The 72,089-nt window shown below is 44.7% G+C and overlaps 1 protein-coding gene across 1 annotated transcript; it reads right to left on the bottom strand.

The window, feature by feature from the left end:
• Positions 1 to 19,410: 19,410 nt before the first annotated feature.
• LOC134965143 (mucin-2-like) lies at positions 19,411 to 60,964 on the bottom strand. Its single transcript, XM_063941668.1, has 7 exons — positions 60,698 to 60,964; positions 54,120 to 54,211; positions 45,601 to 45,629; positions 37,187 to 45,550; positions 22,794 to 22,964; positions 21,337 to 21,519; positions 19,411 to 19,421 (listed from the first exon to the last, which is right to left on the bottom strand). Exons 1-7 carry the CDS (start codon positions 60,962 to 60,964, stop codon positions 19,411 to 19,413), a joined length of 9,117 nt encoding a protein of 3,038 aa, XP_063797738.1.
• Between the last annotated feature and the right edge of the window lie 11,125 nt (positions 60,965 to 72,089).

Below are 72,089 nucleotides of genomic sequence, written 5' to 3'. Positions count from 1 at the left end.
GACTGCTTATGTATCATACACCTTTGATATGGGTGCAGACAGGGTTGGACTGGCCCACAGGGGTACAGAGGAACTCACCGGTGAGCCCTACTGCCTGAGGGCCCATCCCCTTCTCAAGGGATCAGGTTCCAGACTGAGCTCTTGAATTATACATTATACTTATGTTACATTATACTGCACAGAATTATGGTGGATCATCTACAGGGCGTTGCTGTTAGTAATCTGGTACATTACCATGCATACACTAGCAGTATTTGCTATATATATTTATCTAAGGGTCCAGACCATGCACCCTCTAATGGTTAGCCAAGCCTAAGTGTCAAATTCACAATAGAGCCACATAATGACTGCTAGTAAAGGCTCTAATGGAAACACTGGGGTATATTTTGTGGGGATGTTGGGTGATTAAGGTCGATTTTAAACTAGACCCAAAATTGACCCTTAACCACTTGCCTGGCATGGTGGCATCAGATGCGACCGTGCCTGTAACTGCTTTATCTGACCTAGACGCACAGGATGCGACCAGTCAGATAAACAGTGTTAGCATCGGCCGGGAGGGGAAACTTCCCTCTTCTGCTTCTGACAGAGGGACCGCTGATCTGTCAGCACGGCAGGAACCCCCTTCCAGTGGCTGCAGATAATAGCAGCCACTGGAGAGTGTAAATTAAGCACCCCATGCCCTCCTTGTGTACCTGGAGGCTATCCCGACTTTCAAAATGAAAGCCGCAATGGTCGCAATATTTCCGAATTTCCGATGGTCGCCGTGTTCCTGATTGATGTTTGAATTTTTTTTTTTAACTAAAATCATTTTGGATAGGGTTAAATTCATGTTCTTGACCTAATTCACTCATAAAAGTAAAGACAATTTCGGAGCGGTTTTTGGGGAAAAAATCGTCAGTTAAGTGGTTAATAAATATACCTTCAGGGTAAGTGGAACCTCTCAGATCTTCTATTAAGGACCCAAGACAGAGCATAACCATGCCCCATTAGTGACCACTCTCCCATTTGACCTAGTTTATCAAACTATATGTGCTCATGGTTTGGTTCCTTCAAGCAGCAATTTTTTGAGAATGTCCAAGGGAAATATTTCCAGTTGATGGTAAGAATATATTTATCATATCCATTCTCTATGAAATGTTGTGTGACCTGAAGCAGCCAGTTAAATGTTAAATTTGGATTATGGAGAGCAAATTATATAAGTAAACGAATGAAATGAATCTATTGGGATTGGTAATGGTCTTAGAACTCCTGTGCTATACATAGGGGCAGATTCAATCTAATGCCCATTTTACATCCCATTCGGTAGGCTGATTCTGTCCTGGTCTCCATAAGCTGCCTGCAGAATCAGTCTTCTGGAGTTAACACGTGGAAGCAGTTCCTGTGTTTAGCTGAATCCACAGAATACTTTTTCAACAGCAACAGCAGCCCCATAGGTTTCTATAGGGGTCTGCTGTGCTGCCGGATTTATCAAGCTCCAGCATGGCCACTGTAGATGTGCAGTGAGTCAGGTAAGATTCTGACAAACCACAGTGTGGTGTGATGTGAAGAGGGTCTTTGCTCAGACACAGTTCCATCTGCCTGAACAACATAATTGATGGGCCAGATGGCTTCCTTTAAAATGGTGGCAGACTTGTCATACTGTATCCTCAAGTGGTCTGTATTTGAACAGCTTGTCCTGGAACCAACAGAGGGAAATTGTGCGTTCTACAGTCATAATTCCTTTTATAAGAGGCAAACGCTGTCTGTACTTGTGTCTTGTGTGAGGTTGTAATTACTGTAATTGGGATTTGGGTTCTGGTGCGACGTGACAATAACCACTGGGTAGGGGATGGTATTCCATCGCATGGTGTGTTGTGTAGGTTTAAGACTGCTAAAAAGATGTCAGTCTGGTCTTGTGTGCATTTCTCCAATAAATGGGATTGTGGATAAAGTGGACTGCTGGTGATGTGTGTGAAATCCCGAGTACGAGCAAACATCTTGAGCTCACTGATCGTGAACTGTGTGACATTGTCTGTGATGAGTTTCTGAGGTATTCCATCTGTAGTGAAGTGTCCTTTGAGCTTGGTAATGATGGTGATGCTGGTAAGAGTGGGAAAATGATCAATCTTAAACCCCCTGAGTAAGAGTCTAGGAGAACCAGGTACTCCTTACCCCTCCATAAAAAACATCAGCAGCAATGATGGACCACAGAAGATCCAGAATGACACGTGTATGCAGAGATTCTTTTGGTTGGTGTATGTGAAGGGCTGCACATGGTCCACAAACAGATACCTCCCTCTCAAGGTCATTAAACATGGTGGACCTATATAACTGTTCCCTGGCCCTGCACTTGGTGTCTCCTCGCCAGGGTGTTTTTGGTGCAGTTGCTTGGCATATAGGGTGGCCAATCCTGGGCCATTTTTTCAATCCTGGGTATCGGGATTGAAAAATGGTCAAACCCGGGATACCCGGGATTGGCTTTCTTACTGTGTGTCCACCTGCCCCGCCTCTCCCCCCTGCCCCGCAGACATAAATCAACTCACCAAACTACCAGGGACATGTGGGAGGAAAACTTAAGCCAGATGATGAGGGAGAGCTGGGAGGAGGCGGCGTTGATGGCACTGTACCATAACTCTCAGCGGCTGGTAACTGTGCAGCGTGGCATCAGAGTACGACGTCACATTGCACAGGGGAAGCCAGGAGGAGGGAGATGGGCAGCGTTGAGCATCCTCAGGATGCCCAACGCTGCCCAGCATTAAAGGGCCGCCTGATCCCTCAATCCCCAGGATTGGAGCTTCCAATCCCGGGATTGAATCCCGGCCTATTTTTGGCCTAATTCCTGGGATCCCGCCGATCCCGATCCTGGGATTGTCCACCCTATTGGCATAGTACTTTTGTAAGGTGTAGGGTATAACAAATCTCTGATCTCTCAAGATGATCCCGTCTGACAGATATAACTCATCTAGCAAGGAAAAAGTGGGCAAAAGTCTTGAGGAGTACTGGGGACAGCCTTGCAGGACAACCTGAGATAGACATTGACACAAATCATCCACTAGAGATTCTCTTCGCAGCTCCTCCATGCAGGCAGAGGACAGGATTTGCATGGTCATCAGATCATAGTCATCTTCAACCTGTAAAGGTACATAATAAGGGAGGAATGCTCTGGAGAGGGCATCAGCCATGAACATTTCTTTGCTACACTTGTAGACGACGTCTAGGTGGTACCTGTGTAATTTGAGCATCATCCTTTGAATATGGGCAAATTCATTGTGCAAGGGCTTTCTCATGATGGTGATGAGTGGTTGGTGGTCAGTTTTCATGGCAACTGGCCATCCATTGATGAAATCATGGAATTTGTGGCAAGCAAACACCAATGCCAGCAGCTCTTTTTCGATCTGTGCTTAATGGAAATCTATTTCCACAAGTGCCATAGAATTAAAAGCAAATGTTCTATTCTTCTATTCTATTCTTTTGGAGGCAGACTGCACCCAGCCTGTGCTATTAGATGTTAGCTGAGATCACCATCGGTAAGTGTACACTGAAGTATTGCAGTACAGGAGGGCTGGTGAGCATTGGTTTCAAACCTGACACCATGCTGTAGTGTGGTTCCAACCAACATTACTATCTTGGTGCAGAAGATGACTTAGGGGTGAAGTGATCTCACTATAATTGGGGATGAATTTTGACAGGTGATGAGTCATCCCTAAGAAGCGTTGGAGACTTAGTTTGTCCACCGGCAGGGGCATGTGCTAGATGGCCGCTGTTTTGCCATGGTCAGGTTTAACACCTTGGTTAGTGAAGAGGTAACCCATACGGAACTTCAGCCACTCTAAATCTGCACTTATCTGGGTTGAGCTTTAAGATGATTGCTCGTATTCTTTCCAATACCTGGCGGAGATGCTCATAATGCTCTTGCATATTACGGCCACAGATGAGGATGTCATTTACAAAAATCTCAATGGGGTACCTGCAAACAGTTGTTCCATACACTGTTTAAATTCCTCACTGCCAGTATTCAGGCCATACGGCATACGTAAGAAGGCATATCTCACAGCTGGTGTCATAAAAGCAATGAGGGATGATGACTAATTTTTATTTAACAGGAATTGCCAAAACCTACATTTGGCATCCAATGTGCTGAAGACCTTGGCTTCCGGCATGTCAGCAATGACTTGTTCTACAGTTCTCAATGGGTGACGGGGTCTTAGTAGAACTTTATTGAAATGCACACAGTCTTTGCAGATCCTGATAGTCCTAACTTTTTTTTACAGCAGCTACCATTGCAGATAGCCACTTAGTTGCCTCTTCAATAGGGGTTATGCCATCAAGTGTGGTCATGCGCTTCAAATCAGCTAGGGCTTTGTTCTTCATAGCGATTGGAACCCACCAGGGTGCACACACTGTAGGGGTAACAGATTCATCCAAGTGCATGTGGTAGATGATAGATAGTTTGCTGATGGTGTCGCAAGTTTATAAATCCTTAAAGTCATGAAACTCTGGGGGATCTTGCTGTATCATGTGTAGTTCTGGCCCCAGATGTATCAACTGTAGGTGTATGCTGTCAGGCAGTCCATGCAAAGTTCTAACGTTATTATCTACTATGTGGAAAAGCAATGGTGCTCAGGTGTATTTGATGGTGACAGTGCCTATGGTCTTAATACTTTGACCCCCAAATGCCAATGACATTGTCTGTGTGGTCTATTGTTGCCTGCAGGCTGGTTTGGTGCAACAGGGTCCTGGACATCACCTTTGCATTTGGTACTGATGTCGATTTTAATCTTCAATGTATTGCCTCTATTTTCATCACATAAGTTAGTGAAATTGTCGTTTGCAATAAGATCTATGCTTTCACAATATATGGTCTCAGCAGTGTGTATTGTCCACGTGACTGACTTTATGTATTTGTCTTTCTCCCTGCATCGCACGTGGCTCACTTTGTGTCAGGGTATGCCTAGATCTGCAACACTTTGCAAGGTGATTGAGCTTGTAGCAGTGGTGGCAGCGATTGTTAAAAAGCAGGACCCGTCTCCTGTTCAAATGCACGGCGTTCCCCATAGTTATAACCTGTATTGCGTTTGTGTGCACTGTCGATTGCATATTTCGGCCTCCCTCCGTAATTCCTTTGTACCCTGTTCTGACTGATCATGCAGCATGCAACAGCGAATGGTGGAGTCTACGGCCAAATCCTTTTCCGGTAGTTAGTGTGCACGTACTGTGTCACTATGGGTGCCACATGCAATGCGGTCTCTGATCAGCTCATCGGTTATAGCTCCAAAATTTTATTTTTTTGCTAACGGCCTCAGAGTGGATACATATGATTATATATTCTCCCCAGTTTTGTGATTCATGGAATTTAGTATGTATCTGCCCATTATGAATTTTTTTTTACCAGGCAAACAAATCTCTTCAAACTTTGCAAGAAATACATCTGGGTCCTCCTTATCTTCTCCTTCTGCATAATGTATGTAAATGTGTCAGCTTTAATAACTGCCTCTGCACCCGCCAGAATTAGCAATGTATAGTTTTGTACCTTATTCGACTTGCCAGACAGTCCAGCAATGCAGTACACAGCCAATTCTCTCCTGAACATCTGTTAACTATATGTTCATCAAACTCGAGGGGGCCAATGCAGTGGAGTCCTTGAGCCATAGTATCCCACTTCTGCCACCATGTAGATGTGTTTTGAATAAGGTAAGACTCATGGACTTGGGAGTGCAGAAGAACACCTATACTTGGTTTTACATCAGGAACTGAAATAACTTGCAAACAGGAAACTCCCTTCCAGCATACATAGCCCCAGAGAGAGTCCCATCCTGCAGGGTCCTAGCAGGATACACATCTACAGCCCCGATCACTATAGTAGGTTATGGGCTGCCTTTTCGCAAGATTTTTTGGGAAAGGGATTAGATAACTGGCCACATGTACAGTAGAGAATCTGAGGTGGCAAAGCAGGAAGTCATATGAATGTATTGTGATCACTTTACATCTCACTGATGGCCGGGATGGGCTCCTAGGACACTAGAACTCACCTGGGTGTCACCCTTCCAGAGGATGATACCAAAATGTCAGCTCATCTTGCACTGTGAAATTAACATGCAGCACCCAACTCCTGTCACTGAGGAGGAGCCGGAAGTGTAGGCAGTGTCTCCAGGGCTAGGTCAACATCTCCAGGAATGCTGGACATGCCCCTGGTGTGATGAATACGGAGGTGTGCAGTGAGGCCATGCCTTTCTATTGAGGTCATGTTCCTTTTTCACAGGGGTGTTACTGACCCTAGCGACACCTCTGCTGTTAAAGCCCCTGTCACATTGACTCACTAATGATGCATACAGTTAAATAAAGATTCCTTAATACCATGAATTTCAGTGATTCGGAATCTTTATTTTTGGTGGTTGTCCACAAATAATAAATATGCCCCAAAATGAGAGTGGTTGAAAGAGAGTACTGTTTTTTATTTCAGTTTGCTAGGGAGAATGAGTGAAGCATTAAAGAAAACTTAGCAGTCCACAAATTGAGACAGTGCCAACCCAATAATCCTGGTTTAGTTGGCACTGTCTTAATTTGTGGATCCAATTTGTGGCTCCAAATTGTGTTGCTCAAGCAAATATGGCTGTGATTGGATGGTTCAGAAGGGATATAGAAGGGACAGATACAATGTACCTGAGCCTCCCTGGGGGGCTCATGCCTGCCAATAAAGTATAACCCACCTTGGCAGACCCATGCCTGCCAATGAAGTATAACCACTGCCACTTCTGCAGAGGCTCCCCAATGGGGTGTGGCCATTAGAATTGGTGCTGCATTTTGGCAAACCCAGCTGCCGGTGCCTAGCCCCCCCAAGCTGCTCTCAACCCCCCAAGCTGGCAAGCAGAAATTAGTGAAAAGTGACCCGTTTGAGAGCACAAACTGGACTTTTTGTGTCACGCCCATTACTTTGGTCAGGTTTAGCTTCTTTACACAGCTAAACCCAACCTTTCTGGCCACAATGACATTCCATCATTTTGACAGTTTGGAACTAGTTAAAAAATAATAAATTAGCAACTTCAGTGACTTCATCTAGTTATACACGTTCACATGCTAATTTACTGTATGTTCTTCTATCATATGTAATAGGAAAGGTCACTTAGCAGCCATCTTAGTCATGACATCAGACAGACAGATTTGTGATTACCCAAAAACTTAATTCAGTTGCAAAGTATAAAGGCAACAAGCTTCTCTGAAGCAGAACTCTTTGTGTATGGATGAATAGCTGGGCGTGTTGGCCAAGCTCTACCAGGCTATTTGTCAGAATAAGTATGCAGGGAAATGCAGCCCTTAATACAACTTTCTTTTAATTTTAGCTTATTATTGAGTCTTTAGACATCATGGCTCTGACCTTCGTACATCATCTATCAGGGGAGTTGTATACAGGTGAACAAAAGTTAGTTCTTAAGATTTCGTGTGATTGTGACTCAACCTAGCTCCAAGAGCCACATTTAGAGGTTTTGGTAGAACTTGTGATCTTCATGGAAGAAATATAGAGCATATCTCCTTTCTTACCAGTGCTGGGGTGCCTCCAAGTCCTGATGAAGCATTCCCACCACTGGCTGTGCCAGTTGTCCACTCAATGTCTCCATAGTTAAAGAGAACAAAGGTGGAATTCCAATCTGTAACAAGGACAACCTGAAACGTGTTCACCTAAAGTACAAAAAACAGAACAGAAATATTATAATGCATGGTATGAGAAATTCTGCTAAATTAAAGTCTGTGGAGAATTATCTATATAATAATCTCCTTAATCCATGTTTCCTGCATATATGTGCAGTGGGACCTGGGTGCATGCTGCCAGTCCACTGCTAGAAAGATGGGACAAACCCTAGACAGAGTTGATTGGCTGTGACCAGGTAAGTAGAGCCACTAGCGAGAGGGGACAGGACTGAGTGAGGATGGCGGGGTGTGGGGTGGGGTGGGGGGTGTTAACAGAGCAGTGAACAAAAAGAGCAGGGTGGGACAGAGGGCGGGGCTGTACAGAATGGGGGTGGGGAGCAAAGTATGTCCCTATACTTTAAGTTGTAATAAAACAATTTCAGGCAGAAGCCAGAGGACCGGGGCTGTCTGGGGGCTTTTAGATTAACTTGGGATACAGTTTAAGGAGTGGAACAGAGCAGTTTATCCTCACTTTATATTAAGGTGGGATAATACATTTTATACACTTGCCCTGTTATAGTAATGCCATACATGGGTTGGGAAATTTTACAATATTAAACACAATTATATGCACCCATAAAATAGAAGAGGTCTTGGTATAGGTGCAACCACCAGTTGACAATGGTGTAAGATTGTCCAACCTGTGTATTCTACACAGACCACTGTTTCTACATCCGCAGCCATCATCATCATTATCAGTATCTGGACCCATGATGGGTGCAAAAGGTGTGGCTGAACAGCAGAGAGGAGGAAGTGCGTGACAGAGTGGAGAGTGGGGCCTGGCCGAGTGGAGGGTGGGGGCTGACAGAGTAAAGGGTGGGACTTGACAGAGTGGAGGGTGGGGTTAGGCCCAGCATATACATATCATTTATTGACAAATACTATATTACCAAATGTCAATGCCAATGAAATTCCAGATTATGATGAATGAATACAATGTAAAACACTTACAGAAACAGTTAAAGGTGCTGCCTTGGTGCTTATTTTTATTTTTCATTATTGAATACCTTTTCAATTATTATTATTATTATATAGTGATGCTTATTATTATAGAACATAATGAAGCATACCTTATCCGATTGTGATCCAAAATAGGCAACTCTATCCCAAGTAGCCACGAAAACCCATTCTGCAGTGAAGTTCAAGCCATGGAAATAAGTTGCGATGTCATATGTGGCCCGGTACAAGAGGTTTGAATCAGTGCTCATCCGGTAATATATGTTTCCTGCTTTCACATTGTACACATCAGCCCAGAAAGGAGCGATCATAGAAAGATTCAACTGGGGGAAATTTTGGGGTGTATACCTTGATAGAGATTGGTTTACTGTAAAATAACCATTGGTGCCCAGCTGGGGGACAGAGAGAGTAAAATCAGAAATACACATGAATCATTCAACCATTATTGTTTTTTTTTCCATGTAGTATCAATTGTTACCCTTGAGTTACTCAGAGAGAAAGGATTCTTACATAGATAATGGGGTAAGCAGTCCCGAAGATAGGCAACAAAGTAGGAGGATACACAGCAACACTTCCATCATCAAGTTTCGGAACGATAAAGTCAACTCTAGGTCCATATGGATAAAGACGATCTGAGGAGCATAAACAGGATATAAGTAATGCCATTGCCTCAGGATTCCTGTCCATTACACACAGCAATAGAATTGCTTATCTGATCTCATTTATATATTGAATGTAATAAATTGTTTATCTATGATTTATGTTTTTCTCTTTTCTCTTTTGCTTCTCTTTAATACTGCAATTATTTGACCTGTCCTATGGACCGTTGCAACAAATCATTCAGTGTCTTTCTTCTTCTTCTTCTTCTTCTTCTTCTTCTTCTTCTTCTTCTTCTTCTTCTTATTATTATTGGGACATCTCCTTATTGTTTTATTGTAAATATTTTAAAAACTTGTTGCAATCATCTGCAGAATTGCGCAGAATTTTATTGTACAACAATATTCTGCAGTGCTGGATTGTTTATAAACCCTGTCCGTATCCTGCGAAGTCTTGTACTGTAAGTCACTGTTATCTTGTTTTACTCATGTACAATATTGTCATTGTTATCCTTTATTTATATGGCGCCACAAGGGTTCCGCAGCGCCTAACAAAGCACATAAACACATGAGTAAAACAAGATAACAGTGACTTACAGTACAAGACTTTGATACGAACAGGGTTTATAAACAATGCAGCACTGCTGAATATTGTTAAATAACTTGGCTAGCTATATATGTATATAAAGTTATACTATATCTGTGTTTTTACTGGGCATTTTTTTTTCTTCAAATAATCTGAAATCTGTATTGTTTGTCTAATAGTAATGAGTGATGTCATTAAGAAAATCCTGCATACAAGTAATAATATATAAAAAAGAAAAAAAAAACTGGGGTGCTCAATGTCAGTAGTTTCACTTAAACATGGAGACGTTTGGCCAGATTCTGTCTCACAGATGCTAATGTAGCAGCATCTATTGGTGACCAACCATCTGCGACTGTAGGGCTGCTTCTTGCCTTTATTGCTCCCAGTGCAACGCATGGGTAGGCGGGCCAACTGGTCTCCAGTGGCAGTGGGCAGTGTGACATAAGCAGATGCTGGCGGGGTGACAGCACAGCAGCCAACAGGGGTTGGGTGCTGGCCAGTGGTGCAAGTAGAAAAAAATTCTTAAAGGTACTGTGTGCACGCGCCTTCGGATACTGGGCATGGTCAAATGCCACTTGGGGCATGGCCAATGAAAATGGGGGCGTGATGCACATATGGGGGGGGGGGCAGATACACATATGACCCTAATAGTGCCAGATACACGTTGCCCCACAGTGCCAGATATACATTGCCCCCACTGTGCCAGATACACAAATGCCCCCACTGTGCCAGATACACAAATGCCCCCCTGTGCCAGATATACAATGCCCCCCTGTGCCAGATATACATTGCCCCCACAGTGCCAGATATACAATGCCCCCCTGTACCAGATATACATGCCCCACCTTGTCAGATATACAATGCCCCTACAGTGCCAGATATACAATGCCCCACTGTGCTAGATATACATTGCCCCCACTGTGCCAGATATACAATGCCCCACTGTGCCAGATATACATTGCCCCCACAGTGCCAGATATACATTGCCCCCACAGTGCCAGATATACATTGCCCCACTGTGCGCTCATTGCCCCCCCCCACCCCTATACCCACCCCTTACCGCTAACTCTGTTTCTTCTGTGTGAGGGGAGGAGAGCGCAGCGCCTCTCCTGCCCCTCAATTCTCTTTGATGCCCGGTCTCACTCACTGGCGTGCGCAGCACATTTTATTAGGGGGTGCACCATCGGAGGGGTGTGTCTAGCACCGCCTTTTGGGCGTGTCTAGCACCATCTATTGATGGTCAAAGCATATAAAATATCCACCCTTGTACCAATTCTAATAAAGCAGATGCATTGTCAGAAGTTGTGGTGTGCACCAAACAAAACACCCCTGATGGCACTCACTGCAATTACACTGCTCCTCCTCAGCCTGGTCTGGCTCCCTCTCTCCTTCCCCTACAAGCTGCAGCAGCTTACTTACAAGTCAGTCACTCACTGACACTGACAGTCGCAGACTAGTGCTGCTGCTGCTGGATAAAGGAGTGACGTGTCAATGCTGCTGCCGGCCGTCTGTCAGTATTGAATTTGTCTTCCTAAGAGGAACGCTGGCTGCATGCTGCTCCTCATCAGTGGCTGGTGTTAGCATAGCATAGAAGGAGAGAGGTGTGTATGTGACGGGTGGGTGTGCGAGCAGCATGACATCACGTCAGATCACGCTGTTTTTGTACATGGAGGTGGAGCCTGGAGTTTGACAGCCGGTGGCACTGGCACCCTTGATTAACCCAGGCGTCCGGTCAATAATGCAGTTCTGACGGTGCAGCGCAGAGGGGACAGTAATCAGCCTGCTCGGTGATCGCTGCATTAGGCATGTGAGATCGGGGTGCCAGACATTAGGGGGTGCCTGTGCGCACCAGGCACCCCCCCTGCGCACACCTATGGTCTCACTCTCTAGCAGCGGCGGCGGGGTCAATCTGAAATGAGGCTCCGGTTTGTTAGCCAATCAGAGCTTGCAGACTGGCAGCCAATCAGGAGCCATGGCTGCCGGTCCCCGAGCTCTGATTGGCTAGCAAACCGGTGCCTTATTCAGATTGACCCCGCCGCCGCTGGAGAGTGAGACCGGGCTTCAAAGAGAATTGAGGGGCAGGAGAGGCGCTGCGCTCTCCTCCCCTCACACAGAACGAAGCCAGCGGGATGCAGTATGGTGGACGGCCCGGCAGTACCGGCTGGGAATTTCTTACAGGTACGTCGTACAGCCCTGTACCACCATACTTGCAGCGCTGGGGCTGGTGGGTGTCCCGTGCGATTGCATGTCTTGCCAGCCTCTTGATATGGCCCTGTGCTCCCGAATGGTCAAGAACGTAGACCCAGACTTTTAGTGCCCAGGCACATAGCAAGTTTATTCAGCAAGAGTAATGTGGGTATGCAGGAAAGGAATCATCCTTCTCACCTACCGACCTCTTTTAGAGAGGTACGTTCCCCTACTAGACCTTTGTCACTAGGCGTAACTTAATTACAACTAAATCACAGATAACACATACTGTACAATTGTTTGTAAGCATTTACAATATTAGTTTACAGGAATCAATCAGCAGATCTCTCAGTTGGTACCCTTTTCTGCAATGAACACAGGTAAGTGCATACAATGTACCATTTAACAATGATAACATTTTAAAATGTAATGTTAACAAATGACTCTTATCTGTAGGTTACAAAATATTTAGCACCGTTGTAACTGTTAAAATAATGGCCCACATACATATGAGAAATATTGGAGCAATGGTCCATTTTCCCGACCCAACTGACGGGGGATCCAGGCATTGCCGCAATACATTTTAAAAATTCTGATCCCGACCGAAAACGGTCAGGATTGACATTTCTTAAAAGTTTAAAATATATTGGGAAACTGCGCTGATCCCCCGACAGGTCGGGATCAGGGAATCAGGCATTTGCAACTTGCAACATGTTTAATTTCTCCGATAGATCACCGGTCATCACTGGCTGCTGATTGCCGGATTCAGTCGGCAGATCGGTGGTGCTGGTGGGTCGGGGACCGTTGCAGACAGTGATTTATGGGGTCCATAATTGTTGCTCTTTTCTTCACAATACAGTAGTATACATTAAAAGTTTGTACAAAATAACATTTTACTATTATCGGTCAACTATTATTATACTGCAGTATGATTACAGTAACTGACATATCTTTACATTTAGACTATAAAAAGAATGAACTTGATGGTGCGCACTTTCTTACTCAGTTCTGTAAGGGTCTGTTTAGTACTCTGTAGAAGTAACTAGAGCAATGGAATGTTGCTAAAGGTTTCTAATGATCAATAGTATAAGGTTGAGGCTTCTCCAAATTGAGGCGCTACTAGCCATGTAATGCGATATTTTTTTTGTGCTGACATCTAACAAATTATATTTTTTGTTTAAATATCTGTAGTAATGGTTGGGCTATTATAATCCTTTGCGTGGATATATAATTGCATATATACTGTACATGCATATAACTCACCACTTAAAACTTGTTTGTAATTTAACGTTTAACTTACCTCACAATTGTTACTTATTCGCAAGATGACAAAAATATACTTGTATACTGTTATGTACACATAAACATTGTCATACCTGTTCCATGTACAGATAGGACAAGTGCAGGAACAGATGTTGTGGTGGTTGTACTCATCAAGACAACTGTGGTTGGTGTGGTTCTGGTTAATGTGGTTGGTGTGGTTCTGGTTAATGTGGTTGGTGTGGTTCTGGTTAAGGTGGATGATGTGGCTCTTGGTGTGGTGATTCCTGTGGTTGTGGTAGTAGGTGATGCGGTAGCTGTTGTGGCAGTGGTTGTGATAATGGTCACTTGGGTTGTCGTTGGGACTGTGGTGGTTCCTAGAATCCACGGTGTCCAATATACAGTTGGTTCGGCTAAAAGAAAAATGGGAAAATCATTATTCCAATTGATTAAATCATACAGAGAATTCTCCAGACTTCTCAAACACTTTACCAGAAAAGATCTGAGGGTTCACGTAAACAGGAGTCCTCCAATACATCCGAAAATGTGTGGTTAAAATTGTCAAAACTTTTTGCGATTTGGGCCTGGTGTAGAGTTGGATGGAATTTGGCCATACTGTATGTGCTCCCGCATTGTGCACATGGAAAAAAATCCACAAATTTGCCTAAAAGTTGTACACATCTAAATGTGTTACTGCCCATATGTGCACAATTTTATTGTACACACACCCAAGATACACTCAACTCTGCATCCGATCATACAGATCTGAGATGAACAGCTCGATTCTTGCTTGGAGTCTCCTAACAGGTTCGGATCATAGCACAAAGGCGCACACCATCTCTTAGATGTCACGCATCATTGTTAAGCCCCATATACATGGGGGAAATGCACACAGCACGATGTGTGTGAGCGAGGTGAACACTTCACACAGTAGTGAAGTGAGCGATCTACTAGATTTGTCATGCATGCATGCCAAATCTAGAATCAGCGATAGTGACTCGAGGGGTAGCACGTCGCTATCGCTATGGGCATACACACGGAGAGATCCGTGCTTACTTTCTAAGCAATCTAGGAGAATCGTAACTCACGCATGATTTGAATTCCATACACATTAAATGCAATCTAACGCTAACTCCAGGAGGGATCTGGCTCTGTTAGCACCCCTCTAGCCATGGACTTCCAGTAGTCGTAGCTGGCGGACTGGAAGTGCGGCATTAGGTGGATCGCACACCGCGTATCGGTAATGCGGCATTAGATGCTAATTTGTATAACATTTCTATATTTTTACTAGAGATTTGTTATTGTTACACCACTTGGATATTCTCTGTGGATACTTGATGTATTAACATTGATGCGATCAGGGCATGTTGTAACGTGATAATCTTGCTGTTTTTGTTCTGAATATCATTAAGGGTTAATTTATATATATATATATATATATATATATATATATATGTATGTATATATACTTTTTTTGAGTGGACACTGCATGCCCCATATAAACAAAATCTGAATTTTACAAAAAAACACTTGTGTAGGTGAGGTAACCTATAGTGACAAGTCAGACACAAAACCTCTCTAACTTCAGGTTTAAAGCAAATTGATGATCAATTTCCAAACATTTTGCCTATTGAGATGTGTGTACAGTACATCCGGAAAGTACTCACAGCGCTTCACTTTTTCCAGATTTTGTTATGTTACAGCCTTATTCCAAAATGGAATAAAATAATTTTTCCCCTCAAAATTCTACACACAATGGGGGTAATTCAGAGTTGACCGTAGATGTGCTAAATTTAGCACAACTACGATCATTTACTCTGACATGCGGGGGGATGCCCAGCACAGGGCTAGTCCATGCCGCATGTCATGCTCTACCCCCCGCACTAGTACAAAAGCATCGCACAGCAGCAATGTTTTTGTACTTAACAAGTAGCTCCCTACCTGCGCAGGTCCTGTGCTCTGGCAGGGAGCTACTTGTCACATCCTGGGTTGCAGCAGCTGCGTGTGATGTCACACAGCCGCTGCGGCCCGACCCCTAACGGTCCGGACATGCCTCCATTGTCCAGACCGCGCCCTACCAATGGCATTCGAATGCAGTTGGCACTACCCCTCCCGCCCTGCGACCACCTCTGCCTATCAATCAGGCAGAGGCGATCGCACCAGTGAGATGCTGATAGACACTCACAGAGTTGTCCTAAAGCCCCTCCTTTGAAATCTTGGCTATGTGCTTAGGGTCGTTGTCCTGCTGAAAGATGAACCGTTGCCCCAGTCTGAGGTCAAGAGCAATCTGGAGCAGGTTTTCATCCAGGATGTCTCTGTACATTGCTGCATTCATCTTTCCCTCTGTCCTGACTAGTCTCCCAGTTCCTTCCACTGAAAAACATCCCTACAGCATGATGCTGCCACCACCATGCTTCACTGTAGGGATGGTATTAGCCTGGTGATGAGCGTTGTCTGGTTATCTTCAAACATGACGCCTGGCATTCATGCCAAAGAGTTCAATCTTTGTCTCATCAGACCAGAGAATTTTGTTTCTCATGGTCTGAGAGCCCTTCAGGTGCATTTTAGCAAACTCCAGTCGGGCTGCCATGTGCTTTTTATTAAGAAGTGGCTTTCGTCTGGCCACTCTACCATACTAGCCTGATTGGTGGATTGCTGCAGAGATGGTTGTCCTTCTGGAAGTTTCTCCTCTCTCCACAGAGGATTGCTGTAGCTCTGACAGAGTGACCATTGGGTTCTTGGTCACCTCCCTGACTACGGCCCTTTTACCCTGATAGCTCAGTTTAGATGGCTGGCCAGCTCTAGGAAAAGTCCTGGTGGTTCCGAACTTCTTCCATTTATGGATGATGGAGGCCATTGTGCTCATTGGGACATTCAAAGCAGCAGATATTTTTCTGTACCCTTCCCCAGATTTGTGCCTCGAGACAATCCTGTCTCGGAGGTCTACAGACAATTCCTTTAACTTCATGCTTGGTTTGTGCTCAGACATACACTGTCAAGTGTGGGACCTTATACAGACAGGTGTGTGCCTTTCCAAATCATGGGGGTAATTCCAAGTTGATCGCAGCAGAAATTTTTTTAGCAATTGGGCAAAACCATGTGCACTGCAGGGGAGGCAGATATAACGTGTGCAGAGAGAGTTAGATTTGGGTGTGGTGAGTTCAATCTGTAATCTAATTTGCAGTGTAAAAATAAAGCAGCCACTATTGACCCTGCACAGAAATAAAATAACACACCCAAATCTAACTCTCTCTGCAAATGTTATATCTGCCACACCTGCAGTGCACATGGTTTTGCCCAATTGCTAACTTTCTTGCTGCTGCGATCAACTCAGAATTACCCCCCATGTCCAATCAAGTGAATTTACCACAGGTGGACTCCAATTAAGCTGTAGGAACATCTCAAGGATGATCAGTTGAAACAGGATGCAACTGAGCTCAATTTTGAGCTTCATGGCAAATTTTGTAAAGATCTCAAAAAAACTTTTTTCACGTTGTCATTATGGGGTATTGTGTGTAGAATTCTGAGGGAAAAAATTTATTTATTCCATTTTGGAATAAGGCTGTAACATAACAAAATGTGGAAAAAGTGAAGCGCTGTGAATACTTTCCGGATGCACTTTACTTTTGCTTTATCTCTCTATAAATTAGAATAATTAGCTCAAATCTTTAGTTTTGGTTCAAACTGTCCAACCAATGAAGTTCAATCATCAGTCAAAGAGCTGTGTATTTTGAGTTTGACCATCAATTATCCAACAAGTGAATGAACATTAACTATGAAAAACTGTAGTGTACACATGCCTAATAATTAGCTTATGAAAAATTTTATTTAACAGATTCAATTCTTTGTTGGTATATTAGACCAGTGGTTCTCAAACTCGGTCCTCAGGACCCCACACAGTTCCCTTTTTCCAGGTCACTTGGCAGGTGGCATAACTTTCAATTAGATGACCCCTGCCCAAAAGGTTCAGGCACTAACCCTCCCAACCCCATGGTACCTGCTCGTTGTCAGGGGTTCTGCTAATTTTTTTCTTGACAAAAAAACCCTGACATTTGCATAACAGCAAGAGGTCTGAATTAATTCTCACTGAAGGTTATCCTTATAATACTCTCAAATAGCTTGAGCTTCTGGAAGTCAGTGCTGGTAAACTAATTGAGGACTCCTGGGAAGATGATTGATGGGACAATACTCATAAATAATGACTGTTGCTTTCAAAAAGTGTCTTGAAATATCTTATGGAGATATTTTGTTATGATTACGGGTAGCTTGTCCCAAGAGATCCCAGTGCCAGAGTTTGAGCAGACCAATCCATAAAGTGAATGCAGTTAAAGTCAAGGGATACATAAGATGAAAGAACTAGTAGTATGAGGAACTACTTTTTTTAAATTGTTTCTTCATGTACAGTAGGACCTCATCCTGGAGGTATAGAGTTACAGTCCAAAACTGATTTATGCCATACAGAATTCTACTACAATCAAAGTAACATGGTAACCAGCAGCAACAATTACTACAAAAGCACAGTGGCTTACAGACCCAGAAGACGAAGCACAGTGGGTTACAGACCCAGAAGAAGAAGAAGAAGAAAAAGAAGAAGAAGAAGAAGCAGCACAGTGGGTTACAGACCCAGAAGAAGAAGAAGAAAAAGAAGAAGAAGAAGAAGCACAGTGGGTTACAGACCCAGAAAAAGAAGCACAGTGAGTTACAGGACCAGAAAAAGAAGCACAGTGAGTTACAGGCCCAGAAGAAGAAACAAGGGGCCTTATTCAGCATGGGTTGGAGAATCGTTGCGTTCGCATTCTCCCGACACATGCTGTAGTGTGCACTCGCATCAGTGGCAATACGCGTGCTGTCATATTGCGGTCGCATCCCGGAAGGTCTTGAATGGATTATTAAGCTCTTAACTCTGTGAAAAATAGATTACTGAGCTAATCAGGCAAAAGGAGCAAATTTTTTCACTACATTAAAACTGTACAGAGTTTATAACCTATTTAGGTCTGCGAAAGAGACAAGTTTAAGACCACTATTTTATTTCGAAGTTCTTTCATATTTCTTTTGCCACAAATTTCTTCTGGGCAGAAGGAACTATACAACTGGCAATTCAGAGCTTCTGGCTATGTAACTAACCCTGGTAGAAGTAGCCTGTTATACACTCATAAATGTTTTCTTTAAAATCAGACTGCCAAATGTCTGACCCTATGTTTGGCCAGGTCATGTGTGTTCTTCTCATTCATAAATAAACTTAAGACCTGACAATATGAATTTCAAAACCTTGAGTATGCATTATCTTGTTAAATGTAATTCAGGTAGTTTGGAGAATTGGCCCATACTAGACTCAAAATGACTTTGATGAACCTCAACTGTTCCATCTATTAATACTCCAAATGATACACATATATATGCAGTGGAGGTAATTTGCATATTTGCAGTGGGGGTAATTCCTCCCATGTTCCTTGGATTACAGATATTAACAAAATCTTTGAACTAATTGATGTTACTGATGGCCTTCCCTGCAGTTTGTTGTCGCATGGGCTGAATTCACTTACTTATTCATTTCCACAAAACATCCTCTTATTTACCCATGTATACTCTGTATGGTGTTCTGCCTCACCCACCTATTCGTCTTTACCATCATCAGAAGCCACAGTGGCAAATTCTTCACAAATATTAGAATTAAAATAAAAGATAATCTGAAGAGGTCTAGCGCCTTCTACAAATTTGTAGCACACAAGAAACAACATCCTGCACCAGGAGAAGGACAAGTTTTGGATATCAAGTCATAACTTAATCTATATCTAGCCAGTTTAAAATCTACTACAAATTTTAAAGATCCACTTGAGATTTTTGCATGTAATCAACCCTGTGGCTTTCAAATTAAGATTACCTAACTTCCTGCACATTCCCAATGTCTTCAGTCTATTTATATCAATAATAATCCACCAATGTTTATAGGGACATCATAAGTGGTTTAGACTTAACCAAAATGTAGTGTCGAAGTCACAAAATATTACATACAGAAAACATACAAACTCCACACGGATGAGTCGCTGTGCATGCGAATACGCGTAGTGTGTACAGCGATATATGGTAGCATACGCATTCACACAGACAAGCCACAAGGATATATTCAACACATATTTCATACCACACATAAATTAAACTAGACTAGACTAGCACTAGACATTATAATGTGTTAAATTATATAATTGAGTATAATATCATGTATATGTATTAATGGAACGGAAAAGATAAACATGTCATGCTTGGTGTCAAAATGATCAAGGGAATGAGTGTGTTGGTTTGATACCTGTGATTAGATTGTAGCACATTGCAATGAGTAGTTATGATTGAATGTAGGATATGAAGCCACAATTCTAGTGACAACAAAGAACTTCCTGGAAGACAGCAAGCATGCAGAAAGGATCCAGTGGCTACACCATCAAATTGGATGTTGCTTGCATATGAACTGACCAATAACACATCATGAATGATAAAGTTCCCTCCCCTGGACCAATAACAGAAGACTCAGTCCCAGACCTGTACTCCCCCAATATACACAGTGTATAGCTGATCCCAGACACAGGAAGTTCTGTTTGCTGGTTGCTGTTCGAGATGCTGTTTTTTTGCTGAGAGAGAGAGAAAGATGGAGCGTAGTGTGTATTGAGGGAAAGGGTAATTGTATCCTGGTTGTAGTTGTAATGGATTCTTTTATAACTATCTGCTTCTTGTGTAATTGTAACCATGTAACCATATATATACTGTACATGTGATATATAGTATACATATTCTTTTAATATCAAATATATACATCACTGAGCGTTGGAACTCATACAATGTGTGCGAGTGCTTGTTTTCTCTTAAGGGATGTAGTGTTTGCGACATACAGCGCACTTTTATCGTATATGGTAATAAGATGCGCCTTGTGTCCGCAACATATATTAACGCTGGCATTTTAAATATTTATTAGAAATAATTTTAAATTCACAGTAGATGCCAAAGCATTTCAAAAGAAAGTCAAATTGTTGGTGGATTAGAAGGCTGTGGTACGGAAGGACACTGTTGGATTAAGGCAAACTATGTTCATGCTCCTTGTATCCTGAAAATTTTTATTTGGCAATATTCCTATTAATCCTTTTTAGGGTTTCTATAATACATCTTTAAAGGGTACAGTCATATGCTGGATGTTCCATTAAAGTAACTGTGGTCCACGGCACTGTTTGCAGCCTCTGTAGGAACCACTGGGCATTTTCCTCACCGGTGCTGCCTGTTTTTCCTTCTGTTACCACCTGTCATATTGCAAAAGGAGAGCGCACTCTCTCTAGACGTGGTCACATGACCACTCCTCCAGTTGGCATGTGGCCCTCATTCAGAGAGGGTTGTTATTCCTCTACTCTGGTGTCGTTAATCTCTTTGAGTTGGTCACTTGAATCCAGTAATCTTCTTGAGGTGGTCACTTGACACTAACAACGCCTGCACCCCAGTACCCACTACCATGGGGTGCAGTCTAGGAGTGAAGTCCAAAGTTCCTTGTATGGATCCCTGAAGAACACGTGTACCATTTAAGACTCTACAGCTCTGTTGGAGGCAGTGCCAAACTAGACTCACTGAATCAGATTCACAATACGCCAGTGTGTTAATGACAGACAGTAGTAGGTATAATATTCCTTTGTTTTAGTCATGGTGCATTTTATTTGAATATTTATGTGAGTTACGTTACATGATGCTTTTTGTGCTGAGATATTTGCTCTGGGATATTGATTATTAATACACACGTTAAGTAAGGATTTCAGATTTATCTGATCTTTAACTTCAACCATGGTGTGTTCATGTAACTCATTTTTTTGAATCAGGCTTTAGCTTGTGTTTTATGTTTAATATGCATCTTTTTTGTCAAGGTGTTGATAAGCTTTTGTGGTGTAAAACATTACATATTTACATACTTAATAATTGAAATAGCCACTCATTTCAATATAAATTTAAATTTGAGTAATTTTTTCTAACATTTAATATAAGTGGTGATATTTATCTATTTAGAATTTCCTAGAGTGTCTGACAAGCTGCAGGGAGGACCCACCCCGTCCTTCCCCTTACATCTCTCAGTGGCTGATACAGTAGGTTTAAAGTCACAGCATAATTTCTCCCCTTTCCCTCCTGCAAGTTCATGACAGAACTGTTCCTCTCCCACGGAGATTGGAGTGATGGATACAGAGGCAGAAGAGGATGACAGATATGAAAGATAAGGGGATGGGGTAAGGGGGACATAGATGAGGGAAACTACAAATAAGAACAGGGATAAATAAGGGGGTGAGGGGGACAGAGACATCAATGAGAAAGATGGGGTGAGTGTGACGGAGAGGAGAGTAATGGTAGAAGGTGAAGGAGACAGAGATGAGATAGGCAGGACAAAAAATCCTGCAATGGGCATGATGATTAGTGACATGACCTATGATGGATCCAAATTATTAGTACATTAGTACAATTATGTGTATATTTTCCATTATAATGAGCATTTTATTTATCCATCTTTTGTCAACAATTCCTGTGATTTCTATGGCTCTACTGGGCCAATGTCTACCTCACAGGACCACTACTTCTTAGCTTAGACAAAGCTCCCATAGAACAGGTCCATCTCTGCATAGTTCTGAACCAAATTTTGCCAACAGGAGCAACAGGTGGGCCCTGGTTCAAAAATATAGTTTGGGCCCCCATCTTCCACCCCAACCCAAGTCCACAATATACCACACAACAGTGGGTGACAGCGAGAGGCAGAGGGTGACACTGTAAGGCAGGAGGAGGCAGATGTTGACATAGAGAGGTGGATGGTGACAACAGAAGGTAAGGGGAGACAGAGGGTAATGACAGAATGCAGGGGGAGGCAGAGGGTGACAGGGGGAGGTAGAGGGTGACAGGTAGAGACAGTGGGTGACAGGGAGATTCAGAGGGTGACACTGTAAGGCAGGAGGAGGCAGATGTTGACATAGAGAGGTGGATGGTGACAACAGAAGGTAAGGGGAGGAAGAGGGTAATGACAGAATGCAGGGGGAGTCAGAGGGTGACAGGGGGAGGTAGAGGTTGACAGGCAGAGACAGTGAGTGACAGGGAGATGCAGAGAGTGACATTGTAAGGCAGGAGGAGGCAGATGTTGACACAGAGAGGCAGAGGCTGACACCAGAAGGTAAGGGGAGGCAGAGGATAATGACAGAATGCAGGGGGAGGCAGAGGGTGACAGGGGGAGGCAGAGGGTGACAGGCAGAGACAGTGGGTGACAAAGATACAAGTACAATGTCTTGTGTGGTTTGGAGAACAGGGGTCATGTACATTGGTGGAGGTAGGTACAGTGGCATCTGCTCTGTCTGTCACATGGTCATGTCACTCATTGCTGGTCTGGGCAACAGTGGGCCCTTTAGTCCTCAGGGGCCCCGGTGCACTGCACCTGTTGCACCAATATACTTACGTCTGTCTGCTTGTCCATGTGATTAGCAGGTCCATAAACATACTGTATAAAAAAATCATATACTTTCTGTTTATAAATAGAAACATTGTTCTACCTGTTCCATATACTGGCAGAGTTGGTGTGTAAGTAGATGGTGCGGTGCTGGTAGTAAGCTGGCTGACATCTGTAATCGGTGTAGTGGTGGCTGAGGTAGTTGCCATTTGGCTTGACAATGGGCCTTTTGTGTATACAGGAGGAGCTTGTGTTGAATAACCAGTAGTTTCAGCTGAAATATAAAAACATTTTAGACATTTAAATCACATAAAAAGTGATAAGACACTGGCATACTCAGACATGCAGTCAACTTGTTGCTGGAGAGCCAGAATCCAAGGGCCTGGAGGAGGTGCATCAGCTGCAGCTGCCGCCAATTAGGGGGGTCATTCTGAGAGGATCGCTCGCTGCCGTTTTTGCAGCGCAGCGATCAGGTCTCTACCGCGCATGCATATGCACCGCAATACGCAGGAGCGTCGTACAGGTACAAAGCGGATCGTTGCTGTGCGATGGATTTAATGAAGAATCCATTCGCACAGCCGATCGCAAGGAGATTGTCAGGAAGAGGGCGTTTGTGGGTGTCAACTGACCGTTTTCTGGGAGTGGTTGGAAAAACGCAGAGAGTGAGCATTTGGTGGAGGGAGACAAGGCAATAGCAGATAACCTAATTAATTATTTTTGCTCAGTATTTACTACAGAAGAAGGGATGGGGCCACAGTTAAGTTGCAAGGACATTCATAATAATAAGGTATATGAAAGTACATTAACAGAGGAGAAGGTCCTAACAGAACTTTCAAAATTAAAAGTGGATAAATCAATGGGGCCAGATGGGATACACTCAAGGATACTCAAAGAGCTAAAAGATGTGCTGATTACACCTTTAACAGAATTATTTAACCAGTCACTAAATACAGGTGCTATTCCAGAGGACTGGAAAAGAGCAAATGTAGTTCCACTGCACAAAAGTGGAAGCAAGGAAGAAGCAAGTAACTACAGACCAGTAAGCCTTACATCAGTAGTAGGGAAAGTAATGGAAAAACTATTAAAAGAAACAGTTGTGGAATATCTTAAATCAAACAACTTACAGGATCCAAAACAGCATGGATTTACTGGTGGGAGATCATGCCAAACAAATCTTATTGACTTGTTTGACTCTGTGATGAAAATAATAGATCAAGGGGGAGCTGTAGATGTAGCATATCTAGACTTTAGTAAGGCATTTGACACTGTCCCACATCGCAGACTGCTAAATAAACTTGAAAGCGTGGGGGTGGATTATAAAACAGTTAAATGGATAAGAACCTGGTTGCAGGATAGGAAACAGACAGTTGTAGTTAATGGAGTGCAATCTATGGAGGGAAATGTTACCAGTGGAGTACCCCAGGGATCTGTACTTGGTCCAGTTCTCTTTAATATCTTTGTTGGTGACATTGCAGATGGTATTGAAGGGAAGATATGCCTTTTTGCAGATGATACAAAGATATGCAACAGGGTAGACACACCGGGAGGGGTAAAACAAATGATTGATGACCTAGGTAGGCTTGAGAAATGGTCAAGAACGTGGCAACTACAGTTTAATGCTAAAAAATGCAAAATCATGCACTTGGGTCTCAAAAACCTAAAAGCTAAATATAGTACCAAGGGTACTATAATGGAAACTACTGAGGAGGAAAGAGATTTAGGAGTCACTATTTCAAGTGACTTGAAGGCAGGAAAGCAATGCAACAAAGCAATGAGAAAGGCAAGTCAGATGCTTGGTTGCATAGGGAGAGGAATCAGTAGTAGGAAAAAAGAAGTAATAATGCCACTGTATAGGTCATTGGTGCGGCCGCATCTGGAACACTGTGTCCAGTTCTGGAGACCATATCTCCAGAAGGATATAAATACATTAGAGACAGTGGCGTCACAAGGCGGGTGCGGGGGGTGCGGCCTGCACCCAGGTGTGACACCAAATGTCAGCTCCTCCGCAGTGACAGGAGCCAGGTGCTGCAGTGTGAAATTCTGCTACAGCACCCGGCTCCTGTCATAGCAGAAGAGCCGACAGCGCACTGAGACCGTCTCTGGGGGAAGCCCAGCATCTCCGGAGATGCTGGGCACGCCCACAGAGTGACGATTCCAGGATCCCTGCAAAGCCACACCCCCTAACTGTAAGGCCACACCCCTTTTTTGTCTAGATCGCGGCAGGGGATCAGGGGTGCACACCGGGTGTCACCACACCCGGTGACGCCTCTGATTAGAGAGTGTACAATGAAGGGCAACTAAAATGGTGCATGGCCTACATCACAAAACTTACCCGGAAAGGCTAAAAGATCTTAACATGTATAGTTTGGAGGAGAGAAGGGAAAGGGGGGACATGATAGAAACTTTCAAATATATCAAGGGTCTTAACAAAGTTCAGGAGGGAAACATTCTTCACAGGAAGAGAAGTATTAGAACTCGAACACATACACTGAGAATGGAGGGGGGGAGGTTCAGGGGAAATTTAAGGAAAAATTACTTCACCGAAAGGGTAGTGGATAAGTGGAATAGCCTCCCATCAGAGGTGGTAGAGGCTAAGACTGTAGAGCAATTTAAACATGCTTGGGACAGGCATATAAATATCCTTACAAAGAATTAAGGTTCAAAAAGGGTTGAGATTGCCTAAAGAATAAAAAAAAGGGGCAGTCTAGATGGGCCAAGTGGTTCTTATCTGCCGTCAAATTCTATGTTTCTATGTAATGCAGGCGTGTCCAAGCGCTTGCAGGGCTGGTGTCTGACGTCAATTCCGGGCCCGGACATGCTGAAGTGATCGCAGCAGCTGAGTAAGTTCAGAGCTACTCAGAAACTGCACAAAATGTTTTTGCAGAGTTCGGCTGCAAAGCCGTTCGCACACTTGCAAAGTGAAAATACACTCTCCTGTGGGCGGCGACTATGTGTTTGCAAGTAGCTAGTGAGCGATCAATTCAGAATGATCCCCCTAGACTAGGGGTGGGCAACAGGCGGCCCGCGGGCCGGATGTGGCCCGCGGACCGATCCTGCCTGGCCCGCTGTGCCCCACCAGAGTGCAATGACAAGCGGCCCGACAGGCCGCTTGTCATTGCACTGCTCTCAGACGCGGCGCCGCTGAGGAAATCCCGGTCACGTCACAGAGTCAGCTGACCGGGATTTCCTCTGTTAGCTGGGTGGCACGGGGAGTGGGCACTGCAGTGACCAGGAGCGGCGGCCTGTGAGGAGGAGATTAAGCGGTGGCCAGTGAGGAGAAGCGGCGGGCAGCGAGCCGGAGCAGGAGAGGCCACATCAGTGGTGACTCCGGCCAGCAGCAGCGCGGATCTTCGGACAGCGGGGATCGTTTGCCACAGTGACAAACAGGTAAACCCCCTGTCCAGCCAACCCCTGGATCAGTGCTTAAGCTGCCATATAGGTTTAGTGGTGGGGAGGGAGGGGAGTTAAAAACTGCAATATGGGTTTAGGGGAGGGGAGGAAAGGGGGGTAGGGACTGTCTGCCTTAATGTGTAAAAATGGGGGATGCTGTCTGCCGTAATGTGTAAAAAGGGGATACTGTCTGCCGTAATGTGTAAAAAAGGGGGACGATGTCTGCCGTAATGTGTAAAAAGAGCACACTGTCTGCCGTAATGTGTAAAAAGGGGACGCTGTCTGCCGTAATGTGTAAAAAGAGGGACGCTGTCTGCCGTAATGTGTAAAAAAGGGCACGCTGTCTGCCGTAATGTGTAAAAAGAGGGACGCTGTCTGCCGTAATGTGTAAAAAGAGGGACGCTGTCTGCCGTAATGTGTAAAAAGAGGGACGCTGTCTGCCGTAATGTGTAAAAAAGGGCACGCTGTCTGCCGTAATGTGTAAAAAGAGGGACGCTGTCTGCCGTAATGTGTAAAAAGAGGGACGCTGTCTGCCGTAATGTGTAAAAAGAGGGACGCTGTCTGCCGTAATGTGTAAAAAAGGGCACGCTGTCTGCCGTAATGTGTAAAAAGAGGGACGCTGTCTACCGTAATGTGTAAAAAGAGGGACGCTGTCTGCCGTATTGTGTAAAAAAGGGCACGCTGTCTGCCGTAATGTGTAAAAAGGGGACTCTTTTTGAGTATTTTGTGTGTGGCCCTCGAATATTCGCTGGAAGTGTTAAGCGGCCCCCCAGCTGAAATAATTGCCCACCCCTGCCCTAGACCCAGAGCAGCAGTAGCCAGCACAGTGTAAAAGGAAGAGGCCACATACAGAGACAAGTTTTAGCCAGATAATTTCAGTGGCACCCTCAGGTGGCCGGCGCCCTCAGGTAGCCATCTAAAGCTGCCTTATACTGTAGTAGAGCCAGCTCTGCGTATACTGCTATGACCTTGTACTAATGTAAACCTGCACTGCTATGCTGAAAGATCCCCGTGCTGTCCTGCCTAACTAAGTAAAAACGAAACTGGGGAAGTTTATGTGATTCCTGTCACAATACATATATATATATATATATATATATATAGATAGATAGAGAGAGAGAGAGATGCTGCAATGCGTTTGCATCACCAGACACAGGTCGTGGGATAGCATGTGCACGCTATACTGTAGTGAATAAGAGCCACGTGCATTCAAATGGAAGCCACTAGCGATTACACTATGAGGTCCTGTTTATTTAATTTTATATCCTGGAGCTATATTTAAAAAGGCAGATATTCCTGTTCTTGTGACCACTTCTGGAAACATTTTGGATATAAGATATCACATAATATTTTTGTATCACTATACCTGATCATCACTGGGTAGTGCACTAGGACTTCTTATATATATATATATATATATATATATATAATAAGAATTTACTTACCGATAATTCTATTTCTCATAGTCCGTAGTGGATGCTGGGGACTCCGTAAGGACCATGGGGAATAGCGGCTCCGCAGGAGACCGGGCACATCTAAAGAAAGCTTTAGGACTATCTGGTGTGCACTGGCTCCTCCCCCTATGACCCTCCTCCAAGTCTCAGTTAGGATACTGTGCCCGGACGAGCGTACACAATAAGGAAGGATTTTGAATCCCGGGTAAGACTCATACCAGCCACACCAATCACACCGTATAACCTGTGATCTGAACCCAGTTAACAGCATGATAACAGAGGAGCCTCTGAAAGATGGCTCACAACAATAATAACCCGATTTTTGTAACAATAACTATGTACAAGTATTGCAGACAATCCGCACTTGGGATGGGCGCCCAGCATCCACTACGGACTATGAGAAATAGAATTATCGGTAAGTAAATTCTTATTTTCTCTAACGTCCTAAGTGGATGCTGGGGACTCCGTAAGGACCATGGGGATTATACCAAAGCTCCCAAACGGGCGGGAGAGTGCGGATGACTCTGCAGCACCAAATGAGAGAACTCCAGGTCCTCCTCAGCCAGGATATCAATTTTGTAGAATTTTACAAACGTATTTGCTCCTGACCAAGTAGCTGCTCGGCAAAGTTGTAAAGCCGAGACCCCTCGGGCAGCCGCCCAAGATGAGCCCACCTTCCTTGTGGAGTGGGCATTTACAGATTTTTGGCTGTGGCAGGCCTGCCACAGAATGTGCAAGCTGAATTGTACTACAAATCCAACGAGCAATAGTCTGCTTAGAAGCAGGAGCACCCAGCTTGTTGGGTGCATACAGGATAAACAGCGAGGCAGACTTCCTGACTCCAGCCGTCCTGGAAACATATATTTTCAGGGCACTGACAACGTCTAGCAACTTGGAGGCCTCCAAGTCCCTAGTAGCCGCAGGCACCACAAATAGGTTGGTTCAGGTGAAACGCTGAAACCACCTTGGGGAGAAACTGAGGACGAGTCCTCAATTCCGCCCTGTCCGAATGGAAAATCAGATAAGGGCTTTTTCAGGATAAAGCCGCCAATTCTGACACGCGCCTGGCCCAGGCCAGGGCCAACAGCATGACCACTTTTCATGTGAGATATTTTAACTCCACAGATTTAAGTGGTTCAAACCAATGTGACTTTTGGAACCCAAAACTACATTGAGATCCCAAAGTGCCACTGGAGGCACAAAAGGAGGCTGTATATGCAGTACCCCTTTTACAAACGTCTGAACTTCAGGGACTGAAGCTAGTTCTTTTTTTTTTTTTGGAAGAAAATTGACAGGGCCGAAATTTGAACCTTAATGGACCCCAATTTCAGGCCCATAGACACTCCTGTTTGCAGGAAATGTAGGAATCGACCCAGTTGAATTTCCTCCGTCGGGCCTTACTGGCCTCGCACCACGCAACATATTTTCGCCAATTGCGGTGATAATGTTTTTGCGGTTACATCCTTCCTGGCTTTGATCAGGATAGGGATGACTTCATCCGGAATGCATTTTTTCCTTCAGGATCCGGCGTTCAACTGCCATGCCGTCAAACGCAGCCGCGGTAAGTCTTGGAACAGACAGGGTCCTTGCTGGAGCAGGTCCCTTCTTAGAGGTAGAGGCCACGGATCCTCCGTGAGCATCTCTTGAAGTTCCGGTTACCAAGTCCTTCTTGGCCAATCCGGAACCACGAATATAGTGTTTACTCCTCTCCATCTTATCAATCTCAGTACCTTGGGTATGAGAGGCAGAGGAAGGAACACATACCCTGACTGGTACACCCACGGTGTTACCAGAGCGTCTACAGCTTATTGCCTGAGGGTCCCTGGACCTGGCGCAATACCTGTCGAGTTTTTAATCATGTGGAAGACTTCTGGGTGAAGTCCCCACTCTCCCGGGTGGAGGTCGTGCTGAGGAAGTCTGCTTCCCAGTTGTCCACTCCCGGAATGAATACTGCTGACAGTGCTATCACATGATTTTCCGCCCAGCGAAGAATCCTTGCAGCTTCTGCCATTGCCCTCCTGCTTCTTGTGCCACCCTGTCTGTTTACGTGGGTGACTGCCGTGATGTTGTCCGACTGGATCAACACCGGCTGACCTTGAAGCAGAGGTCTTGCTAAGCTTAGAGCATTGTAAATGTCCCTTAGCTTCAGGATATTTATGTGAAGTGATGTCTCCAGGCTTGACCATAAGCCCTGGATATTCCTTCCCTGTGTGACTGCTCCCCAGCCTCGCAGGCTGGCATCCGTGGTCACCAGGACCCAGTCCTGAATGCCTAATCTGCGGCCCTCTAGAAGATGAGCACTCTGCAACCACCACAGGAGGGACACCCTTGTCCTTGGTGACAGGGTTATCCGCTGATGCATCTGAAGATGCGACCCGGACCAATTGTCCAGCAGGTCCCACTGGAAAGTTCTTGCGTGGAATCTGCCGAATGGGATTGCTTCGTAGGAAGCCACCATTTTACTCAGAACCCTTGTGCATTGATGCACTGAGACTTGGCTCGGTTTTAGGAGGTTCCTGACTAGCTCGGATAACTCCCTGGCTTTCTCCTCCGGGAGAAACACCTTTTTCTGGACTGTGTCCAGGATCATCCCTAGGAACAGAAGACACGTCGTCGGAACCAGGTGCGATTTTGGAATATTGAGAATCCAATCGTGCTGCCGCAACACTACCTGAGATAGTGCTCCACCGACCTCCAACTGTTCCCTGGATCTTACCCTTATCAGGGAATTGTCCAAGTAAGGGATAACTAAAATTCACTTCCTTCGAAGGAATATCATTATTTCGGCCATTACCTTGGTAAAGACCCGGGGTGCCGTGGACCATCCATACGGCAGCGTCTGAACTGATAGTGACAGTTCTGTACCATAAACCTGAGGTACCCTTGGTGAGAAGGGTAAATTTTGACATGAAGGTAAGCATCCTTGATGTCCCGAGACATCATGTAGTCCCCTTCTTCCAGGTTCGCAATCACTGCTCTGAGTGACTCAATCTTGAATTTGAACCTCTGTATGTAAGTGTTCAAAGATTTTAGATTTAGAATCGGTCTCACCGAGCCGTCTGGCTTCGGTACCACAACAGTGTGGAATAATACCCCGTTCTCTGTTGCAGGAGGGGTATCTTGATTATCACCTGCTGGGAATACAGCTTGTGAATGGCTTCCAAAACTGTCTCCCTGTCAGAAGGAGACATCGGTAAAGCCGACTTTAGGAAACGGCAAGGGGGAGAAGTCTCGAATTCTAATTTGTACCCCTGAGATATCACCTGAAGGATCCAGGGGTCTACTTGCGAGTGAGCCCACTGCGCGCTGAAATTCATTGAGACGGGCCCCCCACCGTGCCTGATTCTGCTTGTAAAGCCCCAGCGTATACTGAGGGCTTGGCAGAGGCGGGAGAGGGTTTCTGTTCCTGGGAACTGGCTGATTTCTGCAGCCTTTTTCCTCTCCCTCTGTCACGGGGCAGAAATGAGGAACATTTTGCCCGCTTGTCCACGAAAAGACTGCGCCTGATAATACGGCGTCTTCTCATGTTGAGAGGCGACCTGGGGTACAAACGTGGAATTCCCAGCTGTTGCCGTGGCCACCAGGTCTGAAAGACCGACCCCAAATAACTCCTCTTAATAAAGCAGTACTTCCAAATGCCGTTTGGAATACGCATCACCTGACCACTGACGTGTCCATAACCCTCTACTGGTAGAAATGGACAACGCGTTTAGACTTGATGCCAGTCGGCAATTATTCCGCTGTGCATCACGCATATATAGAAATGGATCTTTTAAATGCTCTATAGGCAAAAATATACTGTCCCTATCTAGGGTATCAATATTTTCAGTCAGGGAATCCGACCACGCCAACCCAGCACTGCACATCCAGGCTGAGGCGATTGCTGGTCGCAGTATAACACCAGTATGTGTGTAAATACCTTTTAGGATACCCTCCTGCTTTCTATCAGCAGGATCCTTAAGGGCGGCCATCTCAGGCGAAGGTAGAGCCCTTACAAGCGTGTGAGCGCTTTATCCACCCTAGGGGGTGTTTCCCAACGCACCCTAACCTCTGGCGGGAAAGGATATAATGCCAATAACATTTAGAAATTATCAGTTGTTATCGGGGGAAACCCACGCATCATCACACACCTCATTTAATTTCTCAGATTCAGGAAAACTACAGGTAGTTTTTCCTCACCGAACATAATACCCCTTTTTTTTTGGTGGTACTCGTATTATCAGAAATGTGTAAAACATTTTTCATTGCCTCAATCATGTAACGTGTGGCCCTACTGGAAGTCACATTCGTCTCTTCACCGTCGACACTGGAGTCAGTATCCGTGTCGGCGTCTATATCTGCCACCTGAGGTAACGGGCGCTTTAAAGCCCCTGACGGCCTATGAGACGTCTGGACAGGCACAAGCTGAGTAGCCGGCTGTCTCATGTCAACCACTGTCTTTTATACAGAGCTGACACTGTCACGTAATTCCTTCCAACAGTTCATCCACACAGGTGTCGACCCCCTAGGGGGTGACATCACTATTACAGGCAATCTGCTCCGTCTCCACATCATTTTTCTCCTCATACATGTCGACACAAAAGTACCGACATACAGCACACACACAGGGAATGCTCTGATAGAGGACAGGACCCCACTAGCCCTTTGGGGAGACAGAGGGAGAGTTTGCCAGCACACCCCAGAGCGCTATATATATACAGGGATAACTTTATATAAGTGTTTTTCCCCTTATAGCTGCTGTATAGTTAATACTGCGCCTAATTAGTGCGCCCCTCTCTTTTTTAACCCTTTCTGTAGTGTAGTGACTGCAGGGGAGAGACAGGGAGCTTCCCTCCAACGGAGCTGTGAGGGAAAATGGCGCCAGTGTGCTGAGGAGATAGGCTCCGCCCCCTTATCGGCGGCCTTATCCCCCGTTTTTCTATGTATTTTGGCAGGGGTTAAATGCATCCATATAGCCCAGGAGCTATATGTGATGCATTTTTTTTGCCATCCAAGGTGTTTTTATTGCGTCTCAGGGCGCCCCCACCCAGCGCCCTGCACCCTCAGTGACCGAAGTGTGAAGTGTGCTGAGAGCAATGGCGCACAGCTGCAGTGCTGTGCGCTACCTTGTTGAAGACAGGACGTCTTCTGCCGCCGATTTTCCGGACCTCTTCTGCCTTCTGGCTCTGTAAGGGGGCCGGCGGCGCGGCTCTGGGACCCATCCAAGCTGGGCCTGTGATCGTCCCTCTGGAGCTAATGTCCAGTAGCCTAAGAAGCCCAATCCACTCTGCACGCAGGTGAGTTCGCTTCTTCTCCCCTTAGTCCCTCGATGCAGTGAGCCTGTTGCCAGCAGGTCTCACTGAAAATAAAAAACCTAAACTAAAACTTTCACTAAGAAGCTCAGGAGAGCCCCTAGTGTGCACCCTTCTCGTTCGGGCACAGAGATCTAACTGAGGATTGGAGGAGGGTCATAAGGGGAGGAGCCAGTGCACACCAGATAGTCCTAAAGCTTTCTTTAGATGTGCCCAGTCTCCTGCGGAGCCGCTATTCCCCATGGTCCTTACGGAGTCCCCAGCATCCACTTAGGACGTTAGAGAAATATATATATATATATATATATATATATATAGTATATTATGAGGGTGCTCGATATGAATAATTACCAAACTTTTGACCAAGGGAAGGCAAATCTTAAGAGCAAATTATTTAATAAATTTGTCAAAAAACAGAATTCATTAAAACAGTCCCACATCAACCATCATACAGTTCAATCAATTTTGGATGGTGACTTTCATATAACCCAACACGTTTCGTCCTCAACGGACTTCATCAGGGGTGTGGACTTCCGCTGGTTTTTTAAAATACAAATGGAGGAAAAAGAAGAAAGTAAAGAATACATAAAAGATTTCAATGAGTTACAGCAAAATAAATATTTAAAACACGGTATAATAGATATTTATATAATCATATGCATAAAAAGGAACTATTCAATACATCCACTAAACTTTTATAGTTTTATAACTGACATCAGATTCATTGTTTTTAGTACATTGAAGGAATAACATGCCTCTCCATTGGCACAAAAACAGGCACACCAATATTAGAATCCTAAATAGTGTTATATATTAAAAGCATAAGGACAACAAACCTTTGTGAATAGATTTGTGATTTATATATATTTCTATTTTTTATTTATTTATTTATCTTTACATTAATTCCATCATGTGCTTACTTACATGTCAATTTCCAACAAGGTGATCAAAAGCACGTGATTATGGGATTGTCCCTTTAAATAACCTATATATACATAGGGTGACCATTATTTCTGGCATATTGATAAGCCTAAAAACTGTCTTATTATAATAAAATTTAGTTTACTTACTCCAGTATTGAGACTGGTGGATAAACCACCTAGTGATAATAGTTCCAATTCCTAGCGTGGAATCTGTTATTATATACTCCCGCTACTAAGGAATATCATCAAAACTTCTTCCAATATACTGGTACAGTTCCTACTATAGAGCCTATAAGTTAAATTAATAATCAGTATCTAGTAGTGATATTGCGCACTTAATTTATTCAATAATGAGTGAGACTTACTTAATAAATATGTGAGACTTACTTAAATATTGAATTAGTGAAATTTAGTTCAGTCAAAGGAGAGTGAAACTTACTTAATATTGAGTTCGTGAATCTCAATCCATATGGAAGTATTTCAGGGAATCACAAAATGTTTCCAACTATAAAAATGAATTATTATCCAATCAATATTGATGATAGTTTATAAAGGTATTAAAATCTAAGTGATATAATAAACTTACTGAAAAAGTTTATAAGAATATTATAATTGAAGTGATATAATAAATTTACTAGGAGAGATCCGTCCTTGTGTGTGCTTCTTCCTTCCAAAAAAGCAAGTGACCCAGGGAGAAATTTACCGACCTATTTATACCACTAAGGTATGACATCATTTCCTCTCATTAGGGGCAAATTGGTCCAATTAACCTAATGAAACCTAATTTTGGATATGTGTACTCTTCTCTACAATAATGAAACGTAATGAGCCTCCAATTAGTGTACAAGTGTCCCTTTTGTTTATAAATGTATCCCTTTTATTTTAGGAGCTTAATTAATGACAGGATGACATAATTTCCTCCCTGCGTTCCAACACGTTTCTAGGTGGAACGCATGGGTCATCGGCGGTAGATTACGGGACCTGGACTACAAGGCAACTTAACCTCCCATCTCGCCAGCTCCCCCTCTCACCAGCCGCCTCAACAGTGCCTCAATGTCCATCCTTTGTGTGCCCGCAAGGTGACCACGATGCGCTCCACTGAAACCAGCAGTGGAACGCTAAGCATCCTCACAGCGCATGAGCCCAAAATGATGGCCGATGGCCCGTGCGTTCCACCTAGAAACGTGTTGGAACGCAGGGAGGAAATTATGTCATCCTGTCATTAATTAAGCTCCTAAAATAAAAGGGATACATTTATAAACAAAAGGGACACTTGTACACTAATTGGAGGCTCATTACATTTCATTAGTGTAGAGAAGAGTACACATATCCAAAATTAGATTCCATTAGGTTAATTGGACCAATTTGCCCCTAATGAGAGGAAATTATGTCATACCTTAGTGGTATAAATAGGTGGGTAAATTTCTCCCTGGGTCACTTGCTTTTTTGGAAGGAAGGAGCATACACAAGGACGGATCTCTCCTAGTAAGTTTATTTTATCACTTCAATTATAATATTCTTATAAACTTTTTCAGTAAGTTTATTATATCACTTAGATTTTAACCCCTTTATAAACTATCATCAATATTGATTGGATAATAATTCATTTTTACAGTTGGAAAAATTTTGTGATTCCCTGAAATACTTCCATATGGATTGAGATTCACGAACTCAATATTAAGTAAGTTTCACTCTCCTTTGATTAAACTAAATTTCACTAAATCAATATTTAAGTAAGTCTCACATAATTATTAAGTAAGTCTCACTCATTATTTAATAAATTAAGTGCACAATATTACTACTAGATGCTGATTATTAATTTCACTTATAGGCTTTATAGTAGGAACTGTACCAGTATATGGGAAGAAGTTTTTGATGATATTCCTTAGTAGCGGGAGTATATAATAACAGATTCCACGCTAGGAATTGGAACTATTATCTCTAGGTGGTTTATCCACCAGTCTCAATACTGGAGTAAGTAAACTAAATTTTATTATATTAAGATAGTTTTTAGGCTTATCAATATGACAGAAATAATGGTCACCCTATGTACAGTATATATAGGTTATTTAAAGGGACAATCCCAGAATCACGTGTGTTTGATCACCTTGTTGGAAACTGACATGTAAGTAAGCACATGATGGAATTAATGTAAAGATAAATAAATAAATAAAAAATAGAAATGTATATAAATCACAAATCTATTAACAAAGGTTTGTTGTCCTTTTGCTTCTAACATATAACACTATTCAGAATTCTAATATTGGTGTGCCTGTTTTTGTGCCAATGGAGAGGCATGTTATTCCTTCAATGTACTAAAAATAATGAATCTGATGTTGGTTATGAAACTATAAAAGTTTAGTGGATGTATTGAATAGTTCCTTTTAATGCATAATATGATTATATAAATATCTATTATACCGTGTTTCAAATATTTATTTTGCTGTAACTCATTGAAATCTTTTATGTATTCTTTACTTTCCTCTTTTTCCTCCATTTGTATTTTAAAAAATCCAGCGGAAGTCCACACCCCTGATGAAGTCCGTAGAGGACGAAATGCGTTGGGTTATATGAAAGTCACCATCCAAAATTGATTGAACTGTATGATGGTTGATGTGGAATTGTTTTATTGAATTCTGTTTTATGACAAATTTATTAAATAATTTGCTCTTGAGATTAGCCTTCTCTTGGTCAAAGGTTTGGTAAATATTCATATTGAGCGCCCTCATAATACTGTTTTTATCTGTTGTCTTTTCTGACCCTCTGCTAGTGGGAGGGTTTTTTGAGGCGCAGCCACAGTATAGAACGGGATGAAGGTAAAACGTATTGTTTGTTCATATATATATATAAAATAATATAATCCCTTAGTGCGCTCTTATTGATTACTACTGATGTTTTTATTTTATTGTTCTTTATATATATATATATATATATATATATATATATATCTATCAGTTAGTCTTTATGTCAATTAACCAAGATAATAGTACTAATATAAACAAGTAGGGCAAGCTTCTACACAGAGCGGATCCCTTGTCGATAGAGATCAATAAAAAACAAAAATATATATATATATATAAAAAAAAAAAAAAAATATATATATATATATATATATATATATATGTGTGTATGTGTTTGTGTATCTCCAAATAGGAGCATTTTGTGCAGTTTGAGTGCTGCATATATTGTATACACATCTGCAAGGCAGCATCCACAGTATGTGCCTGATGTATGAGAACACGAAATTGTGGTGTATATCAAAGTATTTAAATGCTGCAATCATAATTGAGCTAGCTTTCCTCTATTCCTAACTTTAAATATATTGGTGCATTATAAGTTTGCAAATAGTCAAAACTTTAGAAGTCTACAGCAATGCATTTATTCTGCTAATAAATAAAGAACACACTTGTTAAAAAACAAAAAACCTACAAGACGTACCATGCTTATCAGTAGTTGATGTGGTAATGCGGTAGAACTGCGTAGTAGGATCAGCACTGGTTGTAGGTAACTGTGTAGTAGGTAGATTGCTGGTGGTAGGTAACTGTATAGTAGAAAGATCGCTGGTGGTAGGTAACTGTGTAGTAGGAAGATTGCTGATGGTAGGTAGCTGTGCAGTAGGAAGATTGCTGGTGGTAGGTAGCTGTGTAGTAGGAAGAGCACTGGTAGTAGGTAACAGTGTAGTAGGAAGAGTGGTGGTGGTGATGGGTAATTGTGTAGTAGGAACAGTGGTAGTGGTGAGTAACTGTGTAGTAGGAAGAGTAGTGGTGATGGTGATTAACTGTGTAGTAAAAAGAGTGCTGGTGGAAGGTAACTGTGTAGTAGGAAGATTGCTGGTTGTAGGTAACTGTGTAGTAGGAAGAACGCCGGTGGTAAGTAACTGTGTATTAGGAAGAGTGATGGTGGTGGTCGGTAATTGTGTAGTAAGTAGAGTGGTGGTGGTGGTGAGTAACTGTGTAGTAGGAAGAACACTGGTGGAAGGAAACTTTGTAGTAAGAAGAGTGGCGGTGGTGGGTAATTGTGTAGTTAGAAAAGTGGTGGTGGTGGGTAATTGTGTAGTAGGAAGAGTGCTGGTGGTGGGTAATTGTGTAGTAGGAAGAGTACTGGTGGTCGGTGATTGTGTAGTAGGAAGAGTGGTGGTGGTGGATAATTGTGTCAAAGAAAGAGTGCTGCTGATGGTGGGTAATTGTGTAGTAGGGAGTATGGTGGTGGTGGGTAATTGTGTAGTAGGAAGTGTGGTGGTGGTGGTGATGGGTAACTGTGTAGAAGAAAGAGCACTGATGGTGGGTAACTGTGTAGTAGGAAGAACACTGGTGGTATGTAACTGTGTAGTAGGAAGAGCACTGGTGGTGCTGGTGGTATGTAACTGTGTAATAGGAAGAGTGCTGGTGGTGGTTGGTAATTGTGTAGTAGGAAGAGTGCTGGTGGTATGTAGCTGTGTAGTAGGAAGAGTGCTGGTAGTAGGTAATTGTGTAGTAAGAAGAGTGCTGGTGGTGCTGGTGGTAGGTAACTGTGTAGTATAAAGTGTGCTGGTGGTGGTGGGTAATTGTGTAGTAGGAAGAGTGCTGGTGGTAGGTAACTGTGTAGTAGGAAGAGTGCTGGTGGTGTTGGTAATAGGTAACTGTGTAGTAGGAAGAGTGCTGGTGGTGTTGGGTAATTGTGTAGTAGGAAGAGTGGTGGTGGGTAATTGTGTAGTAGGAAAAGTGATAGTGCTGGTGGGTAAATGTGTAGTAGGAAGAGTGGTGGTGGTGGTGGAGATGGGTATTTGTGTAGTAGGAAGTGTGGTGGTGGTGGTGATGGGTAACTGTGTAGAAGGAAGAGCACTGGTGGCGGGTAACTGTGTAGTAGGAAGAACACTGGTGGTATGTAACTGTGTAGTAGGAAGAGCACTGGTGGTGCTGGTGGTATGTAATTGTGTAATAGGAAGAGTGCTGGTGGTGGTTGGTAATTGTGTAGTAGGAAGAGTGCTGGTGGTATGTAGCTGTGTAGTAGGAAGAGTGAAGGTAGTAGGTAATTGTGTAGTAAGAAGAGTGCTGGTGGTGCTGGTGGTAGGTAACTGTGTAGTATAAAGTGTGCTGGTGGTGGTGGGTAATTGTGTAGTAGGAAGAGTGCTGGTGGTAGGTAACTGTGTAGTAGGAAGAGTGCTGGTGGTGTTGGTAATAGGTAACTGTGTAGTAGGAAGAGTGCTGGTGGTGTTGGGTAATTGTGTAGTAGGAAGAGTGGTGGTGGGTAATTGTGCAGTAGGAAAAGTGATAGTGCTGGTGGGTAAATGTGTAGTTGGAAGAGTGGTGGTGGTGGAGATGGGTATTTGTGTAGTAGGAAGAGTGGTGGTGGTGGTGGTGGGTAATTGTGTAGTAGGAAGAGTGCTGGTGGTGGTGGGTAATTGTGTAGTAGGAAGAGTGCTGGTGGTGGGTAATTGTGTAGTAGGAAGAGCACTGGTGGTGTGTATTTGTGTAGTAAGAAGTGTGGTGGTGGTGGTGTGTAATTGTGTAGTAGGAAGAGTGCTGTTGGGTAATTGTGTAGTAGGAAAAGTGCTGGTGGGTAATTGTGTAGTAGGAAGAGTGGTGGTAGTGGTGGATAATTGTGTAGTAGGAAGAGTGCTGGTGGTAGAGGGTAATTGTGTAGTAGGAAGAGTGGTGGTGGTGGTGGGTAATTGTGTAGTAGGAAGAGTGGTGGTGGGTATTTGTGTAGTAGGAAGAGTAGTGATGGTGGTGGGTAATTGTGTAGTAGGAAGAGTGCTGGTGGTGGTGGGTAATTGTGTAGTAGGAAGAGTGGTGGTGGTGGGTAATTGTGTAGTAGGAAGAGTGGTGGTGGGTATTTGTGTAGTAGGAAGAGTAGTGATGGTGGTGGGTAATTGTGTAGTAGGAAGAGTGCTGGTGGTGGTGGGTAATTGTGTAGTAGGAAGAGTGGTGGTGGTGGGTAATTGTGTAGTAGGAAGAGTGGTGGTGGGTATTTGTGTAGTAGGAAGAGTAGTGATGGTGGTGGGTAATTGTGTAGTAGGAAGAGTACTGGTGGTGGGTAATTGTGTAGTAGGAAGAGTGATGGCGCTGGTGGTGGTGGTGGGTAATTGTGTAGTAGGAAGAGTGCTGATAGTGGGTAATTGTGAAGTAGGAAGAGCACTGGTGGTGGGTATTTGTGTAGTAGGAAGAGTGCTGCTGGTGGTAGGTAATTGTGTAGTAGGAAGAGTGGTGGTGGTGCTTGTGGTGGTGGGTAATTGTGTAGTAGGAAGAGTGCTAGTGGTGGTGGGTAATTGTGTAGTAGGAAGAGCACTGGTGGTGGGTATTTGTGTAGTAGGAAGAGTGCTGGTGGTGGTGGGTAATTGTGTAGTAGGAAGAGTGCTGGTGGTGGGTAATTGTGTAGTAGGAAGAGCACTGGTGGAAGGAACCTTTGTAGTAAGAAGAGTGGCGGTGGTGGGTAATTGTGTAGTTAGAAAAGTGGTGGTGGTGGGTAATTGTGTAGTAGGAAGAATGCTGGTGGTGGGTAATTGTGTAGTAGGAAGAGTACTGGTGGTCGGTGATTGTGTAGTAGGAAGAGTGGTGGTGGTGGTGGTGGATAATTGTGTCATAGAAAGAGTGCTGCTGATGGTGGGTAATTGTGTAGTAGGGAGTATGGTGGTGGTGGGTAATTGTGTAGTAGGAAGTGTGGTGGTGGTGGTGGTGATGGGTAACTGTGTAGAAGGAAGAGCACTGGTGGTGGGTAACTGTGTAGTAGGAAGAACACTGGTGGTATGTAACTGTGTAGTAGGAAGAGCACTGGTGGTGCTGGTGGTATGTAACTGTGTAATAGGAAGAGTGCTGGTGGTGGTTGGTAATTGTGTAGTAGGAAGAGTGCTGGTGGTATGTAGCTGTGTAGTAGGAAGAGTGAAGGTAGTAGGTAATTGTGTAGTAAGAAGAGTGCTGGTGGTGCTGGTGGTAGGTAACTGTGTAGTATAAAGTGTGCTGGTGGTGGTGGGTAATTGTGTAGTAGGAAGAGTGCTGGTGGTAGGTAACTGTGTAGTAGGAAGAGTGCTGGTGGTGTTGGTAATAGGTAACTGTGTAGTAGGAAGAGTGCTGGTGGTGTTGGGTAATTGTGTAGTAGGAAGAGTGGTGGTGGGTAATTGTGTAGTAGGAAAAGTGATAGTGCTGGTGGGTAAATGTGTAGTAGGAAGAGTGGTGGTGGTGGAGATGGGTATTTGTGTAGTAGGAAGTGTGGTGGTGGTGGTGGTGGGTAATTGTGTAGTAGGAAGAGTGCTGGTGGTGGTGGGTAATTGTGTAGTAGGAAGAGTGCTGGTGGTGGGTAATTGTGTAGTAGGAAGAGCACTGGTGGTGTGTATTTGTGTAGTAGGAAGTGTGGTGGTGGTGGTGGTGGTGTGTAATTGTGTAGTAGGAAGAGTGCTGTTGGGTAATTGTGTAGTAGGAAGAGTGGTGGTAGTGGTGGGTAATTGTGTAGTAGGAAGAGTGCTGGTGGTAGAGGGTAATTGTGTAGTAGGAAGAGTGGTGGTGGTGGTGGTGGTGGGTAATTGTGTAGTAGGAAGAGTGGTGGTGGGTATTTGTGTAGTAGGAAGAGTAGTGATGGTGGTGGGTAATTGTGTAGTAGGAAGAGTGCTGGTGGTGGTGGGTAATTGTGTAGTAGGAAGAGTGGTGGTGGTGGGTAATTGTGTAGTAGGAAGAGTGGTGGTGGGTATTTGTGTAGTAGGAAGAGTAGTGATGGTGGTGGGTAATTGTGTAGTAGGAAGAGTGCTGGTGGTGGTGGGTAATTGTGTAGTAGGAAGAGTGGTGGTGGTGGGTAATTGTGTAGTAGGAAGAGTGGTGGTGGGTATTTGTGTAGTAGGAAGAGTAGTGATGGTGGTGGGTAATTGTGTAGTAGGAAGAGTACTGGTGGTGGGTAATTGTGTAGTAGGAAGAGTGATGGTGCTGGTGGTGGTGGTGGGTAATTGTGTAGTAGGAAGAGTGCTGATAGTGGGTAATTGTGAAGTAGGAAGAGCACTGGTGGTGGGTATTTGTGTAGTAGGAAGAGTGCTACTGGTGGTAGGTAATTGTGTAGTAGGAAGAGTGGTGGTGGTGCTTGTGGTGGTGGGTAATTGTGTAGTAGGAAGAGTGCTAGTGGTGGTGGGTAATTGTGTAGTAGGAAGAGCACTGGTGGTGGGTATTTGTGTAGTAGGAAGTGTGGTGGTGGTGGGTAATTGTGTAGTAGGAAGAGTGGTGGTGGTGGGTAATTGTGTAGTAGGAAGAGTGGTGGTGGGTATTTGTGTAGTAGGAAGAGTAGTGGTGGTGGATAATTGTGTAGTAGGAAGAGTGGTGGTGGTGGTGGGTAATTGTGTAGTAGGAAGAGTGATGGTGCTGGTGGTGGTGGTGGGTAATTGTGTAGTAGGAAGAGTGCTGATAGTGGGTAATTTTGTAGTAGGAAGAGCACTGGTGGTGGGTATTTGTGTAGTAGAAAGAGTGCTGGTGGTGGTGGGTAATTGTGTAGTAGGAAGAGTGCTGGTTGTGGGTAATTGTGTAGTAGGAAGAGCACTGGTGGTGGGTATTTGTGTAGTAGGAAGTGTGGTGGTGGTGGTGGTGGTGTGTAATTGTGTAGTAGGAAGAGTGCTGGTGGGTAATTGTGTAGTAGGAAGAGTGCTGGTGGGTAATTGTGTAGTAGGAAGAGTGGTGGTAGTGGTGGGTAATTGTGTAGTAGGAAGAGTGCTGGTGGTGCTGGGTAATTGTGTAGTAGGAAGAGTGGTGGTGGTGGTGGTGGTGGGTAATTGTGTAGTAGGAAGAGTGGTGGTGGGTATTTGTGTAGTAGGAAGAGCAGTGATGGTGGTGGGTAATTGTGTAGTAGGAAGAGTGGTGGTGGTGGGTAATTGTGTAGTAGGAAGAGTGCTGGTGGTGGTGGGTAATTGTGTAGTAGGAAGAGCGGTGGTGGTGGTGGTGGGTAATTGTGTAGTAGGAAGAGTGGTGGTGGTGGTGGTGGGTACTTGTGTAGTAGGAAGAGTAGTGATGGTGGTGGGTAATTGTGTAGTAGGAAGAGTGGTGGTGGTGGGTAATTGTGTAGTAGGAAGAGTGATGGTGCTGGTGGTAGTGGTGTTTAATTGTGTAGTAGGAAGAGTGCTGATAGTGGGTAATTGTGTAGTAGGAAGAGCACTGGTGGTGGGTATTTGTGTAGTAGGAAGAGTGCTGGTGGTGGTATGTAATTGTGTAGTAGGAAGAGTGGTGGTGGTGCTTATGGTGGTGGATAATTGTGCAGTAGGAAGAGTGCTAGTGGTGGTGGGTAATTGTGTAGTAGGAAGAGCACTGGTGGTGGGTATTTGTGTAGTAGGAAGTGTGGTGGTGGAGGGTAATTGTGTAGTAGGAAGAGTGGTGGTGGTGGGTAATTGTGTAGTAGGAAGAGTAGTGGTGGTGGATAATTGTGTAGTAGGAAGAGTGGTGGTGGTGGTGGGTAATTGTGTAGTAGGAAGAGTGATGGTGCTGGTGGTGGTGGTGGGTAATTGTGTAGTAGGAAGAGTGCTGATAGTGGGTAATTTTGTAGTAGGAAGAGCACTGGTGGTGGGTATTTGTGTAGTAGAAAGAGTGCTGGTGGTGGTGGGTAATTGTGTAGTAGGAAGAGTGCTGGTTGTGGGTAATTGTGTAGTAGGAAGAGCACTGGTGGTGGGTATTTGTGTAGTAGGAAGTGTGGTGGTGGTGGTGGTGTGTAATTGTGTAGTAGGAAGAGTGCTGGTGGGTAATTGTGTAGTAGGAAGAGTGCTGGTGGGTAATTGTGTAGTAGGAAGAGTGGTGGTAATGGTGGGTAATTGTGTAGTAGGAAGAGTGCTGGTGGTGCTGGGTAATTGTGTAGTAGGAAGAGTGGTGGTGGTGGTGGTGGGTAATTGTGTAGTAGGAAGAGTGGTGGTGGGTGTTTGTGTAGTAGGAAGAGTAGTGATGGTGGTGGGTAATTGTGTAGTAGGAAGAGTGGTGGTGGTGGGTAATTGTGTAGTAGGAAGAGTGCTGGTGGTGGTGGGTAATTGTGTAGTAGGAAGAGCGGTGGTGGTGGTGGTGGGTAATTGTGTAGTAGGAAGAGTGGTGGTGGTGGTGGTGGTGGGTACTTGTGTAGTAGGAAGAGTAGTGATGGTGGTGGGTAATTGTGTAGTAGGAAGAGTGGTGGTGGTGGGTAATTGTGTAGTAGGAAGAGTGATGGTGCTGGTGGTGGTGGTGTTTAATTGTGTAGTAGGAAGAGTGCTGATAGTGCGTAATTGTGTAGTAGGAAGAGCACTGGTGGTGGGTATTTGTGTAGTAGGAAGAGTGCTGGTGGTGGTAGGTAATTGTGTAGTAGGAAGAGTGGTGGTGGTGCTTATGGTGGTGGATAATTGTGTAGTAGGAAGAGTGCTAGTGGTGGTGGGTAATTGTGTAGTAGGAAGAGCACTGGTGGTGGGTATTTGTGTAGTAGGAAGTGTGGTGGTGGTGGGTAATTGTGTAGTAGGAAGAGTGGTGGTGGTGGGTAATTGTGTAGTAGGAAGAGTGGTGGTGGTGGTGGGTATTTGTGTAGTAGGAAGAGTAGTGGTGGTGGTGGGTAATTGTGTAGTAGGAAGAGTGGTGCTGGTGGTGGTGGGTAATTGTGTAGTAGGAAGAGTGCTGATAGTGGGTAATTGTGTAGTAGGAAGAGCACTGGTAGTGGGTATTTGTGTAGTAGGAAGAGTGCTGGTGGTGGTGGGTAATTGTGTAGTAGGAAGAGTGCTGGTGGTGGGTAATTGTGTAGTAGGAAGAGCACTGGTGGTGGGTATTTGTGTAGTAGGAAGGGTGGTGGTGGTGTGTAATTGTGTAGTAGGAAGAGTGCTGGTGGGTAATTGTGTAGTAGGAAGAGTGCTGGTGGGTAATTGTGTAGTAGGAAGATTGCTGGTGGTGGTGGGTAATTGTGTAGTAGGAAGAGTGGTGGTGGTGGTGGGTAATTGTGTAGTAGGAAGAGTGGTGGTTGTGGTGGGTATTTGTGTAGTAGGAAGAGTAGTGATGGTGGTGGGTAATTGTGTAGTAGGAAGAGTGGTGGTGGTGGGTAATTGTGTAGTAGGAAGAGTGATGGTGCTGGTTGTGGGTAATTGTGTAGTAGGAAGAGTGCTGATAGTGGGTAATTGTGTAGTAGGAAGAGCACTGGTGGTGGGTATTTGTGTAGTAGGAAGAGTGCTGGTGGTGGTAGGTAATTGTGTAGTAGGAAGAGTGGTGGTGGTGCTTGTGGTGGTGGGTAATCGTGTAGTAGGAAGAGTGCTAGTGGTGGTGGGTAATTGTGTAGTAGGAAGAGCACTGGTGGTGGGTATTTGTGTAGTAGGAAGTGTGGTGGTGGTGGGTAATTGTGTAGTAGGAAGAGTGGTGGTGGTGGGTAATTGTGTAGTAGGAAGACTGGTGGTGGTGGGTAGTTGTGTAGTAGGAAGAGTAGTGGTGGTGGTGGGTAATTGTGTAGTAGGAAGAGTGATGGTGCTGGTGGTGGTGGGTAATTGTGTAGTAGGAAGAGTGCTGATAGTAAGTAATTGTGTAGTAGGAAGAGCACTGGTGGTGGTGGGTAATTGTGTAGTAGGAAGAGCACTGGTGGTGGTGGGTAATTGTGTAGTAGGAAGAGCACTGGTGGTGGGTATTTGTGTTATAGGAAGTGTGGTGGTGGTGGTGGGTAATTGTGTAGTAGGAAGAGTGCTGGTGGTAGGTAACTGTGTAGTAGGAAGAGCACTGGTGGTAGGTAACTGTGTAGTATTAAGATTGTTTATTGTGGGTATTTTTGTATTTGTTGTGTTTATATTAAAAGTTGTAGTGGATTCAGCAGTTACAGATTCCATCGTGCTTGAATCCAGTTCCGACGTGTTTACTGTGGTGCCATTTGTTGATATGGACCCTAAGAAAGATAAAATATTCATCCTTTTAGTTTTTTTCATTATATCAGACCATCCTGCATTCCCCCATCACTGAGTGCCCTGTTACGTAGTAAGACAAACACAATGTCATGGTAATGCTACAAAGCCTGAGATGAAGAGTCATCATGCCGGACCTTTTCTATATTTGGGGGCTGGTTCTGAGTAGGTCGGATCTCCGATCACGTGAACAAACAGTGAATTTTTACATAAAGAGCATGTGCAGATTAGAGATGAGCGGGTTCGGTTCCTCGGAATCCGAACCCCCCCGAACTTCAGCCTTTTTACACGGGTCCGAGGCAGACTCGGATCTTCCCGCCTTGCTCGGTTAACCCGAGCGCGCCCGAACGTCATCATCCCGCTGTCGGATTCTCGCGAGGCTCGTATTCTATCGCGAGACTCGGATTCTATATAAAGAGCCGCGCGTCGCCGCCATTTTCACACGTGCATTGAGATTGATAGGGAGAGGACGTGGCTGGCGTCCTCTCCGTTAGAATAGATAGAGACACTTGAGTTGATTTACTACTAACTTAGTAATTTTGGGGAGCATTAGGAGTACTCAGAGTGCAGAGTTTTGCTGATAGTTACTAGTGACCACCACCAGTTTTATTTATTATTTAATATAATCCGTTCTCTGCCTGAAAAAAAACGATACACAGTCACATACCATATCTGTGCTCAGCCTCAGTGTGCTGCATGATAATATCATCTATGTATATCTGACTGTGCTGAGTGCTCACTGCTCACACAGCTGAATTGTGGGGGAGACTGGGGTGCAGTTATAGCAGGAGTACAGTGCACACTTTTGCTGCCAGTGTGACTGACCAGTGACCACCAGTATATTGTCTGCATGAAAAAGTTAAACACTCCTGTGGTGTTTTTTTTTTTTATTCTATAAACGCATTCTGCTGACAGTGTCCAGCAGGTCCGTCATTCATTATATTATATAAATATTTACCTGCAGTAGTGTTATATTTTTTTTGTTCATCTCTATCATCTTTATCATCTCTATATTAGCAGACGCAGTACGGTAGTCCACGGCTGTGGCTACCTCTGTGTCGTCAGTGCTCGTCCATAATTGTATACCTACCTGTGGTGGGGTTTATTTTTCTATCTTCTTCATACTAGTAGTTTAGGAGTCTGCTGACAGTGTCCAGCAGGTCCGTCATTATATTATATATACCTGCAGTAGTGATATATATATATTTTTTATATCATTATCATCTCTATACTAGCAGACGCAGTACGGTAGTCCACGGCTGTAGCTACCTCTGTGTCGTCAGTGCTCGTCCATAATTGTATACCTACCTGTGGTGGGTTTTTTTTTTCTATCTTCTTCATACTAGTAGTTTAGGAGTCTGCTGACAGTGTCCAGCAGGTCCGTCATTATATTATATATACCTGCAGTACTGATATATATATATATATATTTTATATCATTATAATCTCTATACTAGCAGACGCAGTACGGTAGTCCACGGCTGTAGCTACCTCTGTGTCGTCAGTGCTCGTCCATAATTGTATACCTACCTGTGGTGGGTTTTTTTTTCTATCTTCTTCATACTAGTAGTTTAGGAGTCTGCTGACAGTGTCCAGCAGGTCCGTCATTATATTATATATACCTGCAGTAGTGATATATATATATTTTTTATATCATTATCATCTCTATACTAGCAGACGCAGTACGGTAGTCCACGGCTGTAGCTACCTCTGTGTCGTCAGTGCTCGTCTATAATTGTATACCTACCTGTGGTGGGGTTTTTTTTTCTATCTTCTTCATACTAGTAGTTTAGGAGTCTGCTGACAGTGTCCAGCAGGTCCGTCATTATATTATATATACCTGCAGTAGTGATATATATATATTTTTTATATCATTATCATCTCTATACTAGCAGACGCAGTACGGTAGTCCACGGCTGTAGCTACCTCTGTGTCGTCAGTGCTCGTCCATAATTGTATACCTACCTGTGGTGGGGTTTATTTTTCAATCTTCTTCATACTAGTTGTTTAGGAGTCTGCTGACAGTGTCCAGCAGGTCCGTCATTATATTATATATACCTGCAGTACTGATATATATATATTTTATATCATTATAATCTCTATACTAGCAGACGCAGTACGGTAGTCCACGGCTGTAGCTACCTCTGTGTCTTCAGTGCTCGTCCATAATTGTATACCTACCTGTAGTGGGGTTTATTTTTCTATCTTCTTCATACTAGTAGTTTAGGAGTCTGCTGACAGTGTCCAGCAGGTCCGTCATTATATTATATATACCTGCAGTAGTGATATATATATTTTTTATATCATTATCATCTCTATACTAGCAGACGCAGTACGGTAGTCCACGGCTGTAGCTACCTCTGTGTCGTCAGTCACTCGTCATCCATAAGTATACTAGTATCCATCCATCTCCATTGTTTACCTAAGGTGCCTTTTAGTTGTGCCTATTAAAATATGGAGAACAAAAATGTTGAGGTTCCAAAAATAGGGAAAGATCAAGATCCACTTCCACCTCGTGCTGAAGCTGCTGCCACTAGTCATGGCCGAGACGATGAAATTCCATCAACGTCGTCTGCCAAGGCCGATGCCCAATGTCATAGTACAGAGCATGTAAAATCCAAAACACAAAATATCAGTAAAAAAAGGACTCAAAAATCTAAAATAAAATCGTCGGAGGAGAAGCGTAAACTTGCCAATATGCCATTTACCACACGGAGTGGCAAGGAACGGCTGAGGCCCTGGCCTATGTTCATGGCTAGTGGTTCAGCTTCACATGAGGATGGAAGCACTCAGCCTCTCGCTAGAAAAATGAAAAGACTTAAGCTGGCAAAAGCACAGCAAAGAACTGTGCGTTCTTCGAAATCACAAATCCACAAGGAGAGTCCAATTGTGTCGGTTGCGATGCCTGACCTTCCCAACACTGGACGTGAAGAGCATGCGCCTTCCACCATTTGCACGCCCCCTGCAAGTGCTGGAAGGAGCACCCGCAGTCCAGTTCCTGATAGTCAGATTGAAGATGTCAGTGTTGAAGTACACCAGGATGAGGAGGATATGGGTGTTGCTGGGGCTGGGGAGGAAATTGACAAGGAGGATTCTGATGGTGAGGTGGTTTGTTTAAGTCAGGCACCCGGGGAGACACCTGTTGTCCGTGGGAGGAATATGGCCATTGACATGCCTGGTGAAAATACCAAAAAAATCAGCTCTTCAGTGTGGAAATATTTCAACAGAAATGCGGACAACAGGTGTCAAGCCGTGTGTTGCCTTTGTCAAGCTGTAATAAGCAGGGGTAAGGACGTTAACCACCTCGGAACATCCTCCCTTATACGTCACCTGCAGCGCATTCATCATAAGTCAGTGACAAGTTCAAAAACTTTGGGCGACAGCGGAAGCAGTCCACTGACCAGTAAATCCCTTCCTCTTGTAACCAAGCTCACGCAAACCACCCCACCAACTCCCTCAGTGTCAATTTCCTTGGGAGTCGATGGTCATCCCAGAGGGGAAGTCGTAAGACGACTTTTACTACTTCCACCATGCAATTGACTGTCCAACCTTCCTTTGCGAGGAAGATGAAATATCACAGCAGTCATCCTGCTGCAAAGCGGATAACTGAGGCCTTGGCATCCTGGGCGGTGAGAAACGTGGTTCCGGTATCCATCATTACTGCAGAGCCAACTATAGACTTGTTTGAGGTACTGTGTCCCCGGTACCAAATACCATCTAGGTTCCATTTCTCTAGGCAGGCGATACCGAAAATGTACACAGACCTCAGAAAAAGACTCACCAGTGTCCTAAAAAATGCAGTTGTACCCAATGTCCACTTAACCACGGACATGTGGACAAGTGCAGCAGGGCAGACTCAGGACTATATGACTGTGACAGCCCACTGGGTAGATGTATTGACTCCCGCCGCAAGAACAGCAGCGGCGGCACCAGTAGCAGCATCTCACAAACGCCAACTCTTTCCTAGGCAGGCTACGCTTTGTATCACCGCTTTCCAGAATACGCACACAGCTGAAAACCTCTTACGGCAACTGAGGAAGATCATCGCAGAATGGCTTACCCCAATTGGACTCTCCTGTGGATTTGTGGCATCGGACAACGCCAGCAATATTGTGTGTGCATTAAATCTGGGCAAATTCCAGCACGTCCCATGTTTTGCACATACCTTGAATTTGGTGGTGCAGAATTATTTAAAAAACGACAGGGGCGTGCAAGAGATGCTGTCGGTGGCCAGAAGAATTGCGGGACACTTTCGGCGTACAGGCACCACGTACAGAAGACTGGAGCAACACCAAAAACGCCTGAACCTGCCCTGCCATCATCTGAAGCAAGAAGTGGTAACGAGGTGGAATTCAACCCTCTATATGCTTCAGAGGTTGGAGGAGCAGCAAAAGGCCATTCAAGCCTATACAACTGACCACGATATAGGAGGTGGAATGCACCTGTCTCAAGCGCAGTGGAGAATGATTTCAACGTTGTGCAAGGTTCTGCAACCTTTTGAACTTGCCACACGTGAAGTCAGTTCAGACACTGCCAGCCTGAGTCAGGTCATTCCCCTCATCAGGCTTTTGCAGAAGAAGCTGGAGACATTGAAGGAGGAGCTAACACTGAGCGATTCCGCTAGGCATGTGGGACTTGTGGATGGAGCCCTTAATTCGCTTAACAAGGATTCACGGGTGGTCAATCTGTTGAAATCAGAGCACTACATTTTGGCCACCGTGCTCGATCCTAGATTTAAAACCTACCTTGGATCTCTCTTTCCGGCAGTCACAAGTCTGCAGGGGTTCAAAGAACTGCTGGTGAGAAAATTGTCAAGTCAAGCGGAACGCGACCTGTCAACATCTCCTCCTTCACATTCTCCCGCAACTGGGGGTGCGAGGAAAAGGCTCAGAATTCCGAGCCCACCCGCTGGCGGTGATGCAGGGCAGTCTGGAGCGACTGCTGATGCTGACATCTGGTCCGGATTGAAGGACCTGCCAACAATTACGGACATGTCGTCTACTGGCACTGCATATGATTCTCTCTCCATTGAAAGAATGGTGGAGGATTATATGAGTGACCGCATCCAAGTAGGCACGTCAGACAGTCCGTACGTATACTGGCAGGAAAAAGAGGCAATTTGGAGGCCCTTGCACAAACTGGCTTTATTCTACCTAAGTTGCCCTCCCACAAGTGTGTACTCCGAAAGAGTGTTTTGTGCCGCCGCTCACCTTGTCAGCAATCGGCGTACGAGGTTACTTCCAGAAAATGTGGAGAAGATGATGTTCATTAAAATGAATTATAATCAATTCCTCCGTGGAGACATTCACCAGCAGCAATTGCCTCCACAAAGTACACAGGGAGCTGTGATGGTGGATTCCAGTGGGGACGAATTGATAATCTGTGAGGAGGGGGATGTACACGGTGATGAATCGGAGGATGATGATGAGGTGGACATCTTGCCTCTGTAGAGCCAGTTTGTGCAAGGAGAGATTAATTGCTTCTTTTTTGGTGGGGGTCCAAACCAACCCGTCATTTCAGTCACAGTCGTGTGGCAGACCCTGTCACTGAAATGATGGGTTGGTTAAAGTGTGCATGTCCTGTTTATACAACATAAGGGTGGGTGGGAGGGCCCAAGGACAATTCCATCTTGCACCTCTTTTTTCTTTCATTTTTCTTTGCGTCATGTGCTGTTTGGGGAGTGTTTTTTGGAAGGGCCATCCTGCGTGACACTGCAGTGCCACTCCTAGATGGGCCAGGTGTTTGTGTCGGCCACTTGGGTCGCTGAGCTTAGTCATCCAGCGACCTCGGTGCAAATTTTAGGACTAAAAATAATATTGTGAGGTGTGAGGTGTTCAGAATAGACTGAAAATGAGTGGAAATTATGGTTATTGAGGTTAATAATACTTTGGGATCAAAATGACCCCCAAATTCTATAATTTAAGCTGTTTTTTAGGGTTTTTTGAAAAAAAACACCCGAATCCAAAACACACCCGAATCCGACAAAAAAAATTCGGTGAGGTTTTGCCAAAACGCGTTCGAACCCAAAACACGGCCACGGAACCGAACCCAAAACCAAAACACAAAACCCGAAAAATTTCCGGTGCACATCTCTAGTGCAGATGTGAAGTCATGCATTTATATATATATGTCTCTCCTATTCTTAGCCAGACTGAAATTGGGCAGATCAGGCTTCCAATGAAACAGGGCATTTGGGGCATGAATTGGGCGGTGACAAAGCGATTGCAAGTAGTTGTACCTTGGGCCTAATTCAGGCTGGACCGCGGCAGCGATTGCAGTCTAAAGCCCTATGCGGAGTGTGCTTGCGCACCCCAGGAGCCCAGTGACATGCTAAAAGCAACTCAGGGCTGCGATCGCCTCTGCCTGATTGACAGGCAGAGGATGTTGGCGGGGCGCGGTCTGGAGAATGCAGGCATGTCCGGACCATTGCGGGGGCGGGCCGCGGTTGGTGCCATGACGTCACATGCAGCCGCTGCGACCCAGGATGCGGGGAGTAGTGGCCTGCTAGTGCGCAGGAGCTTCCCTGACAGGGAGCTACTCAGCGGGTGCAAGAGCATCGACGCCGTGCAATGCTTTTGCATCCTTGAGAGGGGGGGGGGGGCAGAGCCAGACATGCAGGGCGGACTAGCCCTGTGCTGGGCGTACCCCCGCATGTCTGAGAAAATGATCGTAGATGTGCTAAATTTAGCACATCTACGTTCAGGTCTGAATTACCCCCTTTATGTACTTCATCAAATGCTCCCTGCTATTCTGAGGGATGTGTACACAGTAGGGAAGGCTGTTCCTGACGTATCTAGCATGGGCCGGGCGCATGTGCCATACTAATTATGGGGTATATTAAATTGAAGTCATTATACATTCCGACATTCATTTGTTGGAATGGATCCGACCGGGGCTATTCAATGCCATCTCAATCCGACTTTTAAAAAAGTTGAATTGAGATGTGGGAGCTGAGACAGGTGAGAGCCGCGGGCAGACGGGGTAGAGCAGCGCTAGAGCAGCGGCTATATAGCTGCTGCTGTAGCGCTGCTCTCCACCATCTACCCGCGTCTCTCCCCCATCTCTCCCCCCCGTCTCTCTGCCTCTCCCCGTCCCTGCATCACAGCCGCCGCTCACAGCAGCATCCACCCGGCTCCAGCAAGCGAAGTCTCGCTTGCTGGATACGGGTGGACGCTGCTGTGAGTGGCGGCAGGAATACATCCCCTGGCGCTGCTCTCCCCCATCTGCCCGCGGCTCTCCCCGTCTCTGCTCCCACATCTCACTTCGACTTTTTTTAAAGTTGAATTGAGATGGTCGAAAAGGGGGCCAAAACATGTCGGTTTTAGCTCCGTTTTCGACACAAGCACGCGGATCGGCAGCTTTTCCGCCGATCCATGTGCTTTTCGACAAGTCAAATTCCTCAACTTGTAGAATAATTTGGGGTTAGATTCTTTTCGACAGACGGCAGCTTTCGACATCAATTGAATATACCCCTATGACGGTTAGGGTGGCTATCCATCTCGGGCTTCTTCTTGTACACCAAGATCCCTGCATTAGTCGAATGGATCCTGGCATTAGCATATAGTACACTGGCGTATTTATAATGGATGCAGTGTGTGCGGTGCACACGGGCCCCCAAAGGTCCAGGAGGGCCCACACCGCACACCCTGCACCCATTAATAGAAATACCCTCCAGAATCCTGCAGCGCAGCAGCATCAATGCCGAAATCACTGGGTAAATGGCGTGGCACCATTTTCCCGGTGTTTTGCGCATGCAAAGTAGGTAAATCACTGGGAAAATGGCTGCAGCGCCATTTTCCCAGAGATCAGCGCATGCGCTGTAGACTCTGGGACAGCGCTAGGGTCCCCTAGGGACCCTAGTGCCCAGAGTCTACACAGCGCTGCCAGTTAGAGAGAAGGGAACTCAGACGGAGCCTGCAAACGGGCCTCCTCCTCTCTTGATACGCCCCTGGTATGGTAGTATATGTGGCTGGTGTGCCTCGACTTTGCAGTTCTATCTCACGCTTCTCCTGTGCACAGCCCTCTTTATGTCATACCACAGCTTACCTACCCTTCTCCTTGCAGCTGCATCCAGGGAGGATGCGGCCACAAGATGACTGACAGCGACGGGCGTTCGTGGGGCTGCAACGCGGTGAAGGGGGGATGTGGCGGCCCGAACGGGGGTGTACTGAGACTGTTTTCAGGGTGGCTGCGTAACGTCACACTCAGCCGCTCCAATTCAACAATTCAAAAAATGGCGTCAGGTCACCTGACAGTACATCCAGGTTGTGCTGCCAGTGGTCAACCTTAGTTTGATGTGTCCGCAATCTTATTGTACCAAATGTAAACCAAACTTGATCTAGTGATGATTAATCAGGAACTTATTGTTCATTATCCAGGGGAAACACAGTGTCTCCAATCCAATAATGTAACAACTGATCTTTCATTGCAATGATCGTCTTGCAATTTCAGATGGTAGCCAAAGTGTTCAGCAAGACTGATATATTGAATAGATAAAGGAATCAGCCTCTATTACGTAGAGATATTGATCTGTTAGGACCTTGCAGAACTTACCAATCAGAAGAAGCACGAATAACAGGCTGAGGTCCATATTTGGGACTTTCCAGAAGGAATGATTCCAATTCAGTAGATACATTTTGTTTTGTCTGTTAAAGAAAATACATTTGTAGGTTTATATGACGTACACTCAATTGTATAAAGATTTTCTACCCACATGAATCCTACCTGGAATATAAGGGGCAATAACAGTTTTAATAGACAATATTATAAACTATGAGCTCTAGACCTGGTGTTCGCCTGAAGAAACCCTCAATGAATCCAAAAAAGAAAATTTTGAATATAGCGCAACCCCTGTTGAAGGTAGAAACATAGAATTTGACGGCAGATAATAACCACTTGGCCCATCTAGTCTGCCCCTTTATTTTATCCTAGATGTGGGTAGGTAGGTTGGGGGTTACCAATATAAATCCTTGCACCCTTGTAGTATATCAATACAAACTAGTCCAGAATTTTTTTCCTAAGGTAGAATGTCAAAATATAGACTCTGCCCCCAATCTCCAAAGTAACAAGTAGCCCTAAATTTCATGCCAGTCTCTCAAATAAATCCAGCTATGCGGTGTAGTCTATTTTTATTTTTATTTCTTTTTATTGAGGTATCAAAGAAAGGATAACAACAAAAAACATTACAAACAATAGATCAATAGACCACATCGATCACCATATATAATCACCGAAAGCTGGGTAAAAGAATTACAAACATATCAATATTTGTGAAAGGGAGCCGGTGGGGCTAAGGATTAGCATGAACATACAATTTCAATATAAACTCGTATAGTATTAGTCACGTCCGGAGCCCGGGGGAGATTAAAGTAACGTAATTGGCGGGTCTTGTATCGCTAACCTCGTGAGATACCATACAGTGTTTTTTAGGCTGTGATGTAGTTGCGTTCTAGTAGAAAGGGGCAATGTGGCTATATACGATTCCCACATTAGGAAAAAATTTTCTACTTCCCTCTCTTTATGCAACAGCGTCTCCATCCAGTCCATCTTGAAAATAAAATTTAATTTAGCCAAGAACAAGGGTATTTGTGGCGGCATACTATCCAACCATCCTTGTAATATAGTTTTCCTCCCTGCTGCACTAATGGCTAGCAGGAGTTTCTTGCATGCCAGAGTTATTTGCTGATGGGGGTCAAATAGTCCCAGGATCGCCCACTCCGGAGTGAAGCTAGTTTGGCTTCCGCATATCTGCGGATTAGGTGCCAGAAGTATTGTATTACGGGGCAAGCCCATAGACAATGAAAAGTGTCTGCTTCTTCCTGATGGCGTAAGCAAATATGGCTCTCCGAGGTGCCCATGTGATAGCGTTTTAATGGTGATAAATATGTGTTATGGTATGTGTTTAAGAACAATTCAGTGTACATGCTAGCCGACAGAGTCCTTTGGGAAAACATTAAAGCTTTCTCCAATGTCGGTATAGTTAGGGCCGGGAAATAAAGTAACCATTTTGACATCCCCTCCGGTATGGCAATATTATCCAATATATGCGCTGAGGCGGTGGGTAAGTCAAGAGGTTATCCAAAGGATTGTTCCAATCTTTTTTAGAGAAATGTTTCAATACATGGGCTGTGTAAAAATGCAATTGTAAGAGTGCCCGAGGGTAAGGGTCCACCACGGGATAGGCAGTCGATAACTCCCTGGCGTAAGAGAGCGTTCTTGGGTAATGGAGACCACTGACTTTAGGGTATGCAAGCCCTCCACACTCCAGACAGTGAAACGGTGAGTAGCCATGCCATCAAGGAAGTTGGGATTCCGGAGCAGAGGCAAGTGGGGGGAGTGGTATGAGTTAAGGCCCTTTTTATGGCGCAGGATATGCCATAGCCGTCTAGTGGACCATAATAATGGGTTGGATCGCAGTGACTCTGAGATTTCCTGGTCATGAAGGTGGAGGAAACAGGTTAGGTCATAATCAGCCAAGAAATTTTGTTCCAGGGACGTATTAGTATATATTGATGTTTTAAAGATCCAATCACGTAAGTGACATAGGAGGGCTGCATGATTGTGGGTTATAATATCTGGAAAGTTTATACCTCCATTATGCTTTGTTTGTTGTAGTTTTCACAAAGCAATTCTGGCTCTGGTACCATTCCAAATAAATCTACGAAGTATTGAGTTAATATGGAGTGAATCAGTTTTAGTTAGTAAGGATTGGCAATGATTGGATGGGATATAATAGGCGTGGAATCGCGATCATCTTGAGAAGATTAGCTCTGCCCAAAAACGATAGAGTAAAACGATTCCATGATTTTACATCCTCAGTGAGCACGGTAATAGCCTTGGTAACATTCAATTTGTATAATGAGTGTAGATTACGAGGCAACAGGACTCCTAAATAGGGGATATAATGCGTTGCCTATATGAATGGGAACCGCAGGGCCCAACGGGGGCGCCCAACCACGCCACCCAAGGACATTGCAGTGGACTTATCCATGTTGATGTATAGGCCCGATATGGAGCTGAAACTGTCGATTGTGTGTAAAATGGATGTAAGGGATGATTCCGAATTACCAATATAAATGAGAATGTCGTTGGCAAATGCAGATATTTTTATTTCTTGGCTTCCGAGTTTAGTGCCTTGAAATGTCCGGTCATTTTGCAGGGATCGTAATAGGGGGTCTAAGGCCAGGTTAAACAGTAAGGGGGATAGTGGGCATCCCTGATGCGTGCCCCTTTCCAAGGTAAATCGAGGTCCCACCATGCCATTAAGCAGTAAAGAAGCTGAGGGGGCTAAATATAGGTAGTCTATTAAAACTATGAAACCCGTGCCAAAAGCCCTCCCTTCCAATATTTTAAATAGATGCGGCCATAAGACCATATCAAATGCTTTGTGGATGTCTAGGCTTAGAAGCATGTTCATTTCCCCAGGGGAGTTGTTCGCCACAGCGACCGCCGCTATTGCCGTTCGGATTGCTTTAATTGCATGACGACCTTGGACAAAACCCATTTGATGATCTGTCAATAGGTCAGGAAGAATGGTCTGAAGGCGGGTGGCCAGAATTTTTGCTATAATCAACATTAAGCAGGCTTATTGGCCTGGAGGATGTTAGCAAAGTGGGGTCCTTGTTAGGTTTAGGTAAGAGGATTATGTGAGCAGCAGGATTATGTAAAACAATCTGTGTGTTTGAATGCCTTTGAATAATTCTAGTAAAGTGGGAGTTAGGTGAGGTTGTAATATACAATAGTATTCCCCGGAGAAACCATCGGGGCCAGGGGCTTTTATGCGGTGTAGTCTTATACTTTCCAATATAGTATAGCACTGTTTATTCAAGAACATTTGTTAAAAATTAGAGGCTGTGCGTTTCAGCTCTGTTGGAGCCTTTTTCTAGGTGCACTGGACTGCTGGGCCTATAGTTATAACTGTAATTTATGGACTACTTGTGACTTTGGAGATTGGAGGCGGAGTCTGTTTTGGCGTTCTACCTATGTAACTAAGAAACAACTTTTTTTCTGGATTAGTTTGTATTGATATACTACAAGTAAGGTGCAAGGAGTTATATTGGTAACCCCAAACCTACCCTCAATACGGGTTGCGCTTTATTCAAAATGTTCTATTTTGAATAACCTTTTTAAGGTAAATAACATCATAATGTAAGTTCTCACGAGCAGAGCCCTCAACCCTCATGTGCTTCTCCTTCTCTTACTTAAACCACCCTCGACGGCACCTAATCCCCCAGTTTTCTGCCACTCTGATACTTACGTCAGTGTTATTTACCCTGTCCTTGTCCTATATTGTTTTCAAATGTAAGTCACTATTGTCCCAATTTGATTTTTTATTTATGTACTCTGTTATTGGGCGCTGCGGATCCCTTGTGGTGCCATATAAAGGATAATGGACCTTATTCAGTAAGGATTGCAATATTTGATATAAAGCAGTCACTGCGATCAAACAGTTGCAGCTCAGAAATTTAGAAAAAACGGCCATTGCAGAAATTGCGAATGCATCGCACTATGCGGCTGATCGCAGAACCATACACAATTAACGGGACATGGAAGATTTTTCCTATCTGCGCCAGGCAAGGTCATCCACAATTCTTGCGACACAAGAGGCTGGAACTGGTCATGGCTGAGATCAGAGGCCCTCCATAAAAACGCCTGGGCACGCCTGCGTTATTTCAAACACACCCAGAAAACGCCAAGTTTCCGCCAAGAAACACTGGCCTCCTGTCAAACAGCAGCTGCATTTCGATCACAATGTGTACGCATTTTCTGTTGCTATTTTTACTTGCGCGTGCGTAGTCGTTTCATAATCGTCCGGATTGCAATTAGCAAATTTTGCAATCCTTACTGAATAAGGTCTAATAATAATAATAATAATAATAATAATAATAATAAAAAAGGTAAATAAGAGACAAACTCTATACAAAAAGTAAAAACATAGGGGTATATTTACAAAGATTCGTGTTTTGGCCGTTTTGAAGGGTGTTTGATCTCGAATGGTATCAGGTGCATTTTACTGCAACTTTTTGAATCCTGATACGGTCATTCACTAAGCTGCCGACTTTTCCCAATTCGTATTTTCTGATGTCAATGTGATTCGTAATATCAGGCAGTGTTTTACGGGAGTGATGAGTAAAACACTGCCTGACAAAACACAAGGAATCCCGGCCGGATCTGTGAGATCCGTGCAGGGCTTCATTGTGTACCTTAAAAATGTTTTTAAAGTGTTAAAAATTTGGAAAAAAATTGCGTGGGGTCCCCCCTCCTAAGCACAACCAGCCTCGGGCTCTTTGAGCTGGTCCTGGTTGACAAAATATGGGAAAAAAAATGACAGGGGTTCCCCCATATTTCATCAACCAGCACCGGGCTCTGCGCCTGGTCCTGGTTCCAAAAATATGGTGGACAAAAAGCGTAGGGGTCCCCCGTATTTTTAAAACCAGCACTGGGCTCCACTAGCCAGGTACATAATGCCACAGCCGGGGGACACTTTTATAGTGGTCCCTGCGGCCCTGGCATTACATACCCAACTAGTCACCCCTGGCCGGGGTACCCTGGAGGAGTGGGAACCCCTTAAATCAAGGGGTCCCCCCCTCCAGCCACCCAAGGGCCAGGGGTGAAGCCCGAGGCTGTCCCCCCCATCCAAGGGTGGCGGATGGGGAGCTGATAGCCTTGTTTACAAAATGTGAATATTGTTTTTAGTAGCAGTACTACAAGTCCCAGCAAGCTTCCCCCGCAAGCTGGCACTTGGAGAACCACAAGTACCAGCATGCGGTGGAAAACCTGGGCCGCTGGTACCTGTAGTACTACTACTAAAAAGATACCCCCCAAAAAACAGGACACACACACCGTGAAAGTATAAGTTTATTACATACATGCACACCTCCAAACATACATACTTACCTATGCTCCCACGAGGCTCGGTCCTCTTCTCCCTGTAGAATCCTTGGGGGACCTGTGAAAAAAATTAAACCCGACCACGCACTGAAAGGGGTCCCATGTTTACACATGGGACCCCTTTCCCCGACTGCCAGGACCCCCCCTGACTCCTGTCAAAGAGGGTCCCTTCAGCCAATCAGGGAGCGCCACGTCGTGGCACTCTCCTGATTGGCTGTGTGCTCCTGTAGTGTCTGTGAGGCAGCACACGGCAGAGATACAATGTAGCGCCTATGCGCTCCATTGTATCCAATGGTGGGAACTTTGCGGTCAGCAGTGAGGTTACTTTCGGTCAACCGCTGACCGCAAAGTTCCCACCATTGGATACAATGGAGCACATAGGCGTGACATTGTATCTCTGCCGTGTGCTGCCTCACAGACACTACAGGAGCACACAACCAATCAGGAGAGTGCCACGACGTGGCGCTCCCTGATTGGCTGAAGGGACCCTCTTTGACAGGAAAATTGCGACCGATGTATTCGCAATATTGCGATTACTAACTACTTAGCAGTTTCAGAGTAGCTCCAGACTTACTCTGCCTGTGCGATCAGTTCAGTGCTTGTCGTTCCTGGTTGACGTCACAAACACACCCAGCGTTCGGCCAGGCACTCCCACCGTTTCCCCGGCCACTCCTGCGTTTTTTCCGGAAATGGTAGCGTTTTCAGCCACACGCCCCTGAAACGCCGTGTTTCCGCCCAGTAACACCCATTTCCTGTCAATCACATTACGATCGCCGGAGCGAAGAAAAAGCCGTGAGTAAAAATACTTTCTTCATAGTAAAGTTACTTGGCGCAGTCGCAGTGCGAACATTGCGCATGCGTACTAAGCGGATTTTCACTGCGATGCGATGAAAAATACCGAGCGAACAACTCGGAATGAGGGCCAAGGATTCAAAAAGTTGCAGTAAAATGGACCCGATACCATTCGAGATCAAACACCCTTCAAAATGGCAAAAACACGAATCTTTGTAAATATACCCCTTTGTTTCCGGACATTGAATAACACTAATCTGGAGATATTGATTTTTGTTCATATCCTTTAATATGTTTGTATTTATTATGTTGTTTTTAATTGCTTAAATGTAAAATAAAGTTTAAAGGATTGCACCCAACAGCTCATTTTATATTTTCTTGTCTACTTTTTTTTCTAGGCACTGTTGTTTTTGATTTGCCTTTTGCTCAGTCCCAGTCTCACATTTTACCGGCAAAATGGCAAAGGGGCACTCAAAAAGGGATGGACTGGCAATCTGGCTCTTCTGGCAAATGCCAGAAGGACAGATGACCTGATGGACCAGCCTTCTGTCTGAAGGCCTCTTTCTCCAAGTACTCTGCTTGGCCACCATGCTGAGAATGGGCATGCCATGAGACCACATCCTGTGACTTGTGGTATGCCCCTCTGATACATGGCCATGCCTATGTGATGTGTGACCATGCTCAATTTCCCCTTGCACGTAGAATGCCAGAGCCATTTCCAACCTGTTCACCTACAGGTAGCTGTCATTCACCGTCCCCCTGGCCCTCCCTCCAAATTCCATGAAAACTTGTCACCCTCACTTACTTTGTTCAGATCTTCCATCCCTCATCTTAGGTGACTTCTCATGGGAGTGTGCACTTACTTGATCTGGTCTTTATTGCCTTGTACTCTTTTACCATATCCTTCTCTCATTCTTCACCTCTGCCACCCAAGACGTGAATGAAACAATGAGGATATCGACACCATATCCTTATCCTTCCTGCTCGACTCACTTCTCTACCTTATTATCTCTATCTCCTGCCCTTAACAAGCCAATATAACTATTCATCCTCACAGATCCACACCTCAACCCTGGCATTTCATATGCACTAAATATAACAGTGGAAGAAATCATGCTCTAAGGCAGACTGACTCCATTTCAAATGTGTGCTCTCATCTTACAGTGCTGCCCTTTCCCCTCTCTAATCAGTTGTATTTCGAAAACCTCATCTCCTCCCAGCCCTCAAACCCCTGGCATATTTTTGCCACTTTCAACTCCCTCCACTGCCCACTGCCTCCTCACCTACCTGCCATACTCTTTACCCTTAACTTTGCCACCTACTTCAGATCTAAAATTGACTCCTTTTGTCAGAACATTACATCCCACCATACCATTAACACCCCACTCACTGCTTCCCAAGCCTAACACTCCACATCCATCTTATCATTTCTGACTACTTTTTCCACCGTATTTGGAGATGAATTCATGGTCTTCATTTGGTCATGACTCCCTCTCCCCCCCTTTCCCCCCTACCTCCTCTCTTGATCCTATCCCCTCCTGCATCCTCCGCTACCTCCCTCCTTCTGCCTGTTCCCATCTTGCCCACCTCCTCAATCTCTCATTTTCCCCTTTGCATTCCAGCATGCCCTTATCTCTACCACTCTTAAAAACCCTACCCTTTATCCTAACACTTTCTCCAACTGCTGACTCATTTCTCTCCTCCCTTTTGACACCAAACTTCTTGAACGCATTTCTTACAACTACCATGCCGCTTTTCTTTCCTCCCACTCCCTTCTTGAACCATTCTAGTCTGGCTTCCATCTTCTCTGCTCCACTTAAACTACCCTCAGAAAAGTCGGCAATAAACTCCTTGCTGACAAATCCAAGGACCACTACTCATTGCTCATTTTCCTTGACCTCTACGCTGCTTTTGACACTGTGAACCACCCTCTCCTCCTGCAAATCCTTCACTCATTTGGTCTACGTGATACTGCCCTCTCCTAGCTGTCCTTCTTCCTCTCTGACTGCTCCTTCTCTGTCTCCCCTCATGACTCCACTTCAAACCCACTTCCATTAACAGTGGATGCCCTACAAGATTTTGTTCTTGGACCTCTCCTATTCTCTCTCTATATACATCCTCTTTAGGTGAGCTCATCAGCTCTTTTGACCTCCAATATCATCTCTATACTGATGATACTCAGAAATACCTATTGTCCCCTGACCTCTCCCCCTCTCCTCACATGTATCTCTAACTGCCTCTCTGCTATCTTTTCCTGGGTGACCCAGCGCTTTCTTAAACTTAACGCATCAAAGACTGAGCTGATCATCTTCCCACCCTCCCAAATAACCTCACTTCCCACAATTTCTTTATCTATTGATTGCACAACTATCTCTTGTCTTGAAGTCATCCTTGAACCCTCATTCTCATTCAAACCACACATTCAGTACCTTTCGCAGTCCTGCCGTTTCCATCTCAAACATATTTCCGGGATCAGAACATTTATCACCCTGGATGTTACTAAGGCCCTCATCCACTCACTGGTCACCTCCAGATTGGACTATTGCAATCTCCTGCTACAGTATCTGGTCTTCCTGACTCCACCGAAGCGCTGAGAGTAAAGCTAGACTCAGCAAAAAGCAGATAAAAAACAGCGATGCTGGGAGCACAGCTGACAAGAAAACACTTAGTAAACTGGTGGGTGCACTGCAAGAAGATATATTCAATAACTAATTAACAACAGTATAATAATTAACATAAATATATAAAGATCTAAGCAATAATCTCAATACGCAGAGCAGTAGCTTTCCACTTGTGGCTTGGAGGACATTACTGGGTACTGTGGGGGTGTTTGCACTTCAATTATATTTGCTATGATCACATCATGTACCATACAGTCCTACTCTCCATTAATGGCCTGGAGGCTCTCAAAAATAGGTGGCACTCCTGGCTACCAGCATTGTACAGTGGGGGGCATGGTGATGATGTCTTGACTACCATGGACTTGCCATTTTAATGTTTCCTTTGCCACTCCCCCTCATTGCCTCCTTTGCCACACAACCCTTCTCACCCATGCACCATTTCCAGCTGTGCTGACCTGGCTCGAGGGGGTAGCCACAAAGTCATCAACTATGGCGTGTACACAGAGCTGCATCATTTTCTGGGCTGAGGGTATGCAGAGACCTCACTTAGTTGGTTCTCCTGCACCAAGGTTTGGGCTGATGTAAATGCTGATATTCGTGATCAGTACCGTAACCATTTGTGTGCGAGTGGTACTTACCCACAGCCCCTGCATCCGGATAGCAGGTAGGGCAGGATTAAGGCTGGTGGGGTCAAAGGGGCATTGAAGTTGTGCTTGCCCCCAGTAGTAACATTGCTCATACCGCCACCCCGTGTGTGTAACACACACACACACACACAGCGCCATAACTAGAGATTTTGGTTCCCTGTGCAAGATAGTGCATTGGTGCCCCATCTATTTTAAATAGAGAGAGGGTGCGCCTGAAAAAGGGAGTGATCTTGTGGGGAAAGGGCACAGCTACACAATAGTACTCTAGATTATGCCACACAGAAGTGACCCTTACTCACATTACACTGCATAGCAGTACCCCTTATACACGTTTACCCCACACAGTAGTATCCCTCACTTATACAACATCATGCAGTAGAGACCCTTATTCACATAACATCACACAGTTGTACCCCTTATTGACGTTACTGTGTATCACACAGTAGTACCCCTTATTCACATTATGCCACAGTAGTGCTCCTTATTCACGTTACGTCACACAGTATATTCATATTACGTCAGACAGTAGTACCTCTTATTCATGTTACATCACACAGTAGTACCCCTTATTCACACTATGTTACACAGTAGTGCTCCTTATACACATAATGCCACACAGTAGTAGTGTAATTATATATATATATATATATATATATATATATATGTATATATATGTATATTTATATAAAGTCACACAGTAATGCTCCTTACACATTATACCACACTTTATTAGTGTCCTTATAAAAATGATACCACATTGATGCCCCTTACACATTATGATACACAATAGTAGTGCCCTTATAGTCATTATGCCTCACATCTCCCCCCCACCCCTGAGTTTGAAAGTAAAAAATCAATACAAAGTAAAAAGAATAATAATAATAAAAATGCTCCATATGTGCACCCAGCAGCTTTTACTCCCTATCCCCCCCCCCCCGAATGTTCAGGTCAGTGCTGTAATTACCAGTGCTGCTGGCCCCGCCCCTTCCACATGACATCATAATGTAATGGGTTTGGGAGGCGTGGCTGGCACAGTGCACACAAGCGGAGGGTGCAGTGTGTCTGACTCTGAAATCTGGAGGATGTGTTCATGGGTACCCCTTTCACAGATAGATTTCAGAGGTGCCAAACCATTACTTGTGACTCAGCATCAGACCCATTGTGTGGAGTGTTTGTGACTATCCCGTGCATGAGATCCTTGTTTCATCTATTAATTAGAGATGAGCGGGTTCGGTTCTCAGAGAACTGTACCCCCCCCAGCCAGAATCCGAGTCCAGCACGGGATTTCCCGCCAGACTCAGATCCCAGAACAAGGCAAAACGTTATCATCCCACTGTCAGATTCTTGCGGGTTTTAGATTCCATATAAACAGCCACACATCGCTGCCATTTTCACTCTGGACTTGGGGAGCGAGTAAGACAGACCCCTGTCTCTCTCTGTTGGTGGTGGCGTTGGTGGGGTCAGTATGTGCTCTGTAGGGGTGCTATTCCTGTCACTGTGGTGTCTCTGTGATGTTATGAGTGCTGTCTGGCTGTCACTGGTGTTCATGTGTTGTTAGGGGTGCTGCAGCTGTACATGGGTGTTGCTGTCCTGGCTGTCACTGTGTTGTATAGGGGGCAGGAGTACTGTCCTGTATGCAGTGAAAATACAGGGGTGCTGGCCCTGTCTTGTATGCTGTAAAAATTCAGAAGTGCTGTTGTTAAAATAAAAGTACACTGGCCCTGTCTTGTATACTGTAAAAAGTCAGGGGTGCATTGAAAATAAATGTACACTGGCCCTGAATGCTGTAAAAATACAGGTGTGCTGTTGTCAAAATAAAAGTACACTGGTCCTGTATGCTGTAAAAATACAGGGGTGCTGTTGTTAAAATAAAAGTACACTGGCCCTGTATACTGTAAAAATACAGGGGTATTGTTCTTAAAATAAAAGTACACTGGTCCTGTATGCTGTAAAATTAAAGGGGTGTTGTGAAAATACAGGGGTGCTGGCACTGTCTGCGGTTGCAATGTCTAGGCCTGACCTTCACAACACTGTGGGAAGAGGAGACTCCTACCACCATTTGCACGCCCTCTGCAAGTGCCAGGAGGAGCACCGACAATCCAGTTGCTGAGATTGAGGATGTCACTGTAGAAGTACACCAGGATGAGGAGGATATTGGTGTAGCTGGCACTGAGGAGGAAGTTGACGATGAGTATTCTGATGGTGATGTGGTTTGTTTGAATAAGGCACCAGCGGAGACAGTTGTTTTCCATGGAATGAAAAAGCCCATTGTCATGCCTGGGCAAAATACCAAAAAAGCCACCTCTTCGGTGTGGAATTATTTCTCCACAAATCCAGACAACAGGTGTCAAGCCATGTGTTGCCTTTGTCAATCCATAATGAGTAGGGATAAGGATGTTAACCACCTAGGAACATCCTCCCTTATATGTCACCTGCAGCACATTCATCGCATGCAAATCATTGTCAAGTTCAGAAACTTTGGGTAAGAGCGTAAGCAGTCCACTGACACCTAAATTATGTGGTTTGTTTGAATATTATTTCTCTGTGAGAATGAGGATGTAAACACTGAAGGGGGGGGGGATTTTAGGATGAGGACAACATCCTACCTCTGTAGAGCCAGTTTGTGCAAGGAGAGATTACTTGCTGCTTTTTTGGTGGAGGCCCAAACAAACCAATCATTTCAGCCACAGTCGTGTGGCAGACCATGTTGCTGAATTGATTGGTTTGTTAAAGTGTGCATGTCCTGTTTATACAACATAAGGGTGGGTGGAAGAGCCCAAGGACAATTCCATCTTGCACCTCTTTTCTTTGCCACATCATTCCAGGGGTGCTGCCTGCCCTATATGTGGTGCTGCCCCTCTGCCGTATCAGTCCAGGGGTGCTGCCCCACTGCTGTTTAAGTCCAGGGGTGCTGTTGCCTGTCTGCTGTGTAATTCTCCAGGGGTGCTGCCTATGCTGTATAAATCCAGAGGTACTGCTTTATAATTCCAGGGGTGCTGTTGTACTTGATCCTAGGTATAAATTAAAGCCTAGAGCAGATATGAAACAAGCTTCAACATCACAAACAGATTTGTGAAAACATAGACGCAAAGTTGGAAATGGAAATTGCAATTTTGACAAAGTGTTTTCCAATGAGACCACATTTGTGGCCAAAATCAGTCAATCTCAGAAGAGACAGAATCATAATCCAGCGCAACTGCTGGAGAGGTGAGAGATTTTCTGATGGAGCATTAGAGAGAGGTTCTTCTCAATTATTTCATGTTAGGGACTCACTCAAATGAATGGCTCCAATTAGTCAACCTTAGTTTTGATTTATTATTAATGTTCCACATTTTGAGATTATTTATTTACAAGATGCATATTTGTTTTACAGGGTTCTTTTCCTAAGGGCTGTGTAGGGTTATCGCAAGACCTCTCGGTGTAAGAAGAATAGAGTTTCAGTGATCTTGAATTGCATCAGCTTTCCATTGCACTGCAGCACTAGATGGACCAGGAGCTCCTGTGAGGCACAAACAGCTACTGAATAAGGGGGGTCATTCCAAGTTGTTCGCTCGTTGCCGATTTTCGCAACAGAGCGATTAAGGCAAAAATGCGCATGCGCATGGTACGCAGTGCGCATGCGGTAAGTATTTTAGCACAAAACTTAGTAGATTTACTCACGTCCGAATGAAGAATTTTCATCGTTGAAGTGATCGGAGTGTGATTGACAGGAAGTGGGTGTTTCTGGGCGGAAACTGGCCGTTTTCTGGGAGTGTGCGGAAAAACGCAGGCGTGCCAGGAAAAAACGTGGGAGTGTCTGGAGAAACGGGGGAGTGGCTGGCCGAACGCAGGGCGTGTTTGTGACGTCAAACCGGGAACGAAACGGCCTGAGCTGATCGCAATCTGTGAGTAGGTCTGGAGCTACTCAGAAACTGCTAAGAATTTTCTATTCGCAATTCTGCTAATCTTTCGTTCGCTATTCTGCTAGGCTAAGATACACTCCCAGAGGGCGGCGGCCTAGCGTGTGCAATGGTGCTAAAATCTGCTAGCGAGCGAACAACTCGGAATGACCCCAAGGCCCAGTACGGAGTCTCATGGTTACTTACAGCCAGCGAGATGTCTGGCTTGCCAGGCTGAGGCATGCTGTGAGCACAGAGGTTAGCATTGCTTCCTCCCACAGTCCTACTTATAGTATGAAATTAGTTTGGACTGTAGAGTGGTAAGCTCCACTAGGGCAGGGGCTCAATAACAAAAAATTCACTGCACAGTCCTGCTTAGTACTTTACCAAATCCACCCGAACTCATCTTGCCCCATCCGGGGCTGCTGTGGGGGCTCAGGAGGGGCTGCTATAACATCTAAGGGGCTGCTTTATTTAAAAATTAAAAATGAAAAAAATAAACAAGACACACAGGTATGCTCACATGCGTGTAACTGGGACACACAGGTATGCTCACATGCGTTGAACTGGGGGCTGTGAAAAACAAAAATAAGGCATCTGCCACAAAATATGTAAACAAAAATGCAATATAAAATGGAAAAAGAGAAACCCACGAGATTTTCACAAAATAAGTCTCCAGACTCTGTGGAGGGGAAAATATCCAATCTTGATCCTGTGGTATATACAGCGATGGATTAGCACGCCGGGACGCCAGACTAGATTCCATTTGGCTGGTCCAGACGTCCCTCAGTGGCCGCCGCGATCCCCCGTTCTGGCCGGCTGCCGTGAGCGGAGCTTAGCTTCGATCGCGGCAGCATTAACTTCCAGGTAAATTAAAGATGGCCGCCGGAGGAGCTGCTGCGCATGTGCAGCCGCAGCAGCTCCCCCATAAGCTCTGCCTCCAGTGCCTCCTCTAGCTCTGAGGCTTCCTTCGGCCCCAAGTTGTTTCCCTCCAGCCAGCCAGGCAAGTCTAAAGTAGAGATGAGCGGGTTCGGTTCCTCGGAATCCGAACCCGCCCGAACTTCATGTTTTTTTTCACGGGTCCGAGCGACTCGGATCTTCCCGCCTTGCTCGGTTAACCCGAGCGCGCCCGAACGTCATCATGACGCTGTCGGATTCTCGCGAGGCTCGGATTCTATCGCGAGACTCGGATTCTATATAAGGAGCCGCGCGTCGCCGCCATTTTCACTCGTGCATTGAGATTGATAGGGAGAGGACGTGTCTGGCGTCCTCTCCATTAGAATAGAGATAGATTAGATAGAGAGAGAGAGATTGTGCAGAGTTGCAGACAGAGTTAGTTTACCACAGTCAGTGACCAGTGCAGTTGCTAGTTAACTTTTATTTAATATAATATATCCGTTCACTTCTCTCTGCTATATCCGTTCTCTGCCTGAAAAAAAAAACGATACACAGCACAGTCAGTCACACAGTGTGACTCAGTCTGTGTGCACTCAGCTCAGCCCAGTGTGCTGCACAGTCATCAATGTATAAATTAAAAGCTTATAATTAATTGTGGGGGAGACTGGGGAGCACTGCAGGTTGTTAGCAGGAGCCAGGAGTACAATTATATTAATTAACAGTGCACACTTTTGCTGCAGGAGTGGTGACCAGTGCCTGACCACCAGTATAGTATTGTTGTATACTACTAATATCTCTTTAAATATCAACCAGTCTATATTAGCAGCAGACACAGTACAGTGCGGTAGTTCACGGCTGTGGCTACCTCTGTGTCGGCACACGGCAGGCAGTCCGTCCGACCAGAATTGTATTATTTATTATTATATACCTACCACCTAACCGTGGTTTTTTTTTCATTCTTTATACCGTCATAGTGTCATCCTAATTGTTACGAGTATACTACTATCTCTTTATCAACCAGTGTACAGTGCGGTAGTTCACGGCTGTGGCTACCTCTGTGTCGGCACACGGCAGGCAGTCCGTCCGACCAGAATTGTATTATTTATTATTATATACCTACCACCTAACCGTGGTTTTTTTTTCATTCTTTATACCGTCATAGTGTCATCCTAATTGTTACGAGTATACTACTATCTCTTTATCAACCAGTGTACAGTGCGGTAGTTCACGGCTGTGGCTACCTCTGTGTCGGCACACGGCAGGCAGTCCGTCCGACCAGAATTGTATTATTTATTATTATATACCTACCACCTAACCGTGGTTTTTTTTTTCATTCTTTATACCGTCATAGTGTCATCCTAATTGTTACGAGTATACTACTATCTCTTTATCAACCAGTGTACAGTGCGGTAGTTCACGGCTGTGGCTACCTCTGTGTCGGCACACGGCAGGCAGTCCGTCCGACCAGAATTGTATTATTTATTATTATATACCTACCACCTAACCGTGGTTTTTTTTTCATTCTTTATACCGTCATAGTGTCATCCTAATTGTTACGAGTATACTACTATCTCTTTATCAACCAGTGTACAGTGCGGTAGTTCACGGCTGTGGCTACCTCTGTGTCGGCACACGGCAGGCAGTCCGTCCGACCAGAATTGTATTATTTATTATTATATACCTACCACCTAACCGTGGTTTTTTTTTCATTCTTTATACCGTCATAGTGTCATCCTAATTGTTACGAGTATACTACTATCTCTTTATCAACCAGTGTACAGTGCGGTAGTTCACGGCTGTGGCTACCTCTGTGTCGGCACACGGCAGGCAGTCCGTCCGACCAGAATTGTATTATTTATTATTATATACCTACCACCTAACCGTGGTTTTTTTTTCATTCTTTATACCGTCATAGTGTCATCCTAATTGTTACGAGTATACTACTATCTCTTTATCAACCAGTGTACAGTGCGGTAGTTCACGGCTGTGGCTACCTCTGTGTCGGCACACGGCAGGCAGTCCGTCCGACCAGAATTGTATTATTTATTATTATATACCTACCACCTAACCGTGGTTTTTTTTTTCATTCTTTATACCGTCATAGTGTCATCCTAATTGTTACGAGTATACTACTATCTCTTTATCAACCAGTGTACAGTGCGGTAGTTCACGGCTGTGGCTACCTCTGTGTCGGCACACGGCAGGCAGTCCGTCCGACCAGAATTGTATTATTTATTATTATATACCTACCACCTAACCGTGGTTTTTTTTTCATTCTTTATACCGTCATAGTGTCATCCTAATTGTTACGAGTATACTACTATCTCTTTATCAACCAGTGTACAGTGCGGTAGTTCACGGCTGTGGCTACCTCTGTGTCGGCAGTCGGCAGGCAGTCCGTCCATCCATAATTGTATTATTATTATAATATATACCACCTAACCGTGGTTTTTTTATACCACCTAACCGTGGCAGTCCGTCCATAATTGTATACTAGTATCCAATCCATCCATCTCCATTGTTTACCTGAGGTGCCTTTTAGTTCTGCCTATAAAATATGGAGAACAAAAAAGTTGAGGTTCCAAAATTAGGGAAAGATCAAGATCCACTTCCACCTCGTGCTGAAGCTGCTGCCACTAGTCATGGCCGAGACGATGAAATGCCAGCAACGTCGTCTGCCAAGGCCGATGCCCAATGTCATAGTACAGAGCATGTCAAATCCAAAACACCAAATATCAGAAAAAAAAGGACTCCAAAACCTAAAATAAAATTGTCGGAGGAGAAGCGTAAACTTGCCAATATGCCATTTACGACACGGAGTGGCAAGGAATGGCTGAGGCCCTGGCCTATGTTCATGGCTAGTGGTTCAGCTTCACATGAGGATGGAAGCACTCAGCCTCTCGCTAGAAAACTGAAAAGACTCAAGCTGGCAAAAGCACCGCAAAGAACTGTGCGTTCTTTGAAATCCCAAATCCACAAGGAGAGTCCAATTGTGTCGTTTGCGATGCCTGACCTTCCCAACACTGGACGTGAAGAGCATGCGCCTTCCACTATTTGCATGCCCCCTGCAAGTGCTGGAAGGAGCACCCGCAGTCCAGTTCCTGATAGTCAGATTGAAGATGTCAGTGTTGAAGTACACCAGGATGAGGAGGATATGGGTGTTGCTGGCGCTGGGGAGGAAATTGACCAGGAGGATTCTGATGGTGAGGTGGTTTGTTTAAGTCAGGCACCCGGGGAGACACCTGTTGTCCGTGGGAGGAATATGGCCGTTGACATGCCAGGTGAAAATACCAAAAAAATCAGCTCTTCGGTGTGGAGGTATTTCACCACAAATGCGGACAACAGGTGTCAAGCCGTGTGTTCCCTTTGTCAAGCTGTAATAAGTAGGGGTAAGGACGTTAACCACCTCGGAACATCCTCCCTTATACGTCACCTGCAGCGCATTCATAATAAGTCAGTGACAAGTTCAAAAACTTTGGGTGACAGCGGAAGCAGTCCACTGACCAGTAAATCCCTTCCTCTTGTAACCAAGCTCACGCAAACCACCCCACCAACTCCCTCAGTGTCAATTTCCTCCTTCCCCAGGAATGCCAATAGTCCTGCAGGCCATGTCACTGGCAAGTCTGACGAGTCCTCTCCTGCCTGGGATTCCTCCGATGCATCCTTGCGTGTAACGCCTACTGCTGCTGGCGCTGCTGTTGTTGCCGCTGGGAGTCGATGGTCATCCCAGAGGGGAAGTCGTAAGCCCACTTGTACTACTTCCAGTAAGCAATTGACTGTTCAACAGTCCTTTGCGAG

Source organism: Pseudophryne corroboree, chromosome 10 (assembly GCF_028390025.1).
Source record: "Pseudophryne corroboree isolate aPseCor3 chromosome 10, aPseCor3.hap2, whole genome shotgun sequence".
Lineage (NCBI taxonomy): Eukaryota > Metazoa > Chordata > Amphibia > Anura > Myobatrachidae > Pseudophryne > Pseudophryne corroboree.
The sequence above is the reverse complement of the archived record's forward strand: the minus strand, read 5'-3'. Positions and strand labels throughout refer to the sequence as shown.

Coding starts and splice junctions, on each gene's coding strand:
- LOC134965143 (XM_063941668.1), bottom strand. CDS start 60,964: ATGGCTCTGGCATTCTACGTGCAAGGGGAAATTGAGCATGGTCACACA. Junction 54,212..60,697: donor GCCCCTTTGCCATTTTGCCG/GTAAAATGTGAG, acceptor TTTCTTTAACAG/ACAAAACAAAATGTATCTAC. Junction 21,520..22,793: donor TCTGCCAGTATATGGAACAG/GTAGAACAATGT, acceptor TCTTATTTGTAG/TTTCCCTCATCTATGTCCCC.